The sequence below is a fragment of the Coregonus lavaretus genome (assembly GCF_964263955.1).
Source record: "Coregonus lavaretus genome assembly, chromosome: 36".
NCBI classification, from domain to species: Eukaryota; Metazoa; Chordata; class Actinopteri; order Salmoniformes; family Salmonidae; genus Coregonus; species Coregonus lavaretus.
Genome location: NC_140023.1, coordinates 16,719,937 through 16,792,025, shown reverse-complemented (window position 1 = coordinate 16,792,025; position 72,089 = coordinate 16,719,937). Strand labels below are relative to the sequence as shown.

General features: G+C 43.0%; 3 protein-coding genes across 6 annotated transcripts; 1 reads left to right on the top strand and 2 right to left on the bottom strand.

The window, feature by feature from the left end:
* Nucleotides 1-37,942: 37,942 nt before the first annotated feature.
* cyp17a1 (cytochrome P450, family 17, subfamily A, polypeptide 1) lies at nt 37,943-40,464 on the bottom strand (the record flags this gene model as incomplete). Its single annotated transcript, XM_084153514.1, has 7 exons — nt 37,943-38,223; nt 38,342-38,445; nt 38,540-38,928; nt 39,100-39,186; nt 39,290-39,519; nt 39,740-39,878; nt 40,150-40,464. The coding sequence occupies 7 exons, from the start codon at nt 40,462-40,464 to the stop codon at nt 37,943-37,945; spliced, it is 1,545 nt and encodes a 514-aa protein (XP_084009640.1).
* An 895-nt stretch (nt 40,465-41,359) lies between these two features.
* borcs7 (BLOC-1 related complex subunit 7) lies at nt 41,360-43,081 on the top strand. The gene is made up of 5 exons (XM_084153524.1): nt 41,360-41,494; nt 42,052-42,114; nt 42,229-42,272; nt 42,443-42,463; nt 42,577-43,081. Exons 1-5 carry the CDS (start codon nt 41,363-41,365, stop codon nt 42,626-42,628), a joined length of 312 nt encoding a protein of 103 aa, XP_084009650.1. The 5' UTR covers nt 41,360-41,362; the 3' UTR covers nt 42,629-43,081.
* A 2,194-nt stretch (nt 43,082-45,275) lies between these two features.
* Nucleotides 45,276-71,507, bottom strand: nt5c2a (5'-nucleotidase, cytosolic IIa). 4 transcript variants are annotated; one of them, XR_014610734.1, is made up of 20 exons: nt 71,482-71,507; nt 67,678-67,796; nt 62,871-62,944; nt 61,355-61,472; nt 60,925-61,020; nt 60,702-60,793; nt 58,608-58,665; nt 58,420-58,513; nt 56,218-56,271; nt 55,990-56,073; nt 55,864-55,905; nt 55,620-55,727; nt 55,421-55,487; nt 53,471-53,641; nt 53,300-53,351; nt 49,235-49,295; nt 48,914-49,090; nt 48,462-48,694; nt 48,049-48,151; nt 45,276-46,938 (listed from the first exon to the last, which is right to left on the bottom strand). XR_014610734.1 is itself a non-coding variant. In XM_084153511.1 (19 exons), exons 2-19 carry the CDS (start codon nt 67,773-67,775, stop codon nt 48,100-48,102), a joined length of 1,731 nt encoding a protein of 576 aa, XP_084009637.1. In that variant the 5' UTR covers nt 67,776-67,796; nt 71,482-71,507; the 3' UTR covers nt 45,276-48,099. The 4 variants fall into 4 exon arrangements, 3 of the variants coding, with proteins under 3 accessions (XP_084009637.1, XP_084009636.1, XP_084009638.1); XM_084153511.1 differs by having other exon boundaries at nt 45,276-48,151; XM_084153510.1 differs by lacking the exon at nt 71,482-71,507 and adding an exon at nt 70,137-70,208 and having other exon boundaries at nt 45,276-48,151; nt 58,420-58,528.
* Between the last annotated feature and the right edge of the window lie 582 nt (nt 71,508-72,089).

Genomic DNA, 72,089 nt, shown 5'->3' with positions numbered 1-72,089 from the left:
GGGGGTACAGGTTAGTCGAGGTAATTTGTATATATAGGTAGGGGTAAAGTGACTATGCATAGATAATAAACAGCGAGTAGCAGCAGTGTAAAAACAAAGGGAGGGGGGGGTGTCAATGTAAATATTCCTGGTGGCCATTTGATTAATTGTTCAGCAGTCTTATGGCTTGGGGGTAGAAGCTGTTAAGGAGCCTTTTGGTTCTAGACTTGGTGCTCCGGTACCGCTTGCCGTGTGGTAGCAGAGAGAGCAGTCTATGACTTGGGTGACTGGAGTCTTTTACAATTTTTTGGGCCTTCCTCTAACACCGCCTACTATATAGGCCTTGGATGGCAGGAAGCTTGGTCCCAGTGATGGTTCCTCAATGCGGAAAAAAAGTGAATGGATTAAATTGGGTGTTGGAGGAGCTGCTACCAAATGGGGAGGACAACAGTCCATGTAGATGGTTGGACTATCTGTAGGCTATGCCTGCAAGTTGTTTTCCTCCTTTTTTAGCGATATTTTTATCCTAGGCATTTGTCATTTGATATAAATCAGATTTTTAAACAAATATTTCACTGTCAAAATTCATTGGGTAGGCCTATAGGCTATTCACTGCGGTATTATTCCTAATAATTCCTTTTTAGCTCTTGGAGTCCCAGGAAAATCTAGACTAGGCCTACAATAGCTTGTTGTACACTTATTTCAAGCATTTTATTTACTAATACAGCCTTGCTTGCTGAATGTAAAATACAGAAACCAAAAGAACTGGGGCGTATTCATGACGCTGATTCTGTTGCAAAACGTTTCTTAAACGGAAGCAAGCGGAACGAAACTGGGAGGGACCTAACTGAATTTGTCTAATAGAAACTCTTGTTTTGCTCTGTTTGCTTCCGATTGGTTATAAACGGTAAACGGTTTCCGCCGGCGGAGAAGAGGTATTCTGAGTGGACTTCTAGTCCGACTCAGGAGGCGTGCACACCATCCACTGCTTCCGAGTGTATTACTCGCTAATGTTCAGTCTCTGGATAATAAAGTAGACGAGCTCAGGGCGAGGATCTCCTTCCAGAGAGACATCAGGGATTGTAACATATTTTGTTTCACGGAAACATGGCTCTCTTGGGATATACTGTCCCCGTCCATACAGCCAGCTAGGTTCTCAGTACATCGCACAGACAGGAATAAAGAACTCTCCGGGAAGAAGAAAGGCGTGGGTGTTTATTTCATGATTAATTACTCATGGTGTGACTGTGATAACATACAGAAACTCAAGTCCTTTTGTTCACCCGACCTAGAATACGTCAGAATCAAATTCTGACCATATTACTTCCCAAGAGAAATCTCTTCGGTTATAGTCACAGCCGTGTATATTCCTCCACAAGCCGATACCACGACGGCCCTCAAAGTACTACACTGGACTTTATGCAACGTCTTGCTTCCAGACAAGCTAAACACCTTCTTAGCCTGCTTTGAGGATAACACAGTGCCACCGACATGGCCCGCTACCAAGGACTGTGGGCTCTCCTTCTCCATGGCCGACATGAGTAAGACATTAAAGCGTGTTAACCCTCGCAAGGCTGCCGGCCCAGACAGCATCCCAAGCTGCGTCCTCAGAGCCTGCGCAGACCAGCTAACTGGAGTGTTTACGGACATATTCAATCTCTCCCTATCCAAGTCTACTGTCCCCACTTGCTTCAAGATGTCCACCATTGTTCCTGTGCCCAAGAAAGCAAAGGTAACTGAACTAAATGACTATCGCCCCGTAGCACTCACTTCTGTCATCATGAAGTGCTTTGAGAGGCTAGTTAAGGATCATATCACCTCTACCTTACCTGACACCCTAGACCCACTTCAATTTGCTTACCATCCCAATAGATCCACAGACGATGCAATTGCCATCGCACTGCACACTGCCCTATCCCATCTGGACAAGCGGAATACCTATGTAAGAATGCTGTTCATTGACTATAGCTAAGCATTCAACACCATAGTACCCTCCAAGCTCATCATTAAGCTAGGGGCCCTGGGTCTGAACCCCGCCCTGTGCAACTGGGTCCTGGACTTCCTGACGGGCCGCCACCAGGTGGTGAAGATGGGAAACAACACCTCCACTTCGCTGATCCTCAACACAGGGGCCCCACAAGGGTGCGTGCTCAGACCCCCTTCTGTACTCCCTGTTCACCCATGACTGCATGGCCACGCAGGCCTCCAACTCAATCATCAAGTTCGCAGACGACACAACAGTAGTAGGCCTGATTACCTACAGGGAGGAGGTGAGGGCCCAGGGAGAGTGGTGCCAAGAAAATAACCTCTCACTCAATGTCAACAAAACAAAGGAGCTGATCGTGGACTTCAGGAAACAGCAGAGGGAGCACGCCCCTATCCACATCGACGGGACCGCAGTGGAGAAGGTTGAAAGCTTCAAGTTCTTCGGCGTACACATCACTGACGATCTGAAATGATCCACCCACACAGACAGTGTGGTGAAGAAGGCGCAACAGCGCCTCTTCAACCTCAGGAGGCTGAAGAAATTTGGCTTGGCCCCTAAAACCCTCACTAACTTTTACAGATTCACAATGGAGAGCATCCTGTCGGGCTGTATCACAGCCTGGTACGGCAACTGCACCGCCCGCAACCGCAGGGCACTCCAGAGGGTGGTGCGATCTGCCTAACGCATCACCGGGGGAAAACGACCTGCCTTCCAGGACACCTACAGCACCCGATGTCACAGGAAGGCCAAAAAGATCATCAAGGACATCAACCACCCCAGCCTCGGCATGTTCACCCCGCTATCATCCAGAAGGCGAGGTCAGTACAGGTGTATCAAAGCTGGGACCGAGAGACTGAAAAACAGCTTCTATCTCAAGGCCATCAGACTGTTAAATATCCATCACTAGCAGGTTTCCACCCGGTTACGCAACCCTGCACCTTAGAGGCTGCTACCCTATATACATAGACTTGGAATCACTGGCCACTTTAATAATAGAACGCTAGTCACTTTAATAATGTTTACATACTGCTTTACTCATCTCATATGTATATACTGTATTCTATTCTACTGTATTTTAGTCAATGCCACGCCGACATTGCTCATAATTCCATTCTTTTACTTTTAGATTTGTGTATATTGTTGTGAATTGTTAGATACTACTGCACTGTTGGAGCTAGAAACACTAGCATTTCGCTACACCCGCAATAACATCTGCTAAATATGTGTACACTACCAGTCAAAAGTTTAAGAACACCTACTCATTCCAGGGTATTTCTTTATTTTTTATTATTTTCTACATTGTAGAATAATAGTGAAGACATCAAAACTATGAAATAACACATATGGAATCATGTAGTAACCAAAAAAGTGTTAAACAAATCAAAATATATTTTATATTTGAGATTCTTCAAATAGCCACCCTTTGCCTTGATGACAGCTTTGCACACTCTTGCCATTCTCTCAACCAGCTTCATGAGGTAGTCACATGGAATGCATTTCAATTAACAGGTGTGCCTTCTTAAAAGTTAATTTGTGGAATTTATTTCCTTCTTAATGCGTTTGAGCCAATCAGTTGTGTTGTGACAAGGTAGGGGGGGGTATACAGAAGATAGCCCTATTTGGTAAAAGACCAAGTCCATATTATAGCAAGAACATCTCAAATACGCAAAGAGAAACGACAGTCCATCATTACTTTAAGACATGAAGGTCAGTCAATATGGAACATTTCAAGAACTTCAAGAACGTTTCTTCAAGTGCAGTCGCAAAAACCATCAAGCGCTATGATGAAACTGGCTCTCATGGGGACCGCCACAGGAATGGAAGACACAGAAAACCTCTGCTGCAGAGGATAAGTTCATTAGAGTTACCAGCCTCAGAAATTGCAGCCCAAATAAATGCTTCACATAGTTCAAGTAACAGACACATCTCAACATCAACTGTTCAGAGGAGACTGCGTGAATCAGGCCTTCATGGTCGAATTGCTGCAAAGAAACCACTACTAAACGAAAATAGTAAAAATAAAGAAAAACCCTTGAATGAGTAGGTGTGTCCAAACTTTTGACTGGTACTGTTTTTAGCAGATGTTATTGTTGGTGTAGCGAAATGCTTGTGTTTCTGGCTTCAACAGTGCAGTAGTATCTAACAATTCACCACAATACACACAAATCTGAAAGTAAAAGAATGGAATTAAGAAATATTAGGACAAGCAATGTCGGAGTGGCATTACACCAGTAGTGTATGTGACCAATAAACTGTGATTTGATTTCAATAGGCCTATGCCCCTGGCTTGGAATTTGAGAGAGAGACAGAGACAGAGACAGAGACAGAGACAGAGACAGAGACAGAGAGACAGAGAGACAGAGAGACAGAGAGACAGAGAGAGAGAGAGAGAGAGAGAGAGAGAGAGAGAGAGAGAGAGAGAGAGAGAGAGAGAGAGAGAGAGAGAGAGAGAGAGAGAGAGAGAGAATCAAAATACACCATAATATGAGTAGCCTGCTAATATACCTTTCTGGACCTTGTAAACTGTCGAGGATAGACCCATAACTGACCCAAATGGTTGCATAATCAGGCCTAGGCTGAATGGTATTCCCTGTATATAGCTCCATTCTTGTGTATTTTATTTGATTCTTCTTGTGTTACTATTTATTTAATTATTCTTTTAAAACTCTGGGAAGGGCTCATAAGCAAGCATTTCACGGTAAAGTCTACAGAAGTTGTATTTGGCTCATGTGACAAATAAAATGTGATTTGATTTTATCCTATTATTTTGGCATGAAGCATTCAAAACAGGACGTTAGAGGGGTCTTGCTCTTCACTGTAGTCAGAGCGCTAATATCAATACTATGCATGCCAGACTCTCTTGGCTATAAGTAAAGGAGAGACTGACTGCATCACTTTTTGTTTTTAAAAGAATCATTAAAGTGGAACTGACAGCATTTTAGCAACATTAAATATTATTCAAATCTGTTCATATACACCCCCAGGAAGAATATGAAACTTTTTTTTTACATTTTCTGACAAGCGAGCAATTAGATATGGTCATTTTCACATTTTCACACATTCATAGAATGTTTGGGAATTACGTATACTAAGGCATTTGCAAAAATTTTATAGCAATATAGAGTGGGAAAACGGCTGTGCGTTTGGACAATTAATAGACACTGCAGTAAATAAAATCTAATAAAAGCATCTGTCTTATCCGGGACCAATGTCTATACAGTAGGCCTATATGGAAATAAGCCAATTGCCACATTGGCCTGCCATCATTCACTTTAAACTGGACTGTGTGTTTACAGGCAATAACAACAGCGCGACTTTAGATCATTAGAACGCATTAGCCAAAAGCCACAAAATACACTTGAATGGATTTCTGCACGGGAGTCCTCCTACATTTGGGAACTTCACAGTCCTATTGATCAAACAACCATGAAAGGTAGGCTCTTTCCCTCAGTTGCCTATGCACATTAACAACAACAAGATCAACAACTAATGCTAGCCAGAGCGAGATGAGCTAAAATCTAACGAGGGAACAATAGATAAACCCTCTCAAACTTTTTCAGCTAGTTGGCCGTCAAAATTGCACTGATAAAAGATGGGGAATAGTAGCCTGCTCGTCCTTCTGTAGCGTGCCTGCCAATGCATGCTTGTCCCAACCCACTTTTTGACAACTGAATGAGAACTTGCCTGCCTGCCAAATACATTTGATTGACAGCTAAGACATATGCTAACTGTGGATAACAGTCGTTCAAGTTCAGCATAGCTAGCTAGCTAGCAAAGCGTTTCACATTTCTTGCTAGCTAATCAAATGACACATGCATCTCTAGCTGTAGGCACTGAAAAAGGATATGAAGGGGAAAAGTTGCTCACTCACCCACTCCTCCAATGACATGACATCCTCCCAGCAGCTAGCTAGGTAGCTAATGTTAGGCTCCGAGTTTTTAGCTTGCTAAATAAATAGCTAGCTACATAAATAGATACACTAGCTCAGGGGTGTCAAACTCAATCAGCGCACGGGCCGTATTGAAAAAACATGACGAATTCGTGGGTCAGACTATTTGTTTGTTTTTTTTAACGTGCAACTGCGACCCAAACTGGCCATTATTTATTAGAAAAATATGGCCCTTTACAATGTTCACTTATGTAAATAGGATGCTGTATATAGCATTTTAACATATTAAAACAAAAGAGATAAATAATATTTGTCCAGCCTTTGCTGATATGCTTGCAGATGTGCATAATATGGTGCGACCGTAATCAAAAAGTATTTAAGAACTCCAAATAACAAAAATGTAGCTATAGGTTGTTGTAACATTTCAACTTAAAACATGTTTTTCATTTTTTTGCACTGCATGGATCACCGGTGTGGTTGAAGGTAGCATTGCTGTATAGTGCACTCAAAATGTATTGTCTTGCTCAAATGTTGCTGTAATAGGCCTACATGTTTCTCCTTTTGTTGTAGGTTTTGTTTTTTGGTTATTCATTGGCAAGCTTTAAAAACCGAAGCCAGACTGCAACATTTTAGTAGCCTAGCTAGGACTGTGGCATGTGTCTGTACACCTTCCCTCCTCTGCACACTGTAAATGGGACAAACTAAAGCAGCTCAATTGAAGTTGAATTCACCAATGCGAGTGCATCAGGCTGTAATTTCATAAAGTAGATGACTCAACTGTTGACTCATTTATACTCGCTTATGTATCTATTTGGCCCGTGGGCCTTGTGTTTGACACATGCGCTAGCCTATTGGCCACGTTATGACTGACTTGTGATCATTGCCCTTGCTAGTTTGATTGTATTGACATTCCCAGCCTTAGTTACAGTAGTCAATTTTTGTCCAGAATATTGAGTCATTGAAACTGAAACAGTGCATCCCAAATGGGTGGAGGCAGCAAACAATGTACCAGGCCAGCTGTGATTTACAACCTGAAAGCAATATTTTTTGGACTACCAAGAAATGTATTGGTGAATTATATTAATCATGCATTGAAGTGCATCAATCTATTCTGCCAACAATGCCTTACTGTATGTCATGGAATTTGGAGTCAAATATAACCGATTTTGAAACCTCTTAAATAAATAAAATGAGCCTACATCTCTGCAGTTTACAGCCCTAGACAATAATTGTGTCCTCACTTGATAACAATAATACATTCCTCATTGCACTGTGTTGTAGCCTAGGAAGAATATTGTTATTGTGTAAAAACTTAGGCCTAATCAATAGTGGAGCTTTGCATGCCCGAATGCTGCAGAGCGCAGCAGCCTGGAGGAATGCACAGATCTGCCATTTCAGCCGGAGGAATGCACAGATCTGCCATTTCAGCCGGAGGAACGCACAGATCTGCCATTTCAGCCGGAGGAATGCACAGATCTGCCATTTCAGCCGGAGGAACGCACAGATCTGCCATTTCAGCCGGAGGAATGCACAGATCTGCCATTTCAGCCGGAGGAATGCACAGATCTGCCATTTCAGCCGGAGGAACGCACAGATCTGCCATTTCATCATCTTTAAACTGTTTTTTTCTTGCACTTTGACATGTAAATATTTGTAGCCTTAAGGGAGTGGTCATGGTCTTGGTCGTGGCCAAAGGCGTGGTCTCTGACCAACATTTTTAGAGGCCCTCCTCTTGGCTGTAGAGACAATGTGCAGTTTTAAAGCTAATTTCCTGCAATTCCACACATTTTGCCATGGTTTATACTGTGTTCTTACTCAAACATTATAACAAAATCAATGTGGGCCCCATTTTGGATTCTCCCTGACTGTCTAGTTTTTATTTAGGTGATTGTTAGTTCTCAAAGATGATCTTATGAAAAAATATATACAGTGCATTTGGAAATTATTCAGACCCCTTGACTTTTTCCAAAAAAAATTACGTTACAGCCTTATTCTAAAATGGATTAAATTATTTATTTTTCTCATCAATCTACAGACAATACCTCATAATGACGAAGCGAAAACAGGTTTGTAGAATTTTTAGCAAATGTATTAAACAGAAATACCTTATTTACATAAGTATTCAGACCCTTTACTATGAGACTCGAACTTGAGCTCAGGTGCATTCTGTTTCCATTAATCATCCTTGAGATGTTTCTACAACTTGATTGGAGTCCACCTGTGGTAAAATCAATTGATTGGACATCATTTGGAAAAGCACACACCTGTCTATATAAGTTTGGAACCACCAAGACTCTTCCTAGAGCTGGCCGCCTGGCCAAACTGAGCAATCGGGGGAGAAGGGCCTTGGTCAGGGAGGTGACCAAGAACCTGATGGTCACTCTGATAGAGCTCCAGAGTTCCTCTGTGGAGATGGGAGAACCTTCCAGAAGGACAACCGTCTCTGCAGCACTCCACCAATCAGGCCTTTATGGTAGAGTGGCCAGACGGAAGCCATTCCTCAGTAAAAGGTACATGAGAGCCCGCTTGGAGTTTGCCAAAAGGCACCTAAAGACTCTCAGACCATGAGAAACAAGATTCTCTGGTCTGATGAAACCAAGATGGAACTCTTTGGCCTGAATGCCAAACATCACGTCTGGAGGAAACCTGGCACCATCCCTACGGTGAAGCATGGTGGTGGCAGCATCATGCTGTGGGGATGTTTTTCAGCGGCAGGGACTGGGAGACTAGTCAGGATCGAGGGAAAGATGAACGGAGCAAAGTACAGAGAGATCCTTAATGAACACCTCCTCCAGAGCACTCAGGACCTCAGACTGGGGTGAAGGTTCACCTTCCAACAGGACAACAACCCTAAACACACAGCCAAGACAACGCAGGAGTGTCTCTGAATGTCCTTGAGTGGCCCAGCCAGAGCCCGGACTTGAACCCGATCGAACATCTCTGGAGAGACTTGAAAATAACTGTGCAGCGACGCTCTCCATCCAACCTGACAGAGCTGGCGAGGATCTGCAGAGAAGAATGGGTGTGCAAAGCTTGTAGCGTCATACCCAAGAAGACTCGAGACTGTAATTGCTGCCAAAGGTGCTTTAACAAAGTACTGAGTAAAGGGTCTGAATACTTATGTAAATGTGATATTTCCATTTTTGAAACCATTTTGAAACCTGTTTTCACTTTGTCATTATGGGGTATTGTGTGTAGATTGATGAGGGGAAAAAAACAATTTAATCCATTTTAGAATAAGGCTGTAACGTAACAAAATGTGGAAAAAGTCAAGGGTTCTGAATACTTTCTGAATGCACTGTAGCGCCATTATCTTTTCTACATACTTTATATCTGCTTTTAGTCATTGAAGTTTACACTGAAAACATTTTACCATCCCAACAAATATTGTAATTGTAATATATTTTTCAGATTGGCAGCAACGATTTAGCAGGAATGAATAAAGGGTAAGCATTGAAACTTCATGCACAGTAAAACTTTTGTATCACTTAATACAATTATTTTATCGATAGGAGTGGTAAAAAAAGGTGCTTGTGCATTGATAAGCAAGCAATATCCACAGTTGTAGTAAATCAAATCAAATTTTATTTGTCACATACACGTGTTTAGCAGATGTTATTGCGGGTGTAGTGTAATACTTGTGCTTCTAGCTCCGACAGTGCAGTAATATCTAACAAGTAATATCTAACAATTTCACAACATATACCTAATACACACAAATCTAAGTAAGGAATGGAATTTAAGAATATATACATATATGGACAAGCAATGACAGAGCGGCATGGACTAAGATACAGTAGAATATTATAGAATAGAATACAGTATATACATATGAGATGAGTAGTGCAAGATATGGAAACATTATTAAAGTGGCTAGTGTTCATGGGGTGGCGCACAATTGGCCCAGCGTCGTCCAGGGTAGGGGAGGGAATGGCCGGCAGGGATGTAGCTCAGTTGGTGGAGCATGGCGTTTGCAACGCCAGGGTTGTGGGTTCGATTCCCATGGGGGGCCAGTATGAAAAAATAAAAATAAAAATGTATGCACTCACTAACTGTAAGTCGCTCTGGATAAGAGCATCTGCTAAATGACTAAAATGTAAAATGTTTTCCATTTCTTAATGTGGCCAGTGATTTCAATAGATAGCAGCAGCCTCTAATGCGCTACAGATGAAGCTGGAGCTGGAATATGAAGCTATCTGAAGCTGGCTAGCTTTAGAAAACCTTGAGTAGATCTAGCTTCCTTCGTAGTATACCCCTCGGGTCTGGCCAGTGTGTCTCAGTAATAGCCTATACAGGAGTGAGGCTAATCTAAATTCAGGGCTGCTTGGCAGTTGTTGTTGTGATTGCGTGACATCTACTGCAATTAAAATTGTGACTACATAGGCCTACGCTATGTGCATGAGCTGTGAGACATGGGAGTGTTGGTTAGGGTGTGTGTGTGTCTATGTGAGACTGTGAGAGAAGGGGGGGGGTGGTCTTAAGCTGGCCTCTGTTGCCCTGTTTACTTGCATTCCCTGGCACCATATTGGGGAACTATATACAGAGGGGTTCTGGTGCATTTAAATCAAGACCTCTTTTAGGTTGCTGTTCACTCTGTGCTGCTGAAATCTTATGTAGAGCTCAACACAAAATCCTTCCTGACTGGCCTTCCTTTGGTCGCATCCCTCCTCTTCCTCTCAGCTGAGCGCATTGATGAGACCATGGCCTTGTTGCTGGGAATTACACAGGTATGCTAACACAGGGCATTTCCATCTAAAAGGACCCATGAGTACCAACATGTGAAGGTCATAGGAGCATGTCAAATAGGGTGTCAAATGAAAGCTAAGAGTTTATCTTTTTGAGAAATTAAGGCATATATACATTTTTCAACCATTTTCCATCCTAAAAATTAGGAATAAGCAAAGGCTTTGATTTCTGGTCAAAGAGATGGAAAAGGGGTCTTAGACAACGTCTACCAGAAAAAGTCTTAAAAGATATTAGAAATAAATCAAAACACAATAATGTCGAAGAAAAGACCCCTGCCAACTAATATCAACACTTATATTTAGTTTTGGATAAATTATTTGTATTCTCTAAGTTTAAGAAACATTGGCTTCCTTGTGCCTTGTAATTCCGTTACCAAAAACTAATATCTTTAAGATATTTTCTCATTTCTCTCCCTCATGAGGAGGGAGGATAATGAAAGTTCACAGAAGTAACAAGTAAAGGTAGACCTACCAATAAGTTATAGTGTTTTTACTGATATCAAGTTTGTTTATGAATTTTAAATGATTAAAACTTGTAATTCTGTTACCAAATCGGTGACGGAATTACCGAAAACTCTGTAATGGAATTACTGCAATTGAATTGGCTACAATGGCATACTGTTATGTTCAGCTCATAACTGTTTCTTTCTCTTTCTGTCATCTGGTGGTCAAAGTAAGACTGTGAAAACAGTCTGGACAACCCCACCCTCACACTCTGCCTCTCTCTCTCTGCTGCGCTCTTTTTCGCAATTCTCTCTCTCTCCAGTTAATGTCACCTCTCCTGGCTCTTACTGACACCTACCATGACACCTACCACCTACCCTCTTTCCATTTACTGTAACAAGCAACCTCAACAAGGCAGGTCCTACAAGCCCTAGTTTTGTCGCACCTGGACTACTGTTCAGTCGTGTGGTCAGGTGCCACAAAGAGGGACTTAGGAAAATTGCAATTGGCTCAGAACAGGGCAGCACGGCTGGCCCTTGGATGTACACAGAGAGCTAACATTAATAATATGCATGTCAATCTCTCCTGGCTCAAAGTGGAGGAGAGATTGACTTCATCACTACTTGTATTTATGAGAGGTATTGACATGTTGAATGCACCAAGCTGTCTGTTTGAACTACTGGCACACAGCTCGGACACCCATGCATACCCCACAAGACATGACACCAGAGGTCTCTTCACAGTCCCCAAGTCGAGAACAGACTATGGGAGGCGCACAGTACTACATAGAGCCATGACTACATGGAACTCTATTCCACATCAAGTAACTCATGCCAACAGTAAAATTAGATTTGAAAAACAGATAAAAATACTCCTTGTGGAACAGCGGGGACTGTGAAGCAACACAAACATAGACACATAACATACGCACTATACACACGTACACATGGATTTTGTGTTATAGATATGTGGTAGTAGAGTAGAGGCCTGAGGGCACACACTTAATATGTTGTGAAATCTGTTATGAATGTATTGTAATGTTTTAAAACGTATAACTGCCTTAATTTTGCTGGACCCCAGGAAGAGTAGCTGCTGCTGCCTTGGCAGCAGCTAATGGGGATCCATAATAAATACAAATACAAATACCCACTGAACACCGACCGACAACAGACGTTCATAGATGTTGAAAAGTAGTTGAAATTTGGTCATTCGCCCTGGCCAAACCAAATTTGAACCAATCATAGACGTCTATGTTGCACAAGTTTGGAGCGGATGGCTGCCGTTTTACGGGCTCCTAACAAACTGTGCTATTATACAGCACTCAACGAGCTGTATAAGGCCATAAGCAAACAAGAAAATGCTCATCCAGAAGCAGCGCTCCTAGTGGCCGGGGACTTTAATGCAGGCAAATTTAAATCAGTTTTACCTAATTTCTACCAGCATGTCAAAACTCTAGACCACCTTTACTCCACACACAGAGACGCATACAAACATCTTCCTTGCCCTCCATTTGGCAAATCTGATCCTAATTATATCCTCCTGATTCCTGCTTACAAGCGAAAACTAAAGCAGGAAGTACCAGTGTCTCGCTCAATACGGAAGTGGTCAGATGGCGTAGATGCTACGCTACAGGACTGTTTTGCTAGCACAGACTGGAATATGTTACGGGATTCATCCAATGGCATTGAGGAGTATACCACCTCAGTCACCGGCTTCATCAATAAGTACATCGACGACGTTGTCCCCACAGTGACCGTACGTATATATCCCAACCAGAAGCCATGGATTACAGGCAACATCCGTACCGAGCTAAAGGCTAGAGCTGCTGCTTTCAAGGAGCGGGACAGTAATCCGGATGCTTATATGAAATCCCGCTATGCTGTCCGACGAACCATCAACAGGCAAAGCGTCAATACAGGACTAATATTGAATCCTACTACACCGGCTCTGACGCTCGTCAGTGTGGCAGGGCTTGCAAACTATTATGGACTACAAAGGGAAACCCAGCCATGAGCTGCCCAGTGACGCAAGCCTACCAGACGAGCTAAATTCCTTTTATGCTCGCTTCGAGAGGCAAGCAACACTGAAGCATGCATGAGAGCACCAGCTGTTCCGGACGACTGTATGATCACGATCTCCGTAGACGATGTGAGCAACACCTTTAAACAGGTCAACATTCACAAGGCCGTGGGGCCAGACGGATTACCAGGACTTGTAGTCAGAGCATGCGCAGGCCAACTGGCAAGTGTCTTCACTGACATTTTCAACCTCTCTCTGACCGGGTCTGTAATCCCTACAGTCATGGTCAAAAGTTTTGAGAATGACACAAATACTAATTTTCACAAAGTCTGCTGTCTCAGTTTTGATGATGGCAATTTGCATATACTCCAGAATGTCATGAAGAGTGATCAGATGAATTGCAATTAATTGCAAAGTCCCTCTTTGCCATGAAAATGAACTTAATCCACAAAAAAAATGTCCACTGCATTTCAGCCCTGCCACAAAAGGACCAGCTGCCATCATGTAAGTGATTATCTCGTTAACATAGGTGAGAGTGTTGACGAGGACAAGGCTGGAGATCACTCTGTCATGCTGATTGAGTTAGAATAACAGACTGGAAGCTTTAAAAGGAGGGTGGTGCTTGAAATCATTGTTCTTCCTCTGTTAACCATGGTTACCTGCAAGGAAACACGTGCCGTCATCATTGCTTTGCACAAAAAGGGCTTCACAGGCAAAGATATTGCTGCTAGTAAGATTGCAACTAAATCAACCATTTATCGGATCATCAAGAACTTCAAGGAGAGAGGTTCAATTGTTGTGAAGAAGGCGTCAGGGCGCCCAAGAAAGTCCAGCAAGCGCCGGGACCGTCTCCTAAAGTTGATTCAGCTGCGGGATCGGGGCACCATCAATGCAGAGCTTGCTCAGGAATGGCAGCAGGCAGGTGTGAGTGCATCTGCATGCACAGTGAGGCGAAGACTTTTGGAGGATGGCCTGGTGTCAAGAAGGGCAGCAAAGAAGCCACTTCTCTCCAGGAAAAACATCAGGGACAGACTGATATTCTGCAAAAGGTACAGGGATTGGACTGCTGAGGACTGGGGTAAAGTCATTTTCTCTGATGAATCCCCTTTCCGATTGTTTGGGGCATCCGAAAAACACCTTGTCCGGAGAAGACAAGGTGAGCGCTACCATCAGTCCTGTGTCATGCCAACAGTAAAGAATCCTGAGACCATTCATGTGTGGGGTTGCTTCTCAGCCAAGGGAGTGGGCTCACTCACAATTTTGCCTAAGAACATAGCCATGAATAAAGAACGGTACCAACACATCCTCCGAGAGCAACTTCCCCCAACCATCCAACAGTTTGGTGATGACCAATGCCTTTTCCAGCATGATGGAGCACCTTGCCATGAGGCAAAAGTGATAACTAAGTGGCTTGCGGAACAAAACATCGACATTTTGGGTCCATGGCCAGCAAACTTGTGGTCGATCCTCAAGAGGCGGGTGGACAAACAAAAACCCACAAATTCTGACAAACTCCAAGCATTGATTATGCAAGAATGGGCTTCCATCAGTCAGGATGTGGCCCAGAAGTTAATTGACAGCATGCCAGGGCGGATTGCAGAGGTCTTGAAAAAGAAGGGTCAACACTGCAAATATTGACTCTTTGCATAAACTTAATGTAATTGTCAATAAAAGCCTTTGACACTTATGGAATGCTTGTAATTATACTTCAGTATACCATAGTAACATCTGACAAAAATATTTCATAACACTGAAGCGGCAAACTTTGTGAAGACAAATAATTTTGACCACGACTGTACATGTTTCAAGCAGACCACCATATTCCCTGTGCCCAAGAAAGCGAAGGTAACCTGCTTAAATGACTACCGCTCCGTAGCACACACGTCGGTAGCCATGACGTGCTTTGAAAGGCTGGTCATGGCTCACATCAACACCATCATCCTGGAAACCCTAGACCCACTCCAATTCGCATACCGCCCCAACAGATCCACAGATGACGCAATCTCAATCGCACTCCACACTGCCCTTTCCCACCTGGACAAAAGGAACACCTATGTGTGAATGCTGTTCATTGACTACAGCTCAGCGTTCAACACCATAGTGCCCACAAAGCTCATCACTAAGCTAAGGACCCTGGGACTAAACACCTCCCTCTGTAACTGGATCCTGGACTTCCTGACAGGCCACCCCCAGGTGGTAAGGGTAGGCAACAACACATCTGCCACACTGATCCTCAACACTGGGGCCCCTCAGGGGTGCATGCTTAGTCCACTCCTGTACTCCCTGTTCACCCACGACTGCGTGGCCAAGCACGACTCCAACACCATCATTATGTTTGCTGTCGACACAACAGTGGTATGCCTGATCACCGAGAACAATGAGACAGCCTATAGGGAGGAGGTCAGAGACCTGGCAGTGTGGTGCCAGGACAACAACCTCTCCCTCAATGTGAGCAAGACAAAGGAGCTGATCGTGGACTACAGGAAAAGGAGGGCCCCTATTAACATTGACGGGGCTGTAGTGGAGCGGGTCGACCGTTTCAAGTTCCTTGGTGTCCACAACACCAACAAACTATCATGGTCCAAACACACAAAGACAGTCGTGAAGAGGGCACGACAACAACTTTTCCCCCTTTGGAGACAGAGAAGATTTGGCATGGGTCCCCAGATCCTCATAAAGTTATACAGCTGCACCAACGAGAGCATCCTGACCGGTTGCATCACCGCTTGGTATGGCAACTGCTCTGCATCCGACCGCAAGGCGCTACAGAGGGTAGTGCGTACGGCCCAGTACATCACTGGGGTCAAGCTACCTGCCATCCATTTACATTTAAGTCATTTAGCAGACACTCTTATCCAGAGCGACTTACAGTTAGTGAGCGCATAATTTTTTTTTTCATACTGGAATCGAACCCACAACCCTGGCGTTGCAAATGCCATGCTCTACCAACTGAGCTACATCCTTGCCGGCCATTCCCTCCCCTACCCTGGGCCAATTGTGCGCTGCCCCACGAGCCTGGATTTGAACCAGGATCTCTAGTGGCACAGCTATGCAGTGCCTTAGACCACTGCGCCACTCGGGAGGTCCATCCAGGACCTCTATACTAGGTGGTGTCAGAGGAAGGCCCAAAAAATTGTCAAAGACTCCATTCACCCAAGTCATAGACTGTTCTCTCTGCTACCGCACGGCAAGCGGTACCGGAGCGCCAAGTCTAGGTCCAAAAGGCTCCTTAACAGCTTCTACCCCCAAGCCATAAGACTGCTGATAGCAGTGGAATTTAGGCGTACCATTTTTTTATGACGCGTCTTTCCTACAACGGCCGAAGATGTAACATGCATTTCCCAAAACACCACACAGTGAAAATGGTCACTAGTGCATTGTTGGAGCTTGTGTCGATGCTGACAGGATCTAAAGAAAGGAAGCGCTACTCTCAGATCAGCTTTCTCCATTCAAATCTTTCCTTAATATTATAATTATTTCACATTGCAGACAATGGATCAGCTCCTAAAGTGATATTACCACCTATGGCTGCAAATATTGAGGCGGCTTATTCTAATGCTTACCCAATAAAAATGCACAAAATCACCGCACATCATTGAGCACATGTTAGGCTACACATCATGAAATATGTTGAGACAAATTACAGACAGTAGTCTACAAGTAGCAAAATAGAACTCAATTGATTGAACATGAAATGTATTTCAATATGATTGATGTTTATATTTTAATGCAGTGATCTCGGTTTTCATTTGAAGCATATTTTTTATACGTCACTTGTTTGCATCAATTGCAAAGACATTGGCAACTTTGTATTTGTAGTCGACTTTGTTCTGCAGTTATCGTGATCACAAAGAGACAGGTAAACCATGTGATTTTATGTTTAGCGGAGATCTTCTGTGTATAAAGTGACGCGAGAGGGGGAAAAAGCATCTAATGATGCACTTATCTGTTCTACGAGTGGTCTGAGTCAGCGTTAGATTACGAGCGTTTTCATGTGCAACTTTAATCGATGGTTTAGGGGGGAAAGCTTGGAGATTTAATGATGCTCCTACGAATGTTCTAACGATGAACTTAGCCTTAAAATGCTCTTGGGAAATCAAATAAAATGTTATTTGTCACATGCGCAGAATACAGCTAGTGTGACTTTACCTTGAAATACTTACTTACAAGCCCTTTCCCAACAATGCAGTTAAAAAGTAAGAAAATTAACAAATAGATCAAAAGAAAATAGTAACACAATAAAATAACACAATAAAATAACAATAACGAGGCTATATACAGGCTATATACAAGGAGTACCTGTACCAAGTCAGTGTACTGGGGTACGAGGTAGTTGGGGTGATTGATTGAGGTAATATGTACATGATGGTTTGGTGGGTGACTGATTGAAGTACTATGTACTTGTAGGTAAGGGGTGAAAAGCAGAAAGTCCGGGTAGCCATTTAATTGTCTTATGGCTTTGGGTTAGAAGCTATTCAGGAGCCTTTTGGTCCCAGACTTAGCACTCCGGTACCGCTTGCCGTGCGGTGAACCGGGTCCTCCATGTTAGAATGGCAATTTATTAATCAATTATGTATGTTTCTGTGCTTTCCTTTTAGAGTAGGTTGGTGTGCCATGGAGACAACAACCAGAGTTATGTATGTGAATCAGACCACTGCTGTGGAGAGTCTAAGTGCTGCAGCTACTACTATGAGCTCTGGTGTGAGTTACCAGCTTCCTTCTCTCTGCTCCCCTTTCACCCTTCTCTTTTCTCTCCCTGTTTTATTCCATGTCTCCTCTCCTCCATACAGTGTATGCCTAACCATAGTTATTTGTGTGAGCCTGTTGCTATCTCCTCTGTTCTCCTCTGATCTCCTCTGTTCTCCTCTGTTCTCCTCTCCCCCTCTATCCTCTCTGCATATCGTAGTCCCTGTCTATCCTCTGTCTCCATAGGTTGTGTAAGTCTTGAGTTGATACTGTGAGAGGGTAGCTCTAGTTGTTTGCAGGCAGGGTTGTAGTCTCATGTTACTGGTGCAGTCCCTTTTATAATAACTCAAGACTTACTGCATGGGCTTTAAAGCTACTGAGCCTGGAGCAGTTTTTCATTTGTTGTTTAGGCCTATGTTGTGCTAAACAAATTATCCTGAGCACTGAGGTGTGTGTGTCAGAGGTTTGAGGCCGACAGACCTGTTGGAAACGGCGTAATGCTTAGCTCTGTTTTCAGGGTTCTGGTTGGTGTGGACCCTCATCATCATATTGATGTGCTGCTGTGTGTGTCAGCGCCGGCGCTACAAACAGCGCTTCCAGCAGCAGAGGAGACAGAACGAGATCAACCTCATTGCATACAGAGAGGCCCACAACAACACACAACATCTCCCACTCTATCTCAGTGAGTGTCTGTCTGTAGCATATGTTTGCGTGATACAGCACAATAAAAAGTACAATACATAATACTATCGGCCTACATGTCAATATAATGTGTATATATATCAAGACATTTCAAATAATATCCTCTCCCTCCCTCTCTCGTTGTACAGGATTCCTGCCTGACTACCTGCTGCCAACCTATGAGGAGGTAGTTGACAGCCCTGCCACTCCTCCCCCTCCCTACGGTCCCCCTCCAGTTAGCCTCTCTGTCCACTCAGCACCCTGACTGATTGATGAGGAACATTATTTATTTAATCCATTTTAGAATAAGGCTGTAACGTAACTAAATGTGGAAAAAGGGAAGGGGTCTGAATACTTTCCGAATGCACTGTATGTAGCCTTATCTTAAGGTGGTGACGCACTGACCCTAAAAGCCTGGAGTCTCACTGCTGAGCCACACAAAGGCCAGTAGATTACAGAGTTATGCACAGTTCAAATGCTGAATTTATGGCAAGTCGATCTGAATAGAAACTAAAAGTGGGCTGGCACAGTTGAGAGCTTTTCTTGACATACGGATTGGTTTCATACAACCGCTCAAAACACTGCAGACTTCCTCATTGGTTTTGGGTCGAATTCAGGCATAACAGCGACCTCTTGTTCTTTTTTTATATACCGTTTATTTATTCAGACGAGACATACACGGCCCAACATCAACATTTGATGTAGGAACATACACAACAGGAAACAACAAAGCAAGAAAGATGTGCTTGTTAATCTGAGGCCATGCTTGTACTTCCGATGTGGGTTTATTTATTTATTATTATTACTATTATTATTATTATTATTATTAATTTATTTTCAAATTACAATACAAACACAGGACATCACTACACATATATTTTCTCTAAAGAAACATTAAATAACATTAAAGTAAAATAAAATATATATACAAAAAAAATTAAAAAACATTCACTACACATGAATTGAGTTTCAAAAGTGAAGGTACCTAAAATAAAATAAATAGAATAAGGTCAGGGGTTACAATTGTATGAACCTATGGTAGTGTTGTAAGAATACAATGTTTTTTTTGTGTTATTGACAAATTCTAGAGATTTTATAAAATATTGGATTTCAAGTAAAAATATATTGCATTTAGGAACATATTTGTTTTTGTGTATATAAAATTGACCAGAGAGAATGAAGAAATTAACAGCTAATTCAGCAGTTTTGTTTTATAATAATAATAATAATATGCCATTTAGCAGGCGCTTTTATCCAAAGCAATTTACAGTCATGTGCGCATACATTTTAGATGTAATAACATATTACATCTTTCATTGTAAATACATGGGTCTTATTAATTAAATAAAAAATGTAATTACTTAACTCGCTCCAAAATAATTTCACAGAGTCACACTCATAAAAATGTGTATAATAGTTTCCGATGTGGGTGTGGTAACTAAGCAACCTTTATTTGTACGCGAGACGAGAAACCCAACACGCCCAAAAATCTGTCTTCCCCAGCAGATGGCGATGTTTCGTTTCTTTCGCTCACCAAGCGAGGAGTTTTTGTATGGAGGTCAATGAGAGACTATGTGAGGTTTATTTGATCTAATAGAAGTTTCGTAATGCTTAGGTTGTTACTAGTGTACTGATAAAAGTAGGTAGGACACGTGACATCCCGGCAACTTTGTGAAAAAACACTTTATATCGAAGTTGTCTCGAGATAGTTTTGCATATTCATGACATGAGGCTAGTAGGGTAGCGTCACTCTACATTTAGTACAGGCGGTTGACGTCAACAACCCTGATCGAATATTCAAAAAATTTTAAAATAATGAGATGTATCCACCAATTCAAAGAGAGGAATAGGCGGGAGCTTGAGCCCGCCGTGCCGCTTTGTTGACAACAACTCCCATTGTTAGGGCGGAGAAACAAGTATCTTGTCAGTATATCCATAATCTTCGTTTGCATGCAATTAACATATATTAAAATTTATTACCATTTCACAAGTAGCAGAAGAACGGCTCTGGCGTGCTGCATGAAACATAGGTGTGCTTCACCCGCACCGAAAGAGTGGCAGAGGCTGCCGAACTATTGTCAAAAGTCCTTTCAGACGGCAGTCTATCCACACCCACTCTTCCAAAGAGAAAGTTACATATTTGTTAGTTCGTTGCGACGATAGAGCGTTGTTTGGACGAGCTTCCCACCCGAAACAGTTCGGAACAGTTCGTGCATATAGTATGACGACACTTTGTGACGTTTTTGTTCGTTTTGTGCTTTAATTGTTTTTATTGGTCACATACACATATTTAGCAGATGTTATTGCGGGTATAGCGAAATGCTTGTGTTCCTGGCTCCAACAGTGCAGCAATATCTAACCATTACAAAAATACACACAAATCTAAAAGTAAAATAATTGAATTAAGAAATATATAAATATTAGGACGAGCACTGTCGGAGTCCAGAGTATAAATACTCTATATATATAAACTCATCAAAAAAAGAAACATCCCTTTTTCAGGACCCTGTCTTTCAAAGATAATTCGTAACAATCCTAATAACTTCACAGATATTCATTGTGGTCCTCTGTAGCTCAGCTGGTAGAGCACGGCGCTTGTAACGCCAAGGTAGTGGGTTCGATCCCCGGGACCACCCATACAACAACAAAAAAAATAATGTATGCACGCATGACTGTAGGTCGCTTTGGATAAAAGCGTCTGCTAAATGGCATATTATTATTATTGTAAAGGGTTTAAACACTGTTTCCCATGCTTGTTCAATGAACCATAAACAATTAATGAACATACACCTGTGGAACAGTCGTTAAGAGTAACAGCTTACAGACAGTAGGCAATTAATGTCACAGTTATGAAAACTTAGGACACTAAAGAGGCCTTTCTACTGACTCTGAAAAACACCAAAAGAAAGATGCCCAGGGTCCCTGCTCATCTGTGTGAACGTGCCTTAGGCATGCTGTAAGGAGGCATGAGGACTGCAGATGTGGCCAGGGCAATAAATTGCAATGTCCATACTGTGAGACGCCTAAGACAGCGCTACAGGGAGACAGGACGGACAGCTGATCGTCCTCGCAGTGGCAGACCACGTGTAACAACACCTGCACAGGATCGGTACATCCGAACATCACACCTGCGGGACAGGTACAGGATGGCAACAACAACTGCCCGAGTTACACCAGGAATGCACAATCCCTCCATCAGTGCTCAGACTGTCCACAATAGGCTGAGAGAGGCTGGACTGAGGGCTTCTAGGCCTGTTGTAAGGCAGGTCCTCACCAGACATCACCGGTAACAACGTCGCCTATGGGCACAAACCCACAGTCGCTGGACCAGACAGGACTGGCAAAAAGTGCTGTTCACTGACGAGTCACGGTTTTGTCTCACCAGGGGTGATAATGAGTGTTACACCGAGGCCTGTACTCTGGAGCGGGATCGATTTGGAGGTGGAGGGTCCGTCATGGTCTGGGGCGGTGTGTCACAGCATCTTCGGACTGAGCTTATTGTCATTGCAGGCAATCTCAATGCTGTGCGTTACAGGGAAGACATCCTCCTCCCTCATGTGGTACCCTTCCTGCAGGCTCATCCTGACATGACCCTCCAGCATGACAATGCCACCAGCCATATTGCTCGTTCTGTGCGTGATTTCCTGCAAGACAGGAATGTCAGTGTTCTGCAATGGACAGCGAAGAGCCCGGATCTCAATCCCATTGAGCACATCTGGGACCTGTTGGATCAGAGGGTGAGGGCTAGACCATTCCCCCCAGAAATGTCCGGGAACTTGCAGGTGCCTTGGTGGAAGAGTGGGGTAACTTCTCACAGCAAGAACTGGCAAATCTGGTGCAGTCCATGAGGAGGAGATGCACTGCAGTACTTAATGCAGCTGGTGGCCACACCAGATACTGACTGTTACTTTTGATTTTGACCCCCACTTTGTTCAGGGACACATTATTCAATTTCTGTTAGTCACATGTCTGTGGAACTTGTTCAGATTATGTCTCAGTTGTTGAATCTTGTTATGTTCATACAAATATTTACACATGTTAAGTTAGCTGAAAATCAAATCAAATCAAATGTTATTGGCCACATGCGCCGAATAAAACAGGTGCAGACATTACAGTGAAATGCTTACTTACAGCCCTTAACCAACAGTGCATTTATTTTTAATAAAAAAAAGTAAAATGAAACAACAACAAAAAAGTGTTGAGAAAAAAAGAGCAGAAGTAAAATAAAATAACAGTAGGGAGGCTATATATACAGGGGGGTACCGGTGCAGTCAATGTGCGGGGGCACCAGCTAGTTGAGGTAGTTGAAGTAATATGTACATGTGGGTAGAGTTAAAGTGACTATGCATAAATAATTAACAGAGTAGCAGCAGCGTAAAAAGATGGGGTGGGGGGTGGGGATGGGGGGCAGTGCAAATAGTCCGGGTAGCCATGATTAGCTGTTCAGGAGTCTTATGGCTTGGGGGTAGAAGCTGTTGAGAAGTGTTTTGGACCTAGACTTGGCACTCCGGTACCGCTTGCCATGCGGTAGCAGAGAGAACAGTCTATGACTAGGGTGGCTGGAGTCTTTGACAATTTTGAGGGCCTTCCTCTGACACCGCCTGGTATAGAGGTCCTGGATGGCAGGAAGCTTGGCCCCAGTGATGTACTGGGCCGTACACACTACCCTCTGTAGTCGGAGGCCAAGCAGTTGCCATACCAGGCGGTGATGCAACCAGTCAGGATGCTCTCGATGGTGCAGCTGTATAATTTTTTGAGGATCTGAGGACCCATGCCAAATCTTTTCAGTCTCCTGAGGGGAAATAGGCTTTGTCGTGCCCTCTTCACGACTGTCTTGGTGTGTTTGGACCATGATAGTTCGTTGGTGATGTGGACACCAATGAACTTGAAGCTCTCAACCTGTTCCACTACAGCCCCGTCGATGAGAATGGGGGCATGCTCAGTCCTCTTTTTTTTCCTGTAGAAAATAAACGCAGTTGTAAGTGAGAGGACATTGCTTTTTTTTGCTGAATTTATATACACAGTACCAGTCAAAAGTTTGGACACACCTACTCATTCAAGGGTTTTTCTTTATTTTTACCATTTTCTACATTGTAGAATAATAGTGAAGACATCAAAACTATGAAATATTACACATATGGAATCATGTAGTAACCAAAAAAGTGTTAAACAAATCAAAATATATTTTATATTTGAGATTCTTCAAATAGCCACCCTTTGCCTTGATGACAGCTTTGCACACTCTTGGCATTCTCTCAACCAGCTTCATGAGGTAGTCACCTGGAATGCATTTCAATTAAAAGGTGTGCCTCGTTAAAAGTTAATTTGGGGAATTTATTTATTTCTTAATGCGTTTGAGCTAATCAGTTGTGTTGTGACAACGTAGGGGTGGTATACAGAAGATAGCCCTATTTCATAAAAGACCAAGTCAATATTATGGCAAGAACAGCTCAAATAAGCAAATAGAAATGACAGTCCATCATTACTTTAAGACATGAAGGTCAGTCAATCTGGAACATTTCAAGAACTTTGAAAGTATCTTGAAGTGCAGTCGCAAAAACCATCAAGCGCTATGATGAAACTAGCTCGCATGAGGACCACCACAGGAAAGGAAGACCCAGAGTTACCTCTGCTGCAGAGGATAAATTGATTAGAGTTAACTGCACCTCAGATTGCAGCCCAAATAAATGCTTCACAGAGTTCAAGTAACAGACACATCTCAACATCAACTGTTCAGAGGAGACTGCTTGAATCAGGCCTTCATGGTCAAATTGCTGCATAGAAACCACTATGAAAGGACACCAATAATAAGAAGAGACTTGCTTGGGCCAAGAAATACGAGCAATGGACATTAGACCGGTGGAAATCTGTCCTTTGGTCTGGAGTCCAAATTTGAGATTTTTGGTTCCAACCTCCGTGTCTTTGTGAGTCGCGTGTGGGTGAACAGATGATCTCCGCATGTGTAGCTCCTACCGTAAAGCATGGAGGAGGGGGTGTTATGGTGTGGGGGTGTGGGGGTGCTTTGCTGGTGACACTGTCTGTGATTTATTTAGAATTAAAGGCACATTTAACCAGCATGGCTACCACAGCATTCTGCAGCGATACGCCATCCCATCTGGTTTGCGCTTAGTGGGACTATCATTTGTTTTTCAACAGGACAATGACCCAACACACCTCCAGGCTGTGTAAGGGCTATTTGACCAAGAAGGAGAGTGATGGAGTGCTGCATCAGATGACCTGGCCTCCACAATCATCCGACCTCAACCCAATTGAGATGGTTTGGGATGAGTTGAACCGCAGAGTGAAGCAAAAGCAGCCAACAAGTGCTCAGCATATGTGGGAACTCCTTCAAGTCTGTTGGAAAAGCATTCCAGGTGAAGCTGGTTGAGAGAATGCCAAGAGTGTGCAAAGCTGTCATCAAGGCAAAGGGTGGCTACTTCGAAGAATCTCAAATATAAAATATATACTTACTACATGATTCCATATGTGTTATTTCATAGTTTTGATGTTTTCACTCTTATTCTACAATGTAGAAAATAGTAAAAATAAAGCAAAACCCTTGAATGAGTAGGTGTGTCCAAACTTTTGACTGGTACTGTATATGTATATATGTATGTGTGATGAGATATTTAGACATTATGGACAGTATGTGGATAGAATATTTAGTATATCTGTAGAATACATAGGATAGAATAGTATATTTACAGCAATAGTTCAATAGGATAGAATTAGTAAAACTGTGTGTAAACATTACTAAAGTGACCAGTGTTCCAATATTAAAGTGACCAGTGTTCCATGTCTATGTACATAGGGCAACAGCCTCTAAGGTGCATGGGAGAGTAACCGGGTGGTAGTCAGCTAGTGACAGTGACTAAGTTCAGGGCAGGATACTGGGTGAGGCCGGCTAGTGATGGCTATTTAACAGTCTGATGGCCTTGAGATAGAAGCTGTTTTTCAGTCTCTCGGTCCCAGCTTTGATGCACCTGTACTGACCTCATCTTCTGGATGATAGCGGGGTGAACAGGCCGTGGCTCTGGTGGTTGATGTACTTGATGATCTTTTTGGCCTTCCTGTGACATCGGGTGCTGTAGATGTCCTGGAGGGCAGGCAGTGTGCCCCCGGTGATGTGTTGGGCAGACCGCACCACCCTCTGGAGAGCCCTGTGGTTGTGGACGGTGCAGTTGCTGTACCAGGCGGTGATACAGCCCGACAGGATGCTCTCAATGGTGCATCTGTAAATGTTAGTGAGGGTCTTAGGGGCCAAGCTGAACTTCTTCAGCCTCCTGAGGTTGAAGAGGCACTGTTGCACCTTCTTCACCACACTGTCTATGTGGGTTAACCATTTCAGATTGTCAGTGATTTGTACACCGAGGAACTTGAAGCTTTTCACCTTCTCCACTGCGGCCACGTCGATGTGGATGGGGCGTGCTCCCTCTGCTGTCTAGCTACTGTATTTATTTACCTCAGCCTGCCTAGTTAGCTAGCCAGCTAGCTGGCCAAACAGTTTTATTTAGCTAACATTAGCTAGCTAGCGCGTCAATGGTATCCCTCGGGGAGATTTTATTTTATCTTTCCAACCAGGCAAAGTACTATGAAGGCACCATTGAGCTCGACAAGAGGCGAAACATTCAGGGAAATTCACAATTCAGGGTAACGTTAAGCAGTTAACCTCTACTAGATAACTGGACGGATTTAGCTATGTACAACCATTTTTCAACAACCATTTTCCATCAAGCTAGTTGGTCATCTACATGTTGCTAGCTATACATATAGTTCAGTGGATGCTGCTGAGGGGAGGATGGCTCATAATAATGTCTGGAATGGAGTAAATGGAATGGTATCAAATGTGTTTGCATGTGTTTGATACCATTCCATTGACTCCATTCCAGCCATTATTATGAGACGTCCTCCCCTCAGCAGCCTCCACTGATATAGTTATATTTCTGTCATATTGAGGTATCTAACTATAAGTTAAACCTGATCAATCAAATGGATAGGTGTAAGCAATTATGGTAATTCCAAATGCCCTTAACTAGGTGTCTTCGCTAGACAAAAGGGAAAGGGGGATACCTAGTCAGTTGTACAACTGAATGAATTCAACTGAAATGTGTCTTCTGCATTTAACCCAACCCCTCTGATTCAAAGAGGTGTGGGGGGCTGCCTTAATCGACATCCATGTCTTCGGCGCACAGGGAACAATGGGTTAACTGCCTTGTTCAGGGGCCGACAGACACAGAGAGAGAGAGCAGAGTGAAGCGCATGATTGCCAAAATCAACCTTCTGACAGGGAATTGTCAAGGAGGTGGGCAGCTGGGCAAGTGAAATAACCTTTTGTTTATCAATCACATTCTTTTATGTCTGAAATTATTATGATTTCAATGAATGTCATATCAGAGAGTACAAAATGTTTCAATTTGTCACTTTTTGCTTAAAGGTCAGTACCCTGTCTAGCCTGCCAGAAGTTTGAGAGGGTGAAGACTGTGGCGCCGGAGTTGAAGCCCATCAAAGTTGTTTCACCATGGCACATGATCGGTAAGTGTCCCAATTCAAATTTTGCCCTGATAAGTTGTTTAGTAATTGTTGCTTTATTTGACCACAGCAGAGTTCAATATTATGGAATGTGTGTGTGTGTGTGTGTGTGTGTGTGTCAGTATCCTTACAAATATGAAAATGTGCATACTGTATGACACAGATACGGGTAAAAATAAAGTAATCTTTTCTCTAACACTTTAATTGTTAGGGGTGGACCTCATCTGACCCTTCACGAAATCCAGGAATGGCAACAGCTGGGTGTCTGACGGCGAACGATCACTTTACCAAGTGGGTGGAGGCAATACCCATTAAGGTCAGTAAAGGAAGAGTATGTGCTTAACTAAATTCCTTTCTGTAACCCATTAAAAAGGGTGCTTGGAACCAAAAATAGATTTTCATTTTGTATGATACCCATCAAGGACGAGACTGGCGAGGCCACCTCCAAGGCGATGATGGACATCTTCAACACCCACGGTTCTCCTGAGGTCATCTTGAGTGACCCGAGGTCATGAATGCTGGAACAAGGTACGGATGTTATAGGATATATTCTGTCACCAATGGTTTGTTTTATTTATTTTTTACAATTTGTTTTTGTTTTTCCATGGTACATAATCAGACACATTTCAGTATCTTACGTTGTCAATAGATATCGCTTTCCTACCCACTCCTCCAGGTTTGGTGAATGGACCAACCAGACCCTCAAGACTGCCATTGGCAAGTCCCTTGATTGGTACCAGGAAGGGTGGGAGAACAACCTGAAGGTCATTCTCTTTGCACATAACAACAGCATCCAGGCATCCACCAAGTACGGACGGGAGCCGCAGCTGTTGACTGAGGTAAACAATGCAATTGTATATACAATTATTGCATATACTGTAGTCTTTCAAATTTGTGATTAACTTAGTGTTGTTGTTTGTCTATTGCTATTTTTGTATAACGTACTTTCAGATCACTGAAACCCCACCTGATGTTGTGGAAGTTGTCGAACCAGATCAGAACGCCTTCGAGGACCACCTTCAGACATGGACTGAGAAGGATGTGGAGGTTTTTGACCAGGTAAAAATGATTGTCTGCTGTTAATTTATTTTCTGGCCCTCCAAGAGATATGTAAAAAATGTATTTGTAATATGAAATATAATTGCATTTATTCCTGTTATCAATCAAGGTGAGACTGAACATTGACAAGGCACAGGAGAAACAGAAGGAGAGCTACCAGAGCAGAATCAAGAAGGGGACGACATCCGAGCGAATTACTTGGTTTGGAAGAAGGACGAAAGGAAGGTGAGATCTGGGATGTTGTTGCTCTTTCGCTCCTAGCTGGGGTCACCGTCTGTTATGGTGAATATAAAACATCTCAGATAATAACTATTAGCATTTGCACACAAAATAACCTAAAGCAGAGTCTGCAACACCACTAAGCAAGGGGCACCACCAAGCAAGCGGCACCATGAAGACCAAGGAGCTCTCCAAACAGGTCAGGGACAAAGTTGTGGAGAAGTACAGATCAGGGTTGGGTTATAAAAAAATATCAGAAACTTTGAACATTCCACGGAGCACCATTAAATCCATCATTAAAAAATTGAAAGAATATGGCACCACAACATACCTGCCAAGAGAGGGCCGCCCACCAAAACTCACGGACCAGGCAAGGAGGGCATTAATCAGAGAGGCAACAAAGAGACCAAAGATAACCCTGAAGGAGCTGCAAAGCTCCACAGCAGAGATTAGAGTGTCTGTCAATAGGACCACTTTAAGCCGTACACTCCACAGACCTGGGCTTTATGGAAGAGTGGCCAGAAAAAAGCCATTGCTTAAAGAAAAAAATGAGCAAACACGTTTGATGTTCGCCAAAAGGCATGTGGGAGACTCCCCAAACATATGGAAGAAGGTACTCTGGTCAGATGAGACTAAAATTGATTTTTTTGGCCATCAAGGAAAACGCTATGTCTGGCGCAAACCCAACACCTCTCATCACCCCGAGAACACCATCCCCACAGTGAAGCATGGTGGTGGCAGCATCATGCTGTGAGGATGGTTTTCATCGGCAGGGACTGGGAAACTGGTCAGAATTGAAGGAATAATGGATGGCACTAAATACAGGGAAATTCTTCAGGAAAACCTGTTTCAGTCTTCCAGAGATTTGAGACTGGGAAGGAGGTTGACCTTCCAGCAGGACAATGACCCTAAGCATACTGCTAAAGCAACACTCGAGTGGTTTAAGGGGAAACATTTAAATGTCTTGGAATGGCCTAGTCAAAGCACAGACCTCAATCCAATTGAGAATCTGTGGTATGACTTAAAGATTGCTGTACACCAGCGGGACCCATCCAACTTGAAGGAGCTGGAGCAGTTTTGCCTTGAAGAACGGGCAATAATCCCAGTGGATAGATGTGCCAAGCTTATAGAGACATACCCCAAGAGACTTGCAGCTGTAATTGCTGCAAAAGGTGGCTCTACAAAGTATTGACTTGGGGGGGGGGGAATGTAGCTCAGTTGGGATGGCATGGTGATACCATAGCCCTATATTCTAAATGGAGTGGGTTGGCATGGTGATACCATAGCCCTATATTCTAAATGGGGTGGGTTGGCATGGTGATAGGTAAATCAATCTGCCTATGTTAGGCTGTGTATGTTCTTTTGTCTCGACTGAATTTAGAAACTATATATTCAATAAATAAGTGTGCCAAATCGGTTGAGAAGTCCAATCTTTTGCTCATGCTCTGTTGGCAGTACAGTAGAACTCAGTAGAAGGAAAATGTAGCTCAGTTGATAGAGCATGGCGTTTGCAACGCCAGGGTTGTGGGCAGTGGCGGCTCCTGAAAAAATTCTCAGGAGGGGCAATTTTTCTGATGATTTAGGTGACCTACACACATTTTAAAAAAGATATGTCCAGCAACAACATGAAGACAGGGGCAGCATATAAGTCAATACCAGAAGCATTTATTGACTGATCTGGGGAGATGGATTCCAGTTTCTGTGACAGATTATAAATAATCTCTGATGCCTTTGTTATATTAGCTTTTGGTTGAATGTACTGTCGTAGTAAATATATAATGTTATAGCTTGGTCTGACTAAAATCTTGTGCATGACCCATTTTGTGTTGGGCCTTTGTATTCAATACAATGAACAAGAGTCCTATCTTGTCAGCCTTGTCAGCAGGTGGCTAAGGATAACACCCACGCCATAGGTCTCTCAGTTCTTCCAACTCACGAGTTCTTGCCCTGAGGACACACACACACACACCCACACACACACACACACACACACATCATCACTGATAAACACACACACACCCACACACACACACACACACACACACACACACACACACACACACACACACATCATCACTGATAAACACACACACACACACACACATCATCACTGATAACAAACACACACACACACACACACACACACACACTGATAACAAACACACACACACACACACAAATCCTCTTCTCTTAGGCTGAACATCTGAAGACAGAGAACCCGACTCAGAGCCAATGCAACAGTGACACTAGCCTGGAGGTGACCTCGCCCAACTCATCAGGACCAATCAGAAGATCAGAACTACTAGATTCAACCTACTTCATTTTATTGTATAAAATGTCAGCACACAATGTTTAGGGGCTCTTCTGATAAACTCCCTACGAGTTTGACGAACGGGTCCGTGCACGCGATTCCAGATATCTTTACCTCTGAATAAACTGCCTTATATTATACAATTATCCACCTTGTCCAAAAGTCTCTACTTGGTCTCCGTTCTCCAGTAAACTTGTTTTATCAACAATAGTAAGGTTCAATGACACAGAAAGCAGTTCAATGTCGGGGTACAGAGTCGCTCTCTTACCAGGATCGCGGTCCGCTCTGACCAGGGTGAAGGTGGCCGGCTCCACCTCTCTGTCCGGGACTCTGTCATCCAGCCAAGTCTCCCAGCTGTATTGGGATTCCGCTGCCAGCAGCGTTTTCATTATTTAGTCCGTTCGTAGCGGGTATGTACACGATCAACAAGATCAGTCCAAAACCGAAGATCAGTCCAAAGCAGAATGTTTGCAGAATGTTTGTAAACTAAGTCTACAAATTAAAAACATAAAATAACGCCACACTGCAGGTCGCAACATAGACGCTGCTAGCCGCCATTGTCTTAGTTACGTTCAACGTTACGTCACGTATGACGAAAGCGCGTAAGTGCATGCACACAGACACCCATAGAGAATGTATTGAAAGCTTTGAAATGTGAAAAAAATAGATTTTACATGACAGGCTATGAGAGACTTCTGGGCGATTTTCAACCTGACTGAAATCGCCCAAAAAACGGGCGGGGCCATTTGAAGCACGACTTTAGCCTGATTTGACATTTAGTGGCTGGCAGATCAGACGTGAACACTGATAACTGCTGTTGCCGTGATATAATTGATTAGAAAAAAAATCCCTTCCTTTTCCCGTTTGGCAGTGCGTCGCCCATATCGCCCTATTGAACAAGCCGTCCCTGGTTGTGGGTTCGATTCCCACAGGGGGTATGAAAAAATAAAAATAATGTATGCACTAACTGTAAGTCGCTCTGGATAAGAGCGTCTGCTAAATGACTAAAATGTAAATGTAAATACATTCGCAAGCCACTGTATGTGAGATACACAGATTAACTCAAAACACTAGCACTGCAAACACTCAGAACAAAGAGAGCAGCAGTGCCTGGACTTTGCAGTCTCCCTCTTCAAGTCCCCCTTCTGAGACTGGCTGCCTTTTGAGAACAAGTGACAGGCAGAACCTCCCACCCACACAGCAACCACCTCCTCAATATTCCACACACCAGAATTCAGTATTTTAGTCTATGATTGCCATGTGAGTGTACAAAAAATCTGAAAATAAATTAATGACACAATTGTACCAAAAACGATCAAAGTTTATGTATTAAAATCTTAAATATTGCCAGGTTGGTTTTCACAGCTGTTTCATAAGGTGTTCATTATTGTAAGTTGTAAGGTATCCTTTGATGGTACTTATTTGTTCCACATTATTCATTGTTGTGTCCTAGGTCCTACAATAGATACAGTGGGGAAAAAAAGTATTTAGTCAGCCACCAATTGTGCAAGTTCTCCCACTTAAAACGATGAGAGAGGCCTGTAATTTTCATCATAGGTACACGTCAACTATGACAGACAAATTGAGCATTTTTTTTCCAGAAAATCACATCGTAGGATTTTTTATGGATTTATTTGCAAATTATGTTGGAAAATAAGTATTTGGTCACCTACAAACAAGCAAGATTTCTGGCTCTCACAGACCTGTAACTTCTTCTTTAAGAGGCTCCTCTGTCCTCCACTCGTTACCTGTATTAATGGCACCTGTTTGAACTTGTTATCAGTATAAAAGACACCTGTCCACAACCTCAAACAGTCACACTCCAAACTCCACTATGGCCAAGACCAAAGAGCTGTCAAAGGACACCAGAAACAAAATTGTAGACCTGGACCAGGCTGGGAAGACTGAATCTGCAATAGGTAAGCAGCTTGGTTTGAAGAAATCAACTGTGGGAGCAATTATTAGGAAATGGAAGACATACAAGAACACTGATAATCTCCCTCGATCTGGGGCTCCACGCAAGATCTCACCCTGTGGGGTCAAAATGATCACAAGAACAGTGAGCAAAAATCCCAGAACCACACGGGGGGACCTAGTGAATGACCTGCAGAGAGCTGGGACCAAAGTAACAAAGCCTACCATCAGTAACCACTACGCCGCCAGGGACTCAAATCCTGCAGTGCCAGACGTGTCCCCCTGCTTAAGCCAGTACATGTCCAGGCCCATCTGAAGTTTGCTAGAGTGCATTTGGATGATCCAGAAGAGGATTGGGAGAATGTCATATGGTCAGATGAAACCAAAATATAACTTTTTGGTAAAAACTCAACTCGTCGTGTTTGGAGGACAAAGAATGCTGAGTTGCATCCAAAGAACACCATACCTACTGTGAAGCATGGGGGTGGAAACATCATGCTTTGGGGCTGTTTTTCTGCAAAGGGACCAGGACGACTGATCCGTGTAAAGGAAAGAATGAATGGGGCCATGTATCGTGAGATTTTGAGTGAAAACCTCCTTCCATCAGCAAGGGCATTGAAGATGAAACGTGGCTGGGTCTTTCAGCATGACAATGATCCCAAACACACCGCCCGGGCAACGGAGGAGTGGCTTCGTAAGAAGCATTTCAAGGTCCTGGAGTGGCCTAGCCAGTCTCCAGATCTCAACCCCATAGAAAATCTTTGGAGGGAGTTGAAAGTCTGTGTTGCCCAGTGACAGCCCCAAAACATCACTGCTCTAGAGGAGATCTGCATGGAGGAATGGGCCAAAATACCAGCAACAGTGTGTGAAAACCTTGTGAAGACTTACAGAAAACGTTTGACCTGTGTCATTGCCAACAAAGGGTATATAACAAAGTATTGAGAAACTTTTGTTATTGACCAAATACTTATTTTCCACCATAATTTGCAAATAAATTCATTACAAATCCTACAATGTAATTTTCTGGATTTTTTTCCCTCATTTTGTCTGTCATAGTTGACGTGTACCTATGATGAAAATTACAGGCCTCTCTCATCTTTTTAAGTGGGAGAACTTGCACAATTGGTGGCTGACTAAATACTTTTTTTCCCCACTGTACATATATATTAAACCACAGGGGTGTACTAATGAGCTATGTGAGATAGAAAAAGATTAATCATAATAGAGGACTTCTGAAATTATATTATTTCAGTGTAGATAAGGGAAGGGCAGGTTAAAATAAAAACATGACAGCCAGACAAGCCAATGGAAATTAGCTGACTTCGTGATCTGTAAGGTAAGTAACTTTAATGTGTCAAGTAGATTACACGTTTTCTTTGCCATTTCCGAAACGTAACAACGTTTAAGACATGGATTTCATGTTGTAATGTTAACAAGGTACCCAAAAGTAGTTTGAAGTAATGTTTTCATTTTATTAGTTAAACAAAACTTGTCTAAACAGCGAAATTGTTGCGGAAATCAGCCTTGTTTGCATAGCGATGATGAAAAGAATGTAATTTAGGCTGTAATGATCTCCAGAATTCTAATCATTAGGTCATCACACCGTTGATATAGCAATGGACGCTAATAGTTTATCGAATCCCATTGTGATGCAGAGGGGGACCCTTTTTGGCCGGGGACATTATTTGGCCCCTTAGTTGAGGATCAGCATAGTGGAGGTGTTGTTTCCTACTTTCACCACCTGGGGGTGGCCCGTCAGGAAGTCCAGGACCCAGTTGCACAGGGCAGGGTTCAGACCCAGGGCCCCGAGCTTAATGATGAGCTTGGAGGGTACTATGGTGTTGAAGGCTGTAGCCAATGAACAGCATTCTTACACAGATATTCCTCTTGTCCAGATGGGATAGGGCAGTGTGCAGTGCGATGGCGATTGCATAGTCTGTGGATCTATTGGGGCGGTATGCAGTGGGTCTAGGGTGTCAGGTAAGGTGGAGCTGATATGATCCTTGACTAGCCTCTCAAAACACTTCATGATGACAGAAGTGAGTGCTAAGGGGCGATAGTCATTTAGTTCAGGAACAATGGTGGACATCTTGAAGCAAGTGGAGACAGCAGACTGGGATAGGGAGAGATTGAATATGACTGTAAATACTCCAGCCAACTGGTCTGCGCATGCTCTGAGGACGCGAATAGGGATGCCGTCTGGCCCGGCAGCCTTGCGAGGTTTAACACTCTTAAATCTCTTACTCCGGTCAGCCACGGAGAACGAGAGCCCATAGTCCTCGGGAGCGGCCCGCATCGGTGGCAAGGGTTTTTTCGGCTGTCTGTGCACACAACATTTATTCTCAGCCAAAAGTCTATGCCCCTACATCGGTCATTGTTCACAGTAGGGATTATTCAATAAAGTGTTTGTTGTAAAAACAAATCTTGAGAAATACTGCACCAAACATCGTAGTTATATGTAAAATTGCATGACTAAGTTTTCCTCTGCAAAAATGTCAAAATTAATGACAGATTTCTTGAGTTATCTTAGATTAATTCTGACTATTATGAGGAAGTGTATACTGGCTACGGCGTCTCAAGATGGACAAACAGTACTATTGCCCCTTTTTCTAGTTTTTCAAGTGAAGGTATTTTAAGGGAGTATGCAAGCACACTCGTAGCCGAACCGAAGCATGCGGAAGCTTTTAACTATTTCAACACCTGTATCCACTGGCAGGGGCACAACTTTCACTGGGCACGGGGGCCCCACATTCTGAAATAGCTTTTTTGTCCCCCCCAGTTTTATAATTGTAATGTGATACAAAACGATGCAACGGTGTGCTTTAGGACCATGCGGACGCCTCCGAGTGGTCGGGTAGGCTGTTTGGAGTGTTTATCCGAGGACAAAAAAAAATAGAATGTCCCCCCCACTTCTAAAACCAAAGTTGCGCCCCTGTCCACTGGCCTACTTAAACTGAGATACAGTGTTTTCTGTTGCAAATATTGTATAGCAGGAGTGATGCTACCTTGTAGTTCTCTACACCATATGACAAATGAGCAATGTCTAGTCTCACTTTTCTATATGCAAAGCTCTGAATGTGGCATCCATAGACGGACCACTCTCCGCGGAGTCGGCAGAAAGCGGATGTTTTTGGTTTTCAGGGATACAGTATTTTCAACCTTACTGCTGTTACCCCTGAAAAATAAAAGTGAGGAGTCTCAAGTGTGCATGGCCAGAGCTCTATATAGACCATAATTATTGGCACCCTTGATAAATATGCAAATACTGAGCCATATTGTATACTAAAATAGAGGGTTCAAAATTATTGGCACCCCTGTTTTCAATACTCTAGCACCCTCCCCTTGCGAGGATAACGACACTGAGCCTTTTTCTAATATGTTTTATGAGATTGGAGAACATATTTGGAGGGATCTTAGATCATCATTCCTCCATCTTTCTAGATCCTTGATATCCTTCGTCTACGCTTATGGACTGCCCTCTTCAATTAAAACCACAGGTGGCCCTTGCAAAATGTTGTTTCTGTGGTCATTTCTTTGTGGATTTTGATGTGTGCTTGGGGTTATTGTCTTGCTGGAAGATCCAGTTGTGGCCAAGTGCCAGCCTCCTGGCAGAGGCAACCAGGTTTTTGTCTAAAATGTCCTGGTAGGCTTCTGGGTAAAGTTAATTATGCCATTGACCTTAACAAGGGCCACTGGATCAATGGACGCAAAATAGCGCCATAACATCAAAGACGCACCACCATATTTTACAGTAGGTATAAGGTATTTTTCTGCTCATGCTTCAGTTTTTCGACACCAAACCCACCACTGGTGTGCGTGGCCAAAGAGCTTTATTTTGATGTAATCTGACCATAACACCGCCTGGAGTTTGATAAACTGCATTGGCAATTGGATTGGAACCGGTGCTATTGTCAGATGACATGAAAATAGAGCTCTGGCCATGCACACCAGTGGTGGGTTTGGTGTTGAAAAACAGAAGCCTCCTTCCAGGAGGACAACCCCAAACACACATCAGAAAGCACATAGGAATGGTTGAAGAATAAATGCTGGACTGTTCTGGAGTGGCCAGCGATGAGTCCAGATCTGAATCCCATCTAAAACCTATGGCAAGATCTGAAAACAGCATTTAAGAATTGGAACAGTTTGCAGCTGAAGAATGGGCCAAATTGGCAGTAGAAAGGTGCAGCTACAAGAAGCATTTTCCAGCAGTTATCTTGGCCAAAGGCTGTGTGCAACCAAGCTCCAGGTTGCCAATAATTTTGTCAATGCCATTAGTTTTTATCTCCACACCTTAAAAAAATTGGTTCTGCAACGTTGAAAATCCAATTACAAGGTGTGGAGACTACGTTTTTTTTTTTCAATATCAACGTATTTTAGAAGAAATAGGGAATTATTTAAGAAAAATGACAATATATTTGTATTTTTAAAGATCTGTGGTTTCTTCCCATTGAAGAAGCCCTTGGTGCAAAATTGTGTTTTGTATCTCTTTCTCTTGTATCATCTGTTGAAAGAAATTGCAATTTCTATTTGATTGATAACCTTTTGTACAAAACCGCAGCCAAATTAATGGATATTAAAGAATGCTGAATATGACATGTCCTTTATGCTGTTGACATTTATTTGTCAGTGAGGTCATTTTGTGAGTGTGTCTGACTTGGAAGGACAGTATATTGTTAGGATGCCAGCACAACTAAGGGGACTTCTCTGCAAGAATACACTCCCACTTGGAGCTTCTCTGTAGCTGGAAACACTGTGATTAGTTTTCTTTGACCAAACGTCAAGAACAGAGTGCTATATGATTTATTTATTTTTATCACTAAAAGACACAGTATTGTGTAAAACAGTAGTAACAGTGAATACAATAGTACAGCTCAGTAAGGCAAAAAATATACAGCATTGTTCAACATCCATACACATGCTTAAGTGAAAAATAGCAGTCATTACAAGTGCTGTCTCTGCGTAACATATCACAACCTTAGCCTGTTTCCATGTTCTATGAAATTTTGAAATATGGGTTCCCAACTCCGAAATAGCCAGTACAATGCCCTCCAAGTCAATGCCCTCCAGGTTCGAAGTGAGAAACTCAGGCCAGAATGTTGATACCTGAGTATCATCGAGTTGTGACGATTTATCAATGACCTTTCACTTTGTCGACCAAAAGATGGTAAAACAAAGCCTTTACAAAGCCTTTAGCTATGTGGATAAAGAAGCTACTTTGACCCATACAGTCTATGGTTTGACACATTATCAACATCAGCTAGCTAACTAACTTATTACTAGCAATGTTAGCTAGCTTAGCCCTCTAGCTAAAATCTCATTCGTTGAAGAGTTGTACCGACCTCAAAAGCACTAGAACGCATTTATATTGTCTTCACAACTTCACCAACTGGGAGCTATGAGATTCCAAGGCCAATTCGAATGCACCACTAATAGTGTTTAAACATTAACACCCATTTCCTTCGGTAAGGGTGGGGGGGGGTCTAAGATGGCTGGAGATGGCTCTTCTCCCAGCCTGCTCTTGGTGTGGCATTGACCTTGTATTTGACTGGCTGGAGGACCACCCCGAACTTTCCTTCCAGGCTGGGCAGTGGCTGGCCCGGGGACACAGTCATCGTTAAACGCTGTAGGATCCAGGAGAGGAAGAGGAAGATCTCCATCTTAGCCAGCGCCTCCCCCAGACACACTCTCACCCCTGCCCCAAATGGCAAGTAGCTGGGCGAGGGGATGCACAGACCTGTCCCCTCCGCGTTCAGGAAGCGACCTGTGGAGACACAGATAGAAAGACTGAGACACAGAAAACTGACCACACAGGGAGGACTGAGGACACTAATACACAGAGAATGAGGTATCAATAGTCTATTAACTTGAGACATTCTCACCAGGGTCAAACAGCTCTGGGTTCTTCCACTCTTTCTCATCGTGATGCAGGGACCACAAGTTGATGATGATGCGAGCACCTTTCCTCACAGTGAACTCGCCAATACTGCAAATTAAATACATACAGAAACGGAACAGCGTGAACTTGCTATCAATACAAAGAAACGTCTTTAGATCCAAACACTAATGTGTGTGTGTACCTGGTGTCTGTTTGGGCTACATGTGGGATGAGTAGAGGGGCAACAGGTCGGATGCGTAGCACCTCTCTAATGGTGGCCTCCAGGTAGGGCAGGCTCCCCCTGTCACTGAGCTGGGGGGGTCTGTCCCCCCCCACCACATTGTCCAGCTCCTCCTGAATTCGCTTCTGCACCTGTGGATGGTGGATGAGGTAGGCAATTGCCCATTTTAGGACCGTTGACGTGGTTTCCACTCCGGCTCCAAAGATGTCGCCCACGGTCATGAGCAGGTGGTCTTCACTAAGGCCCACGGTCTCAGTGGTGATCTCGGCGGTGTTGTTGTTCTCAGCACTGCGTTTGGCCCTCAGCAGGGCATCCAGCAGGTCTCTCTGTTCATGATCGCTGTAGTCCGCCTGTTGAGGAAGATAGCGTAAAGCACAGTCATACACCATGACCTACTGTAGCCTGCTGCAACTGGTATTACCCTGATATTCATAAAAAATTACGAGGTACAATAGGTGCTTTCCTCTATATTGTATTTATATAGAGGAAAGTACATATTATACCTACCTGCTGTAGCCTACCTTGTGTTCCTCGTATTTCTTCTGAAGCAGTTTGTCTCTGATTGACACACACTGCTTTAGGAGGCGCAGGTCTTTATTGGGGAAGACCTAGGAGGGAGAGAAGAAGACATGTAGAGAGGCACTAAGGAAACCTGAGAGCTGTGCTGGTCCATTCCATCCAGGGGGATCTAAACAACAAGTTGCACTGTACCTGTAGCCAGGGGAAGATGTCCACCAGACTGTCCTTAGCGACTGTATCCACAATGCCCTGACTGAACTGCAGCATGGCCTCAAACTCGGGGTCACCGCGGCAATAGGAGGAGCTAAAGCAGAGAGAGCAGACCACGTTGGTGACAGCTCTCGTCAGCTCTGGGGACAAGTCCAACGATGCACTCCCTGACTCTCCCAGAGTGTCACACAGGGAGAGGGCCTCCCTACAGACTGCAGAGAGCGAGAGAGACACAGAGACACAGAGACACAGAGAGACACAGAGACACAGAGAGACACAGAGACACAGAGACACAGAGAGACACAGAGATACACAGAAAGAGAAAATGTTTACCAAAGTTAGTTTTCAGTACACCTGAATCAGAGTGTTCTGAGTTGATTCAGATTCAATAACAAATTGCTATAAAGGATATAAACATTGTTTAATACTCACTAATCTTCTCGATGGAGGCAGAGCCCTCACCAAACATGCACAAGGCTCCATGCACTGTTTTACGGTGAAATCTCCAAGTGGCACTGTAGTCTGCAAAGGCAATATCTTTACCATCCCTCGTCAACAAGTCTGTGGTTACCTTGTTAAGAACAAAAAGTGCATTACGTAGGCTGGGAGAGAATAAGGAGTGAGTAATGCCACTCAACGATTATGTAACAAATGTTAACTGTAAAAATTCAATGCATTACACATTACAATTATTTTTAATTTACATTTCAGGCACAATTATATAATGTTACAATGCATCAAAGACAAGCAAATAATCTGCAAATAAATGATCAGGCTGACTATAAATTGTCTCGGTCATATAGAATATAATAAAACAGGTTCACGAAAATGCAACCACTCACTGTTCTGGGTCTCCCTGCAAAGATTTTCCCCTTTTTAAGGAGGACCTCTTTGGCGTGCCGGTGGTGGTTGACTAGGATGACTGTGTGTGCGCCCATCATGAGAGAATAGGTCTGTCCATACTTCTGCTGCAGCTTCTGGAAGAGGACATGCGGTGCCTGATTGCTTTGCAGGCTCAACAGGCTCCCGATGAGTGGGAGCGCGGGCAGGCTCGGGGGGCCCCCTCTGGTCTCCAGGGACCTCCGAAGTTTCACCTGCAAGATCAGTAGACCCAGCCCGACCACAGAGAATACACACACGCACAAAAACCACGCCATGTGGTATGTAGGGCCGAGAGGGGCTGGCGTCGTTATCTGAGACTCAGAGGGTCACTGAACTTCGATAGCAATAGCACTGAGGAGCAGAGTGGTTTTATACGGCTCCTTCAATGCCATACCTTGACCCTGCATATTTTAAGCTTAGATATCTTTAACAGCTCATGCCAATTTAAACAAGATAAGCTTGTTTAACTTTGATTAATCCCACTAAACATGTTTGATAAAACAATATATATTGTTGCAAATAACCTATAATAGGCAAACTAAATGCATTAATTAACTAATGTTTTATGCATAAAGGAATGCCAATATAAGCCAGAGACGCCAATAGCCTAATCTTATAACGGCAATGGACTTTTGAAAATTATTTTCTAGGGTTTCAAAGATGTTGTGGCTGTATAAGAGTGGGCGTTTTCGTGACAATTCCGTAGTCATAATACTGCAATCACAGATAAAACAATGAGCCAGATGTTTCACCGGATGTATAAATCTGAATCATTCGGCTGTTGTTTCCACTCACCACCAAATATGGTGATGAAGAGGAAGCCCAGTGGCCGGCAGTGGGAGAAGATGGCTGATCTATGAAACATTTGATCTCGACAAAGTTTTCTGTTCCCAAAACTAAAATCTGTTACGAACATAGTGGATTAAGTTTTGTAGACTTTACCCAAACAAATTGCGTTGTTTAGGAGTGCAAGTGCGAATTGAGTTACTTCAAAGTAGGCGTTCCCTATTGGAAAATGCAAATACGTGCTAGAACGCGCCAATAGGACCTTGCTAGCTCATGCTTGGCTCTGTCCACCCGCTTGCTTGTTCCGCCCACTATGATTCATTTGCTACCATTGGAAACGACACGTTGTGGTCTATCTTGGGTTATTTATAAAAAATCTTTGCTGCAATGGCTTCCGCGGAGTCGCAACCACGGTTTGGTCAATCTGTCAAAGGTTTATTGTCCGATAAAGTGGGCTCCTGCAGCGGGGATGTGATCGCCTTGACTCGCCAGGTGCTAAAGGGATCACGGAGTCAAGAGGTAAAAACTGGAAATTAGTGTCAAATCGATTCGCACCTTATTGTGAGACCCTGCTGCATTTGGTTAGCTAGCTGGTTGCCCTACAGACAGCTAACTTTAACTAGCTAGCAAGAAAATACATAGAAACGCTGACCAACTAACGTTAGCTAGCTAAGGACTCTTGTATTAGCAAGATTAACATTGTTACATCTGTTTGAAGTTGCAAATGGCGTATCAAATGAACATTGTCTGGTTGTCAGTTTTTCATGAAACGTCAGGGGTATCTAGCTGCCTAGGAAGTTAGGCTGGACAAGGCTAGCGAGCTCATTTGCATAGCAGCTACATCACATGATGGGTGCATCAATATGAGCTACCCACTATCTAAGTTCCTTATGTCCTTTCCTTAACTACTTCACTTGCCTCCTTCATTCATGTCAGGAACTGCCTATCATTCTCACTCTATCTGTAGGAAGGAAGGAAGGAAGGAAGGAAGGAAGGAAGGAAGGAAGGAAGGGAGGGAGGGAGGGAGGTGAGGAAGCCACTTTAGACTATTTACATTTACCCAATGTCCCTTTCAGCTCCTGGGACAGGCCGCCAGAAACATGGTCATTCAGGAGGATGCCATTCTGCACTCAGAGGATGTAAGTAGTACAGGGATCCAGGTCCACACTACAGTAGCTCAACTAACCGTGTTCACCCTGATCTAGTACTGATATTGTACAACAAAACAAAAACACAATTTGTTTGTTTTACAGAGTTTGAGAAAAATGTCCATCATCACCACCCATTTGCAATATCAGTAAGTTCTCCCCAGTTTATTTTGGACAAAATAGGCCAATGTGCATCTGGTAAACATGATAGTTCAGAATTGATTCTCGTGCTCATTGTAGGGATTGCTATGCTTGGATAATAAACATTGACTAGGGAGATGACAATATCATAATAAAATGACTTTGTTTTATCTTCCAGACAAGAGGCCATCCAGAAGAAGTAAGTCAAAATATGAACTCTGTTTATGTTAGAGCTGCATCACTGTCCAAATTCAAAGTCATAACACTACTTGATGATGCAATCGACCATATCTCCCGTTGCTTTCTCCACAGTGTGGAACACTCCAAAAACCTTCAGGATCAACTGAGGCATTTACTGAAGTGAAGTGTCAGCACTGCGACTATGACTATGAGCTGCTCCTGTCTGTGTCACCATGTTGTTTCTTGGGAGAAAATTTCCCCCCAGGAATCGCAGTACCCCTGGTGCACTGCTAAATTATTTAGCCATTTAAACAAAAACATTTTTTGAAGAAAAATCTAATTTGCTCACGGGCTTTCATGTGTTTGAAACAAGAGCTTGACTCCACGACAGTTGTTTTCCATTGGAGCACTGCGATTGGTTGCCCAAAATTCTAGGGCGGGGCTTGGAAAAGGGTCAATTCTATCAATGTTCTGTAATGTTGCACCTTCCTGACGTAGCCCCTGGCCTTTTGGACTGGATGCCTCCTGGAAGTCTCCCCAGGTACATGCTGTTCTTAAGAGTATGCATATCAGCATATGGCGCTCTTATCCTGCATATTAGAGTGACTCTTATTTATTAAAGTCCTACTCCAGTCTCCATTTTAGCTCATCACTTGATTTACTTAAAAGGCACATCTCAATTGGTGGCCTTTCCTCTTTTGTTCTCTATTTTTCCTGGGGAGAGGCCAATTACATCAGACCAATGGCCTATTCCATGGGAGATTCTCGTTTGGGCAAAATACCGTCCTCTCTCCTCTGTGACCTGAAACCAATAAGTGGTCGAGGAGTGTGTCATGTCATTATTAGGGAAATGGAAGCGTGTCCTACCCACCTATAGCCACCTTTCATCGAGGATTCTCATGTGTATCCTACAATGGAAGAGTTTAGAAAATCTGCCACACCTTCTTTGAATCAGCTTTTGTTTTGTCAGAGAAGAAAGATGCACACATTTTAAAACAATTAGTAGCATATTGTTTTTATCTATAAAATGTCTTGCACAACTAACTGAATTTGTTTTAATCACTTAACATGTTTATTTTGGGATCAACCCCGTAAGCGTCATTTGCCTAAGGACGCATGAGTGGAGAAGGTCAGTGTCATTTCAAGCAAGCGCATTTCCATCCACATTCATTTTCCACGCGGACTCCTCGATTACATTTGACCTTTTTCAAAAGGAGTCGAGAGGACGAAGTTAGCACTTGTCTAAAAAAAACTATTTTGCGCTATTACATATTTTTTTAACTCTTAAGTGTGTGTACATTACTGTATTTATACGTGGGATATTGTTTTTCAACAGGAAAAGTTCAAAAAGTGTATACATCAGAATATATTTTCCTTCACAGTAGGGGGGTCGGAATAATGTAATTTCAATATGAATGTCTTTTTTACACTGGATCTATAACATACTTAATATTGATTCATGCTAGCCTATTTGTTTTGAGAAAATGTTAAAGTAGATATTTTGCCTATGCATTTTGAAATCTATAATCATGATTTATCCACATTCGGATTATGCCCATATTGTAGCCATTGCTTCTACACATGGTAGTCAAATTGTTATCTGTCCACTATGTATGCATTGTGACCAGATATCCTGGTCCCTCCTTGTATGCAAATTATTTCAAGACACATTGATGCCAAAAATCATGTTGATTTTAAAGAGCGGGATAATGATTTAAATGGTTATACTGTCGAGATCTGCCTAGACTAAGATATCCAGACAATGTGGGTATGACTACCTCTGGAGGTGGTCAGGAGGCTCCGTCTTCTAATCTACACCTGTAAAAATGTGGGCACAATCACAATGTGGACAAGATCAGGACAAAGGACGCATGTTAGAACCAAGTATAAACGCAGCTTTAGCGAGTACACAGAGTAGTAGATACAGTTTGGATAAGGGATGAGAACTCGTTCCATTTCAATAAGGAATCATATTGTATATAACCTTGATTAGTCTGGTAATAGTGGTATTGGGGCTAGCAGTCAGGGTGCATTAGGTGAAACGCTACATTGAAATGTGAGTGGGCTTTAAAGTTCCTCAAACTTGGCATAAAAGAGGCTGCCATGGTGACAGTATCAGCAACCTTCAAAGGCTAAGCAGCTGGCTGTCCTAGACTGTGACCCTGAGCTTAGTCAAGGGGAGGTTTGCATCTCAATGAACTACTCTCACAAGGGCCAAGTAAAGTGTTGCAAGTCTCGTGTATTGTGCATGTGCTACATCATGCACACTAGGAAAGAAGTGGTGAGACTCGAGGGCTCTAGAGAGGTTGGCGTGTTGGGGACGAGCCCTCCACTTGAGCTCTATGCAACTACTCCAGCCAAGATCTGGAACCTTGAGAATGTTCTTCCCTCAGCAAGAACAATGCCACTTTATCAGCCTCAAGGCCTGTCAGGACACACGGCCAGGGCCTAACAGGCTGCGACCTCCTGTCACCTACCTCTATTATAGAAGGTTTGCTGAAGACACTATTTTAGATTAAACTGGACATGAGACATTTCAAGCAGAGTACACAAATGTATAATGACCTTATCGCTATATCATATACCTCATATTCAATCAATAACCCCAGAAATTGCTGTCACCTCAGCACCTGAATAGTCCTGACTAGCCCTGCTCTTTCTCAGATGTTTGTCTCCCCCTGTTGGTACGATATTGTAAGCTACTCAATGGAGTAAAAGGTGTGACATAACACAGTAATGCCAATCTAATGCTACAGCGCATTACATTTTATTTAACTGGATATTCCCCAAAGAAACATTCTCCGAAACAAATTCCACACTTAAACAGCAACTGCAGAACATGCACAAAATGTTTTATTCTATAATATTTTTCTTCATAAATTGCTTTAAATCCATTGGCAGTTTACTTTTGTATGTAGTCTCACATTCCACAGTGAATTAAGAAAGCAGCTCCAAACTTCACAGATTCAGAACACGCACTAAAATTATAATTATTAAAAAGTTGGAAAACATTTACAAAAATAACAGCATGACATTCATTGGCACAGTTAGCGTTGCTTTTATACAGCAGGTAAATCCGCCACAAGGTAAAGGGACTTCTGAATTTAAACATTTCCAGTAGAGGGAGTCAGTCCAGTTCCATACAGTAGGACACGACTGTCCAGTAACAGTTATCAAAACAAACAGCCAATCATATGAGCACATAGCTTACTGGCATTGTAAGACCTTTGCAGAACCTTAGGGGGGTTAAAAATAAACAACTTGAGAGAAACTTGGACCAGTTTATGGGTCATGCTACGCACCATAATAAACCATTAACACTCATACACAACCGTACTCCCAGAGACACCAGATATACTCAGTTAGCCTATACTATTGCAGAAATAAGAAAATTATTCTTGCAGTGCAGAATTTCATCTCTTATAAAAAGACATTCATGCAGCTGAATACTTACAGTTGTTAAGCCAGTTTTCTGCGGAAGTGCAGATGCATTTCAATACCATGTTTTTCAGGCTTTCAACAAAATGCCTGCAATTTGATGAGTTTTAAGCATCTGCATGATATCGTCTCTGGATACAGATACTCGGGGAGCATGCCGTGAACTGAGGAAATGTCATTTGAACTACAGCCATTTGAAATGCGCATAGAATAGGCCTACCACATCAAATCCCTTCAGATCACTTTTACAGTAAAGAACACAAGCAGCAGGACTGCTTTTACCCGGACTGTCTCCCTTTCAAACATTATTCAAAAGACACACAAAAATATACTTATCTTGTATATACATTCAGTCTCACAAATCCAGGATTCAAAAGCAGACCAGACTAAGGCAATAACAGTTTCATAGGGCTGATATACACAGTATTTCATGAGACAAAAATGGTCTGAACTAAAATGATAACACAGGGCATATTATTGCCATAATCTTAATGAGTAGGGCACTTAGTAGAGACGGGGACTCTGATTGGCTGAGTTATGGAATACAACTGAATTCTGAGAAATGTAGTCTATCATTCAGTGGGGGGTGTTTCTGGGTAAATGAGTAGGAGGAATCTGGTAACTAGAGCAGGTAACTAGATGCCGAAAGGAGTTCTGGAGCAGAATTGCGACTTCTGCCGACTGCTCTGGATCTGCAGTTGCTGTGTAACGTCACGTAACGTGATACTTTTATTTGTCACATTCCTCAGACAGATGTGTACTGTACCACAGCAAAGAACAGGGAGGCCCACACACAGTTTATGCCCCCAATTCAGTGCTTTTTTGGGAGCATAAACAGTTGGCTTTATTATCCCAGCACCTAAGTTAAGGTTGTGTGTATGACCACAAACTTTTATACTGTTCCACAGCAGCCATTACATGCTTTCCGTTTCCATAAAAATACTGTTCTGCAACAATATATAGCAAGTCTAACAAGCGGTAGTTCTGTTCTATGTGTGCAATTTCTATGCTTACCGTTCTGAAGTCTTTTACTTGCGTTTTACCAGCTTCAAACAGCTGAAAATACAATATTTTTGGTTATGGAAAATATATATTTCACAGCGGTTTACATGGTACAATGATTCTCTACACTATACTTGCTTGTTTTGTCACATATACTGAAATTAGGCTAACTATTAGAATTCAAGCAATCAGGAAATGGCAGAGCGATTTCGGCATAGTGCATCTTTAACGAAGGGAACCATTTCATTCAGTAAAACAAACTAAAAAGCCACACCACGCACAGCTAGGGGGCAGTAGCAGGGCAGCGTAATTGCATTAGTCTCGAAACCCCGACCCTAGGCTCCACAGTGACTAGGGTCTGCTTTCAATTATGGACTCTTTTGGCATAGAGGAACTACGTCACTACTTTATCAACTTGAATAAAATACAAAATAGTAGCTAGCAAGATGAAGATCACAGAGGTTATTTTTGTGAATATCACGTGGCCAGTCTACATCCTTAACTAAAAGCACTAAAAAGTTTTTGCCTGCAAACTTACTGTTGAGAGTTAGAATAGTAGGATACACAAGGTGCAATTTCGAAATGTGGTTGTGCATCAGCAGTTTTTGTATTATGTCAGTCACTGATAGTCACTCAATTAGCCCATGTCAGCAACATTTTTTAGATTGGTAAGTTAGCTGGCCGCTAGACTATCTAAACTTAGTAATCATGGTCGATTTACAGACCGGAGGCCCCAATTTATTTTGTTAGTCAGTCTCACTCAGATATAATATAATAAAACTTCAAAATTCTCTCCGCCCCATGGCAAAATGTGTAGAATTGCAGCAAACTCACTTTAAAACTGCAACATGTTCTCTACGCCCCATGGCAAAATGTGTAGAATTGCACGAAATGGACTCTTCACTGTCAAGAGGGAGGCTGCTAAAATGTTTTACTCGCAATGTGGTGGTTGGGGGGTATGCACATCTGGGTACGCAGACCTGCGAGCAAATGTGGCCCCTCATGTTGAGTTCAGATTTTTGGGGGGCCCCCACCCACATCAAAGTTGCCCATCCCTGCTCTATGCCAAAATAGTCCATCATTGAAACCAGACCTTAGTCACTGTGTTGCCTAGGGTCGGCCTTTCAAGACTATGCGTGCACGGCTCATGTATGTGATACTGACTGCATAATGGTGCCAGGTCAGTGCAGGCATGCTAGGGGGGCCATGTCATCATCAGTCTCTTAGGTTTGGTCCGAAGAGCTCCATCTGGAAACTTCTCTGGAAACTTCACCAAGCAAAAAGAACAAAACAAACAACATTTACATAGCCTGTGCTGATAAATATATACAAACGGTAAAACTAAAATCTGTGTAACCCTTACCCTAATCCTGACTCTTAACGAGCCTCTCCATTCCCTTTGCTGGGGATATTCAGTTACCTAGCTGGCTACACAACAGTACGCACACTATACACCTCCTGGAGTAGTATTTGCATTACCTCCCTTTTGGTTTAGTATTGAGGGGCTGATCTAAACTGATCCTAGATATGTGCCTAAAGCAAAAGTCTACCCTTGGCGAGCCTCCTCTCCTGCTTACTCTTCCTCCTCTTCCTCTTCCTCGTCATCATCCTCGTCGTGGCAGTGGGTGATCTCCTGGGGGGTCTGTGGGAACAGGTTTGGGGGCTGGATCTCGCTTATGGAGCGGGTCAGCTGGTGCCTCTTACAGTCTAACTCCAGCAGGTCCACGGAGTGGCGGTTACGTGTTGCCAGGGGCGACTCAGTATCGTTGATGTCCACGTGGGCGTGCTCAACCGTCGACTCATGGGGCATCTGGGAGGGAAGAGCACAGGGGAGGAAGTGTCATACAGATCCACACAGAACAAAAAACAACCCTTAGTAGTGCTGCTCTCAATTTATTGTCTTCCTACAGACAAACAACGTTCCTCCGTTTTGTCCTAACTTTTGTGATCTAACGAGGGCGAGCTCCCTCACCATCATTGTGTGCTGAATGTAGATCTGGATGTCCTATGAGACATTAGCTGAACTCACCAGTACGTGTGCTGCTCTGAACAGGTAGCTGAATGGGTAGTAGAGGAGGTTGATGAAGGAGGCAGCGTACAGGTCGGCGTAGCGCATCACCTGTGACGCAAACAGAGTCTGTCTGGAGCCACTGCGGAACAGACTGCCCATCATCCCATAGCACATGTCCATGTCATGGGTCACTTTCTGTGGGTAAGAGAAGAAAAAAAGTGAGAAGATTTAGAGGTTGTGTGGACTGTATGGGATTTTTTTTTGCAGTATGTGTACATTTGAGTTTGGGTATGTGTTGTATGCATATGTGCGTGGTGCCAGTTTGCAGGGTGTGTGTACCTTGATCCTGCGCTGGAGGGAACTGATATCAGGTCTCTCGTTGCTGCTGCTGTCAAGATTTCTGTGGACAGAGAGACAGTTCTATTGGATTGGGCTTTGGTGGAGTCAAGCTATATTAATCTGTACTTGTCTCACCATTCTATCGTAGAATAGGAATGGCGCCGGAAGGTATAGCGGTCGTTTTACGGGCTCCTGACCAATTCTGCTATTTTGTGTGTTTTGTTGCGCTTCTCTTAACTTTTTTTTGTACATAATGTTTCCGCATTTTCTATGACCGGAAAAAGCATCTGGACATCACTAACCTCGATTCAGCTGCACAGGACATACTGCTCACCCCAGACCAGGCCCTAATCTCCAACACTTGGAAGAGAAAGAGACTGCGATATAGAGGCCGACGTGCGGGCACCCTGATGAAGCTACGACGGAGAGTAAATAAACCCCCTCTACCCTCTGTTCTATTGGCGAATGTAAAATCACTGGAGAACAAATTGGATGAGCTCCGTTCAAAACTATCCCATCAACGGGACCTGAAGAACTGTAATATCCTATGTTTCTCGGAAACTTGGTTGAACAAGGACATGGATAATACACATATAGCTGGTTTCTAGATGCATCGGTAGGACAAAATGGCAGCGTCGTGTAAGCTCAAGGGGGTTGGTGGGTGTCGCCCGAGTTAGAATACCTCATGATAAGCTGTAGACCACACTATTTACCAAGTGTTTTCATCTATATTTTTCATAGTTGTCTATTTACCACCACAAACCGATGCTGGCACTAAGACCGCACTCAATGAACTGTATATGGCCATAAGCAAACAAGGAAATGCTCATCCAGAGGTGGCGCTCCTAGTGGCCTGTGATTTTAATGCAGGAAAACTGAAATCCGTCGTACCTAATTTCTACCAGCATGTCACCTGTGCAACTAGAGGCTAAAAAACTCTACTCCACACACAGAGACTCTCCCTCGCCCTTCATTTGGCAAATCTGACCATAACTCTATCCTCCTGATTCCTGTTTACAAGCAAAAACTCAAACAGGAGGTACAGTACCAGCGTTCAATACGGAAGTGGTCAGATGAAGCGGATGCTAAGCTACAGAACTGTTTCACTAACACAGACTGGAATATGTTCCGGGACTCATCCGATGGAATTGAGGGGTTTACCACATCAGTCACCGGCTTCATTAATAAGTGCATCGACGATGACGTCCCCACAGTAACCGTACGTACATATCCCAACCAGAAGCCATGGATCACAGACAACATCCGCACTGAGCTAAAGGCTAGAGCTGCCGCTTTCAAGGACCCGGACGCTTATAAGAAATCCTGCTAAGCCCTCAGACGAACCACCAAACAGGCAAAGCATAATACAGGACTAAGATCGAATCCTACTACACAGGCTCTGACGCTCATCAGATGTGGCAGCGCTTGCAAACTATCACGGATTACAAAGGGAAACCCAGCCGCGAGCTGCCCAGTGACGCAAGCCTACCAGGCGAGCCAAATGCATTCTATACTCGTTTCGAGGCAAGCAACACTGAACCAATCGTGAAAGCACCAGCTGTTCTGGACGACTGTGTGATCAGCTCTACGTAGCCGATGCGAGTAAGACCTTTAACCCATGAGGATCATTTTGCTATTTGATTTTGAATTTTAAGACCCCTTGAAGAATCAGAAATAAATATAAAAACATTATTTCATGAACATTTGTATTTGGCCTTACTGCTATTAACCCAAACAAATGCATTGAATAACAGATTCACTACATGGAATAACAGATAGTCCCCCCCAAAAAATCTAAAGTAAGTTTGTTCTGAAGTGTCTATCCTACAGTGCATTCAGAAAGTATTCAGACCCCTGCCTTATTCCATATTTTGTTACGTTAAAGCCTTATTCTAAAATGGATTAAATTGATTTTTCCCCCTCATCAATCTCATTAAGCTGGTTGAGAGAATGCCAAGAGTGTGCAAAGCTGTCATCAAGGCAAAGGGTGGCTATTTGAAGAATCGCAAATGTAAAAATATATTTTGATTTGTTTAACACTTTTTTGGTTACTACATGTTTCCATATATGTTATTTCATAGTTTTGATGTCTTCACTATTATTCTACAATGTAAAAAATAGTAAAAATAAAGAAAAACCATTGAATGAGTAGGTGTGTCCAAACTTTTGACTGGTAGTGTATACTTCCATCGTGTTCGTTAGAGTCTCATCTTTCCATAGAGGGGTCATAATAGTTTGTCGGACGCTACAGACGGTCTGTCAAACACCGCTCTAGCTCTGTCACCTTTCACCGCAAATGCGGAAGTGTTACATAGGCGGTTGAGGTGGATTGAGACGCAAAAAAGATACCTCTAGTTTAAACTGACATATTTTTATGGGTATTTTTTTAAAATTATGCTAATTATATTTCCGCGGGGACCAGGGCACGTACTCAGAGCATGCACTGACCAGCCGGCAAGTGTCTTCACTGCCATTTTCAACCTCTCCCTGAGCCAGTCTGTAATACCTACATGTTTCAAGCAGACCACCATAGCCTCTGTGCCCAAGAACGCCAAGGTAACCTGTCTAAATGACTATCGCCCCGTAATATTTACATCTGTAGCCATGAAATGCTTCGAAAGGCTGGTCATGGCTCACATCAACACCATCATCACAGACACCCTGGACCCAAGCTAATTTTCATACCGCCCCAATTTATCCACAGATGACGCAATCTCAATTACACGCCACACTGCCCTTTCCCACTTGGACAAAAGGAACACCTACGTGAGAATGCTGTTAATTGACTACAGCTCAGCGTTCAACACCATATGCCCACAAAGCCCATCACTAAGCTAAGGACCCTGGGACTAAACACCTCCCTCTGCAACTGGATCCTAGACTTCCTGACGGGCCCCCCCAGGTGGGGAGGGTAGGTAACAGCACATCTGCCACGCTGATCCTCAACACTGGGGCCACTCAGGGGTGCGTGCTTAGTCCCCTCCTGTACTCCCTGTTCACCCACGACTGCATGGCCAAGCACGACTCCAACACCATCATTACGTTTGCAGACAACACAACAGTGGTAGGCCTGATCACCGACAACGATCAGGTAAGAGACCTGGCAGTGTGATGCTATGACAACAACCTCTCCCTCAACATCAGCAAGACAAAGGCAGCTGATCGTGAACTACAGGAAACGGAGGGCCAAGCACGCCCCCCTTCACATCTACGGGGCTGTACTGTAATGGGTCGACACACCAACACAGTCGTGAAGAGGGAATGACAACGCCTCTTCCCCCTCAGTTGGCTGAAAAGATTTGGCATGGGCCCTCAGATCCTCAAAAAGTTATACAACTGCACCATTGAGAGTATCTTGACTGGCTGCATCACCGCTTGGTATGGCAACTGTTGGCATCCGACCGCAAGGCGCTACAGAGGGTAGTACGTACGGCCCAGAACATCACTGGGGCCGAGCTCCCTGCCATCCAGGACCTCTATACCAGGCGGTGTCAGAGGAAGGCCCTACAAATGATCAAAGACTCCAGCCACCCAAGTCATAGGCAAGCGGTACCAATGCACCAAGTCTGGAACCAACAGGACCCTGAACAGCTTATACCCACAAGCCAACCAAACAGCTACCCGGACTATCTGCATTGACCCTTTTTGCACTAACTTTTTTGACTCATCACATATGCTGCTGCTACTGTTTATTATCTGTCACTTTATTCCTAGTTATATGTACATACTGTATCTACCTCAATTACCTCGTACCCCTGCACATCGACTCGGTATCCCTTGTATATTGCCAAGTTATCGTTACTCATTGTGTATCTACTATTACGCGTTTTACTTTTCGATTATTTCTCTATTTTCTTTCACTCTGCATTGTTGGGAAGAGCCCGTAAGTAAGTGTTTCACTGCTAGTCGAAACCTGTTGTTTACGAAGCATGTGACAAATAACATTTGATTTGATAGAGCACATTTGGTCGATAAAACAATGCCTTATTTAGTTTGTCAACCTTGAGCCTATGTTTTGGCAGGATGTGGTTCAGTTTGCTGTGTGGACGAGGCAGACACACTCACTTATAGAGCTCTGCCAGGAAGATGTCCAGAGACTGGAGCTCCTCAAACAGAGCTGGAACACAGAAACACACACAGTTGTAAGAGATGCACAACAGTGCACAAAGACGCACAAATATACCCAAATACTGTTGTCAAGCATCAGTATCTATGATAAGGGTGTGTTAAACTCACAGCTCTTGTCAGTCCACACGTGCAACTCCTGAGCCAGTTCAGGGATCACCAGGAAGGTCCTCCATCCCTGGCGTTTTTTGGACTTGAGGATGTCCCCAAAGATGTGGTCCCCAATGTATACTATGTCCTTCCCTTTGGCCGCCAGCAGGTCACACACTATGTCAGAGGAACCTGTGAGGAGAGAGAAAACTGAAAACTAAGGCCTTGTTGGAATACTTTTGCATTGGACCGTTTCCTTCCTCTGAGTAATCACTAGGGGTTCAACTACAACACGATAGTGATAGGTGAAAAGGGTCATGTCATATCAGTGATTAGAATGCATTTCCATAGGACTCAAACAGGGCTGTTGATGTTTGGCCACAAACAGACACCTATACTGTGGGAAATGAGACAGTATGGAAGCTCTACTTACAGGTATGCGTCAACAATAAATTCCTAATTTATGAGCGATATTTGTATATACAGTGCATTCGGAAAGTATTCAGACCCCTTGACCTTTTCCACAATTTGTTACATTACAGCCTTATTTCTAAAATGGATTAAATAAAACAATTTCCTGATCAAACTACACACAATACACCATAATGACAAAGCGAAAACCGGTTAAAAAAAACAGAAATACCTTATTTACATAAGTATTCAGACCCTTTGCTATGAGACTCGAAATTGAGCTCAGGCACATCCTGTTTCCATTGATCATCCTTGAGATGTTTCTACAACTTGATTGGAGTCCACCTGTGGTAAATTCAATTGATTGGACATTATTTTGAAAGGCACACAACTGTCTATATAAGGTCCCAAAGTTGACAGTGCATGTCAGAGCAAAAACCAAGCCATGAGGCCGAAGGAATTGTCCGTAGAGCTCCAAGACAGGATTGTGTCGAGGCACTGGGGAAGGGTACCAAAAAAATGTCTGTGGCATTGAAGGTCCCCAAGAACACTGTGGCCTCCATCATTCTTAAATGGAAGAAGTTTGGAACCGCCCAGCCAAACTGAGCAATCGGGGGAGAACGGCCTTGGTCAGGGAGGTGACCAAGCACCCGATGGTCACTGACAGATCTCCGGAGTTCCTCTGTGGAGATGGGAGAACCTTCCAGAAGGACAACCATCTCTGCAGCACTTCACGAAAAGGGCCTTTATGGTAGAGTGGCCAGACAGAAGCCACTCCTCAGTTAAAAGCACATGACAGCCCGCTTGGAGTTTGCCAAAAGGCACCTAAAGGACTCTCAGAACATGAGAAACAAGATTCTCTGGTCTGATGAAACCAAGATTGAACTCTTTGTCATGAATGCCAAGCGTCACGTCTGGAGGAAACCTGGCACCATCCCTACGGTGAAGCATGGTGGTGGCAGCATCATGCTGCAGGGATGTTTTTCAGCGGCAGGGACTGGGAGACTAGTCAGGATAGAGGGAAAACACACCCTAAGCACACAGCCAAGACAACGTAGGAGTGGCTTCAGGACAAGTCTCTGAATGTCTTTGAGTGGCCCAGCCAAAGCCCGGACCTGAACCCGATGGAACATCTCTGGAGACCTGAAAATAACTGTGCAGCAACGCTCCCCATCCAACCTGACAGAGCTTGAAAGGATCAGCAGAGAAGAATGGGAGAAACTCCCCAAATACAGGTGTGCCAAGCTTGTAGCGTCATACCCAAGAAGACTCGAGGCTGTAATTGCTGCCAAAGGTTCTTCAACAAAGTACTGAGTAAAGGGTCTGATATACATATGTAAATGTGATGTTGCAGTTTTTTTATTTGTAATAAATTTGCTAACATTTCAACAAACATGTTTTTGCTTTGTCATTATGGGGTATTGTGTGTAGACTGAGGGAAAAACACAATTTAATCAATTTTAGAATAAGGCTGTAACGTAACAAAATGTGGAAGAATTCAAGGGTTCTGAATACTTTCCGAGTGCACTGTATAATGGATATGTGTCAGGGGCGCGTTACCTCCAGAGTACACAATGCCGTGCTGCAGCGGTCCTGTGTACGTGCCAATCTTCAGCCGGCCAGTGGTCTGCAACAGCAAGCACTCTGGTAAGGTCATTGTGGCAATGCCAACACACACACACACATTAAAACGTGCACACACACAGGCACCACACTACTACACATTTTAAAGCATACTTGAGCCCAAACACACACTCACTGTGTCAACCTGCCGTAGCACTGTCCCCTCTCCGAAGAACACGGGCTTGCGGGCATCTACTAAGATCAGGTCAAAGTAGGACTGCCAGGGCCGATGGGGCATTCCCACCTGCAGCACAAACATGCACACTGAACCTCTGTTCCTTTTCAGCTTCTTGCCGCTTCCCCTAAACCCCTCTTCACTTCGAGTTCATAGATCTGAAAGGAAGCAACAACAATCTAAACAAGACAATTTAGTCCCTTACCTTTGGGCCATGGGGGAAGTCAAACAGGTATGTCATTATTTTCTGAAATGATAAACAGAGAGACGTTATACGTGATGTTCATTGATTGTGTATGGGGTTATGTACAGTGCACTCAGTAGGCCTCACCTCTGTGTATTTGTAGTCACTGTTGGTGGCCAGGAACACCTTGGCCACTTCATTCATCCGACTCAGGAGTAGAGGGAGCTTCCCCTTTAATGAAGAAGAAATAAATAAAGCAAATTACATTTCAAATTAAACCTTCACAATTTTTAAGTGATACGTTTACAGGTGTTAAAAAAGACAAGGTCACTGAAACTGTGTCAGATGCAATTAATTAATGTGAAGTTTACTTACATCCTTGACCACATACTTCTCCAGGTTTTCAACCGTTTTTTCTTTCAAAGATCCCTGATGAAAACAGGTGACAAAACATTTAGACAGGGAATAGAAGGAATAACATATATACAATGAGTATGTTTACATGCACACTAATAATCCGATTTTAAACAGATTATGGCAGAAGGCCAAGTATGGCAATAGTCAATCAGACCCCCTCTCACCCGTAGAGGGTGAAGGAAAGAACTAGTGGGGATTAACAACTCACGACCTGTTGTACATCAAGGGAGAAGATCCAGGCCTGTGCTCTCCAAATTCACTAGAACTCTAACACGTTCAAAAGAGAATACTGGAACAATATTTCTAACGTAGAACGTGGGGGAATGGTCAGAGGCGATCTATAGGACACTAATGTCATTTTGTTTGTTATTTTGTGATGTCATTAAAAATGTTAAAGGAAATACTGTAACTTGGAAAGTATCCCCACTTCATAGATGAAGTTTCCATACTATACGTTGTGCATGTAATATGAAAAATGATGGAAGTGTTTTTGTTAAGAGAGGGATGTGATTTGAGAAGTTAAGAGATAATTGTTTTCCATAACTTTGCACAGTGAATAGTCACCGCTCCGAAGTGAGGTCAGGGAGCGTGCCAGCCTGCCGGAACCGCCCCTTTCGAGCAAAAGTTATAAATGATGGGTTACGAATTAACACATCAGACCAGAAAAGTGTGAAGCTGCAGCTGCGCGTTTAAAATGGTTTGAACTTTGAATCTCAACCCGAGGTGGAGACGATAAACTCACTGGTACGGCTGATTAGCTGTCCTAAGTAAAGTATCTATCTTCGAAAGCAAATTTAAGTAGGACCATCCTGTTACTCTGCTCAAACCATCGTATTACGCTACTCTCATCACCCCACTGGGGAACCATGGATACGGCTGTCTAGCTTATGTTCAAAGAAGCATCTTCAAGAGTGAATGGAAGGAAAATCAACTCTGTAATTCTGTTCAGGACTACACGACAAGTCACCAGATACCGGACAACTACGAAGAAGGACAACAGGAGAAGAGTTATTGGAAACATTTCGGACAATCAAAGCCTTACAAGCGTGCCCAACCTCCTTTCCAAGGCTGCCCCGTTCACCGAGAGAACCCCGGCATTTCACGTAAATACATTCATGATTTCTTGCTCAAAGCGGGCAGCGGTTACTGTAGGTGAGAGTAGTTTCTGAATGTGGCAATGTTAAGTGTCTCTGTCCCTCTCCATCTCTTCTTTAACAAGCATCCATGTTGTTGTTATTCCGCTAGGGACCTGTTTTCAGCCTATTAAGTCTCCAGTCAATAACCGGTGCAGTGTGTGTGTGTTTATCCTGTGTTCCCATTTAATTAGCTAGTAAAATAATAATTAAACCAATTTGTGTAATACTGAATCATAAGTAAGGCTCGGGTTTATGCAGATGCAAGGAGGTTACGACTGTTTAGAATTATGATATGATACGAGGTTATGATTAATAAAGTTGACTGTTTATAGATAAAGACATTTTAGAGTTTAATTCGGGAGATGGTAACTCTTTAAAGAACCGCTCTCGTGGTGCCCCAGATCCTAATGAGTTAATTGTTACATTATTAATTTAAATCGGGTAACAATTAAACATAATTAGTTGAAAATGTAAATGTAATTAGTTAATTCGATAAATAACAGTCTTCAGATTAAAGTTAAAGTCAAGTCACGACAAGTCATGTACACACCTTACTCTGCTTATCTTAATCGAAGTAAGCATACGCTGAGCAATCTTTTGAATTATTAGGACATGTAAACAGCTTCATCGGAGTTCCAGCGGTGTATTTGATCTGTGCATGTGCCAGCACCAGCAGTGCAAACCTCCCTCTTATGCGCGAGTGAAGTGAGTTCGGAAAAACTGAAAGTATGCATCTTAGAAATAGTTTTCACATAAACTTTATATGTCCGAACTCAGAATCAAATAGGCTTCCCCAAAATAACATGGTCGCTGTGGTAGAACGCTTATTTTGATTGCCGATTTTCTGCATTTATCAAAGTCCCATTAGTGTCCATGTAAACAGGATTATTAGGGAAATAGCATGTAGCATGTAAACGTTTAAAATCAAACTATTATATTAAATCGGACTATTCACAATAATCGTATTGTTGTGTGCATATAACCATACTCAGTGAAAAATACGTTAGGAGGGAGGTTGTTTTACCTTCAAGTGGACCCAGTCCACAGCATCACGGACATCCTGGAACATGCTCTTGTAGGACATGAAGAGGTCTCCATTCTTAAAGCCAGTCTCGCAGCTGGGACCACAATAACTTGAATTATAAATCCCAAACTGTCTGATGATAAATATTCAAAATTATTCCGTTTTCAGAGGAAGAGCAGCGTACTCACCTTGTGTATTTGGGGCAGTTGGTGAAGAAATCAACCAGACAAGCAAAGAGGTAGGTTTCTGAAGAGGGAGGAAGGTAAAGCCATTTGAAACACCAATGTGACATCAGCAAAAAGGACATTCCTCAGAAGAAAAAAACAACAACACTAACATATAGAACAACAACCAGTGGAGTATTTGAGCAGTACTCTGGAGCAGTAATGTGGACAGTATCAGAGGGGCTGTGAACGGTTTATTGAATGTCACTGTAAGGCAGTGGTATTCAAAGTCGGTACATACAGTGAGGGAAAAAAGTATTTGATCCCCTGCTGATTTTGTACGTTTGCCCACTGACAAAGAAATGATCAGTCTATAATTTTAATGGTAGGTTTATTTGAACAGTGAGAGACAGAATAACAACAACAAAATCCAGAAAAACGCATGTCAAAAATGTTATAAATTGATTTTCATTTAAATGAGGGAAATAAGTATTTGACCCCCTCTCAATCAGAAAGATTTCTGGCTCCCAGGTGTCTTTTATACAGGTAACGAGCTGAGATTAGGAGCACACTCTTAAAGGGAGTGCTCCTAATCTCAGCTTGTTACCTGTATAAAAGACACCTGTCCACAGAAGCAATCAATCAATCAGATTCCAAACTCTCCACCATGGCCAAGACCAAAGAACTCTCCAAGGATGTCAGGGACAAGATTGTAGACCTACACAAGGCTGGAATGGGCTACAAGACCATCGCCAAGCAGCTTGGTGAGAAGGTGACAACAGTTGGTGCGATTATTCGCAAATGGAAGAAACACAAAATAACTGTCAATCTCCCTCGGCCTGGGGCTCCATGCAAGATCTCACCTTGTGGAGTTGCAATGATCATGAGAACGGTGAGGAATCAGCCCAGAACTACACGGGAGGATCTTGTCAATGATCTCAAGGCAGCTGGGACCATAGTCACCAAGAAAACAATTGGTAACACACTACGCCGTGAAGGACTGAAATCCTGCAGCGCCCGCCTGCTCAAGAAAGCACATATACAGGCCCGTCTGAAGTTTGCCAATGAACATCTGAATGATTCAGAGGAGAACTGGGTGAAAGTGTTGTGGTCAGATGAGACTTAAATGGAGCTCTTTGGCATCAACTCAACTCGCCGTGTTTGGAGGAGGAGGAATGCTGCCTATGACCCCAAGAACACCATCCCCACCTTCAAACATGGAGGTGGAAACATTATGCTTTGGGGGTGTTTTTCTGCTAAGGGGACAGGACGACTTCACAGCATCAAAAGGGACGATAGACGGGGCCATGTACCGTCAAATCTTGGGTGAGAACCTCCTTCCCTCGGCCAGGGCATTGAAAATGGGTCGTGGATGGGTATTCCAGCATGACAATGACCCAAAACGCACGGCTAAGGCAACAAAGGAGTGGCTCAAGAAGAAGCACATTAAGGTCCTGGAGTGGCCTAGCCAGTCTCCAGACCTTAATCCCATAGAAAATCTGTGGAGGGAGCTGAAGGTTTGAGTTGCCAAACGTCAGCCTCGAAACCTTAATGACTTGGAGAAGATCTGCAAAGAGGAGTGGAACAAAATCCCTCCTGAGATGTGTGCAAACGTGGTGGCCAACTACAAGAAACGTCTGACCTCTGTGATTGCCAACAAGGGTTTTGCCACCAAGTACTGAGTCATGTTTTGCAGAGGGGTCAAATACTTATTTCCCTCATTAAAATGCAAATCAATTCATAACATTTTTGACATGCGTTTTTCTGGATTTTTTTGTTGTTATTCTGTCTCTCACTGTTCAAATAAACCTACCATTAAAATTATAGACTGATCATACCTTTGTCAGTGGGCAAACGTATAAAATCAGCAGGGGATCAAATACTTTTTTCCCTCACTGTATTATTGTATGGGACAACAGAAATGTTTTTGAGAAAGATAATTAGAAAAAGAAATGTTGAGTAAATGTATTTATTGGTTTCTTTTCATTTAGAACATTTTAGGAATTTAAGGTTATTTGATGTAAGAATCGAAATTTACAGATTTTAAGGTTGTGTCATTAGATTTGGAGTGGGGAGAGATCCTTGTCAAAAAAAATGTGTTGAAGACTGCTGTCTCACCAGGGAGGTTGAACAGTGTGTTCAGAATGTAGAAGCGGTCGGTGTCTCCACGCTGGATAAACTTGTTGGGGTACATCTCCCTGATCTCAGGCCTAAAGGAACAGAGTGATTAAATGAGTATGATATGACTATATACTGTGTGTATGTGCAATATGAGGCTATTTGGCATGAGCACATGGTAAATGTTTATGTGTGTGATATCATTACGAGTATCAGAACTCACCCCCTCATGAAGTTGAAGCCGTGGGCACAGACCAGGATGTTGCCGTATGCGTCGACCTTGAGCAGATTCCCGTGCATTGTGTCAAACAACAGGCCCCTGGAACCAGAGGGTGGTAGGACAACTTGTCAGAACAGTGTATGTGTGTGTGAGATAGGAGGGACAGCCATCATCTCTAAAAAGGCTTACTAACTGAGATGTATAACTTTTAACCTGGGCCAGACCGGAGGGAGTATTTTCTCAAGACCTAAGTTATTTTGAAATCATATATTTGTGAAATGAAATCAGTTCAAACCAAGTACTGTTAGAAAACATAAAGAAATAGAGTCTTATTGACCAAATCAAAGACAACTCTATAAGGGTATTCATAAGAATTCAGTCTGACCTTACTAATAACTAACCGATGTGAATGTGTGATGTCAGACAGACAGACCTGGTGGGGAAAGCGGGGTCGTAGACAAAGTTGAGCAGCTCCTGTGGGTAACCGATGTGGACAAGACGTTCCACGGTCAGGTCAAATCCCAGCGACTCGTACTCAGGTGATTTATACACTGCAGTAAGCAGGGAGGGATACAGCTACTGTAGTACAGAGTGATATACTCACTGGGAGAGAGCTACAATGCAGTCTCTCCATGTTCATAGAGAGGGAGAAAGATTTATGTGGTGAGACTGACAAAGCAAGACATAGGGCCTACACACTGGAACAGAGGGGGGGGATATATACGTGTCCTCTGTGGACAGTTGAAATGAAACTGGTATGGGTATGTTAAGGGAATAACATACACATCCAGAACACATATAAGCGCATGCACACGACACACACACACGACCCACTAACACACGATCGCAAAGCGCTTCGACTGCACTGCAGATAGTGGCCATGGAAACAAATGACCTGTAGCGGTTGGCATGTCAAAAACCCTTTAGTTCCTGGCGCTATTCCACAGCCTTACCCCCCCCTCCCCCCAGGGGTTGTTTCTCCCCACTCACTGTGTGGAAACACAACCCCTTAGCAGCACTTGTTTATGGGACCGGGACAGGCTCTATAAACAGGTGGATGTGAGCAGCTTGGGTTGAAGTTCAACTTCAGAGACCCAATGGAGTGAGGGGTTACTGGTTGAGAGAGTGATGTCTGTGTAAGGTACAAACATGTCATCCAGGTTACACATGTCACATAAAGCAGAGCTGGCCCACTTGGGGGTCTAGCCTATATTGAGACCTCCTACATGCAAGGGAGTAGGCTACTGTATCAACATATGCATTTCACTGCACCGGCGATAACATCTGCAAATCTGTGTACGCGACCAATAAACGTTGTTTTGATTTGAGCAGGCAACTGTACACATGACATTCTAAACATGCACACAGTCAGTACACAAACATGGACACACACACACACCCATATACACTGAGTGTACAAAACATTAGGAACACCTGCTCTTTCCATGACATAGACTGACCAGGTGAAAGCTATGATCCCTTATTGATGTCACTTGTTAAATCCACTTCAATCAGTGTAGATGAAGGGGAGGAGAGAGGTTAAAGAAGGATTTCTAAGCCTCAAGACAATTGAGACATGGATTGTGTATGTGTGCCATTCAGAGGGTGAATGGGCAAGACAAAATATTTAAGTGCCTTTGAACGGGGTATGGTAGTAGGTCCCAGTTGCACCGGTTTGAGTGTGTCAAGAACTGCAACGCTGCTGGGTTTTTCACTCAACAATTTCCTATGTGTATCAAGAATGGTCCACTACCCAAAGGACATCCAGCCAACTTGACACAACTGTGGGAAGCATTGGCGTCAACATGGGCCAGCATCCCTTTGGAACGCTTTCAACACCTTGTAAAGTCCATGCCCTGACAAATCGAGGCTGTTCTGAGGGCAAAAGGGGGAGCAACTCAATATTAGGAAGGTGTTCCTAATGTTTTGTACACTCAGTGTACACTTACCTGCCAGAGTGTAGTCCATATCAAAACCAAAGCACTTAATCTTCTCCATTGCCAAGCTTCTGTTCACAAAAACTCTGAAAAGGAAGTACAGTATATAGTCAGTCAGAGGTTCTGATGATGAACATAACCTAAAGAGGATACTTGGCATGTTAACAGGTGATAGTAAAGGACATGGTCCTGAGTTCAACAGAACAGAAGTGGAGCACTGCAGTAGCAACTCTAAATGTGTCCATACAAAAGATGCATTCACAGTGGAGGATTACGCAAATCTTTACAAAGGTGAGAAAAAATTATGAGTCCAATTCAAAGGCCATATTTCAAATGACAAATGTCATATACAGTATTGTGAAAAGGTATTTGCCCCTTTTCTGATTTTCTCAATTGTTGCATATTTTTTTACACTGAATGTTATGCAACACCCAATGCCCCGTGAAAAGGTAATTGCCCCATTACACTCAATAACTGGTTGTGCCACCTTTATCTGCAATGACTGCAACCAAATGCTTCCTGTAATTGTTAAATCAGTCTCACATTGCTGTGGAGAAATTTTTGCCTACTCTTCCATGCAAAACTGCTTTAACTCAGCAACATGTGGCTTTTCGAGCATGAACTGCTCATTTCAGGTTCTGCCACAACATCTCAAATCGGGTTTAGGTCTGGACTTTGACTAGGCCATTCCAAAACTTCAAATGTGTTGCTTTTCAGCCATTCTAATGTAGACTTGCTTGTGTGTTTTGGATCACTGTTTTACTGCATGACCCAGCTGCGCTTCAGCTTAAGCTCACAGAGATAGCCTGACATTCTCCTGTAGAATTCTCTGATACAGAGCACAATTCATGGTTCCTTCAATGATGGCAAGTCGTCCAGGTCCTGAGGCAGCAAAGCATCCCCAAACCATTGCACTACCACCACCATGCTTGACTGCTGGTATGAGGTTCTTACTGTGGAATGCAGCGTTTGGTTTTTGCCAGACATCAAGTTTTTTTCTGGATCAAAAAGGGGATTAGGTGGTGGGCGTGACAGGGGGGCGTGGCAATGAAGCCCCCATCTTTGCGATGTACAGGTTTTTCTCCATGGAGCTGAGAGAAATTGTTTCAGGTTTAAAGCTAATTTCCTGCAATTCTACTACACATTGTGCCATGGAGCCTTGAAAATATTGTTTTAAAGCTAATTTCCTGAAATTCTGTAGTTTTAAAGCTAATTCCTGAAATTCCTGAATGGCACACATACACAATCCATGTCTCAAGGCTTTAAAAAATCATTATTTAACCTGTCTCCTCCCCTTCATCTACACTGATTGAAGTGGATTTAACAAGTGACATCAATAAGGGATCATAGCTTTCACCTGGATTCACCTGGTCAGTCTATGTCATGGAAAGGGCAGGTGTTCTTAATGTTTTGTGTACTCTGTGTATAGGTCCATTATCTTTTCTACATACTTTCTATCTGGTTTTATTCGCTTACATGTTTTTCTGTTGTTGGGCGATAAATCCCTGTACATAACAGGACCCATGTCGCCCAAAAGGTTATAATTTTGACTAATTTGTCCATAGAACATTCTTCCAGGAGTCTTTATGACCATCCAGGTGCTTCCAGGTGATTTTTGGCAAAATTGAGTTGACTTTTTGGACGACATGGGTCCCACTATGTCTGGCAACAACCAAACACTGCATTTCACAGTAAGAACCTCCTACCAACAGTCAAGCATGGTGGTGGTAGTGTGATGGTTTGGGGATGCTTTTCTCCCTCAGGACCGGGACGACTTGCCATTATTGAAGGAACATTGAATTATGTGCTGTATCAAAGAATTCTACAGGAGAATGTCAGGCCATCCGTGAGCTTAAGCTGAAGCGCAGCTGGTTCATGCAGCAAGACAATGATCCAAAACACACAAGCAAGTCTACGTCAGAATGGCTGAAAAGCAACAAATGTAAACGTTTTGGGAATGGCCTAGTCAAAGTCCAGACCTAAACCAGATTGAGATGTTGTGTCAGGACCTGAAACAAGCAGTTCATGCTCAAAAACCCACAAATGCTCAAGGTGGCACAACCAGTTATTCAGTGTAAGGGGGCAAATTCTTTTTCACACAGGGCATTTGGTGTTAAATAACACTGTTTATTAAATAAATGAAATAAGTTTCATATTTTTGTGTTATTTGTACACTCAGGTTCCCTTTATCTAAATATTAGGTTTTAGTTGAAGAGCTGATAACATTCAGTGTCAAAAATATGCAAAAATAGAGAAAATCAGAAAGGGGGCAAATACTTTCACGGCACTATAGTAAGATTTTACACTTTTGACAATTTGTAGCATTGTTTACATGTAGGCCTATACATCAACAATAATTGGCGTTTGCTTGAAAATAATTAGGCTAAGTTTGCAGAAATCCACACAGAAAGGAAGAACCACTGTACAAAAGGTCCCGTAGTCTTGCATCACTGCTGTGTCAGTGTCAACATTAACCCACTTCCTGAAAAGACTTGGTTTGTTGGGAGACTAGCCTAATGTTTAAATATGAAAGAAACAACCAAGTATCACTCAAACTCAAAAAGAAATCACAACATCAATGGCATGCAAATCCATTTCTACATTTGTTACATAGTCTGCTACACATCTGAACTTCAAACTTCAAAAAGCCTTCCTCAGATTTCCTCTGAAACCTGCCATCATTGTATTGAATTATAGGTCCACAAATGTGCTTACACACTGCTACGTTGAGTCAATTCCGTTATAACATAAGCAATCCTCAATACAATGAAAGTGAATTAGGCAAGTGCTTTGTCTGCTGCTGGTGCCCATGTGCATACTGAAAGGCCGTGGCAACCCCTCCAGAGTCTGTGCAGTCAACTCTTGCCTGACCTCTATTCCAAAAAAAGCAACAGAGGAAGAAGGAATCATTTCACAACACTACAAATAGACACTACAGCTAATTTTGATTCAAAAGAGAACAGAAGGTAGCACACCAACCGAAGGACACACAGTGGCTCCAATTTCTGGGCCTCCACTAGCACATCACTTAGAATGTGTTGGGCATGCATTTTAAGTGCTGTGCTAGTGTGAATATTGCAACAAAGCAACACATTGAGGTTCACTGCCCTTTTTGGTGCCATTTAAGAGGCACTTTCGGCTTGTCTTGTATTTATTCGGACACTAGGTCTTTTCACTATGAGAAGCCTACATCGTACGGACCAACAGGAAACACCTGTAGTGAAGTTTACATTCCGACACAATGAAAATGTGAAAACCATTTTAAAACAACAGAAGCTTGAAAATGCACCTAGGGAAATTATGCAGATGATCAGTTGAATATATCTAATAGGAAGCAAAGTAGGCAATAACATTCTAGATACATCTCTCCCTCGCTCCAACAAAGCCATACTGTTCCTGGGCAATTCCATGGTAACGGAATTTCACTCACTCAAATTTTTCACTTTAAAATGTATACCAAACAAAAACCATTGCTTTCAAAGTTTAACAAACCATAGAACTCTATGCATAAGGCCAACTTTTAACAATTTCCACACAAAAAAAAAATCCTACATTTAGAGGAGGACCTGTGCAATAACAGAATAAAACTGAGGGTGATTTTACCGTAATTCTGTTACCAAACTTGGCATCTTTAAATGTTTGTTTTTTTATAGTGTAAATTGTTCAAAGTAGTCGTTGTGCATAGAGTTGAATGGTTTTTTAAACTTTGAAATCAATGGTTTTTGTTTGGCATATATTTTATTCCTTTTCACTGTGGAATTTCCCTCCTCCAACACTACTCTGGCCTGAAGTTTCTATTCAGATGTTATGAGATAAGACTTCAGACTGATGGCGATGGGGAGGTGGCATTAGGAGCGGGTGAGGGGAGATGCAGTAATAGAGGGGGAATGAAGGGGAGACTGAGGGGGAAGAGGAGAGATCACACCAAGAACTCATGACCACCTACCACCCACCCTCAGGGACCTACCCAGCACACAGAGGGCTAGTGTCAGTATGAACATGGATTCTGAATGGAGAATAAATACACATCATGTACAAAGGGTCATTCAGTCAGTATTGAGGTTCAACAACAAAAGTTTGGCGTACCTCATTGCAGGATGGTATTGGGCCAGTTCCCTTGGAAAGCTTTGTAATAGAGAATACATGTGCGATAGCATTACCACTGAATGTGAATGTGTCGTAGGCTGTGCTCCAGTGATGCACACCACATAGATCAGGTGGTTCCTACACTGCTTTTAGACTTGTTGCATTGACAGTGAATGCTTGCCCTGTTTTGTTATTTGGAAAGGGTATGTAGATTTTCAACCACAGAATGAGGAAGACAGACAGACCCTGCCAATGGCAGGCTGCACTACACCATGACAACAGACTTTTTTACCAGAAAAGGTTGCCGGCCACACGATTTCGACACCCAAAAGACCTTCTGTTTTCTAACATGTTTATTACACTACATAGTTATGCATCAAAATGTATTAAACTTGAAATGTTGTACGGAATCAGGAGTGTGTTTCACACCTTCAATAACATATGAAAACTAAAATGATCAATTAGCCTCCATTACGCATAAGCAATAATAAAGGAGCGATAATATCTCCATGAAGCCTGGTCCCAGATCTGTTTGTGCCATCATGCCTACCCCTTGTCATGTTTGGCGTGACAATGAGTGATAAGAAGTTGGCAAGAGAGCAGAAACAGACTGGCACCCAGGCTAATCGCCATGACCTTACCCTAACGGAATCTTGCTCTGATGAAATGGAAAGACTTTCCCACAAAGCATACATTTCTGTGACACGTTATGTTATGCATCTTTATACTGTACCTGTGGTAGGCCTCACGCCGATATTTCTTCATGGCCAAGCCATCCATGTTGGCTGGGAGGTCTGCAAAGTTCTGTAAGCGGTCGCTCCATGAAGTCATCTTGAACCGTTTGAATTATTTCTGTGAATCAAAGTGAATAGGCTTTAAGGACCAGTATGTTGTCACTGGAACTTTGGCAGCAGTAATATGGTGTAGCCCTCATCTAGGCTGAAGGGACCTCAATTAAGCTCCTCCCATGCTCTGATGAGAAGTATTTCAAGAGTTTGAGGCTCAACTCACTCATTTAAAAAAATGATACTTATTGACTGTGAGTGAGGATTTTTTTTTTTTTTTAAACATGGCCTTCAGGGAAATCACGAGGCAGGGTTGTTTCTACTCTGAGCCTTGGAGTAGACTCGTTTCTAACAATAATACGGCTCTACTACAGTGGAATCGCAGTTAATCACTCTGTGCAAGTCTAAACACAGACATCCTCAAATAAGGACAGCTGAACATAATGCAAGAACATGCAGCAAGCACATTCAACAATATTCAACAACAAAGTGTACAACCTTACGAGAACAGCTATGGAACTAACTACTGGTGTAAGACTACAGTAGCCTAGTTGGAAAGAAAATGGAATCTGGGTCATCCAATGTTAAAATCGAATGATAGGCTGATAAAACGAGAAGCATCCAGCTGCACCTGGTGCGCACTGAAGGCGACTGGCCTGTGAATCTCAAAGCGCATGCATCTCAGATAGTATTTGCACAGCGTACTAATGCCCTGGGCCAAAGCTTTAATCTGTCACCAGCTCTGGACCAGGGCCTGGTTTCCCGATAGCTATATAAAATTCAATTGAATTAACATGAAATTGATTTCAATATCATTCAAAAAATTGGTCTATGTAGCCTATATTATATATTTTAATACAGTCATCTCCATTCCCATTTGAATCGTCTTTATGTCCTTCACTTGTTATGTAAAGAAATGGGCAACTTTGTATTTGTATGGGCAACTTTTGCAGTCACTGTCACATTCGTTCCCAAGTTATTGGCAGTCACAGAAATACCAATAAACTTCTTGATTTTGTCTTTAGCGGAAATCTATGTATAAAGTGATGCGGAAGGGAAAAAAAGCATCTAACGACATACTTACGCCTTGATCACGCCGATAGCGCATTTCATTTTTGGTGCACAAGTACATTAATTTCCAATAGAACGCTGCGTTTGCCTTGCAGCATTGCGTTGCAGAGGCAGTTGCAGTGCGTTCTGTGTGGTGCATACGTTGGATTTATCAAACGTATGCGTCAACCTGTATGCATAGACGGCTTGACAGAAATGGTAGCAGAAGGTGAATGTTGAACTTTTGTTGCACACATCTCCAGATGATGCTGCGTGCCATTTTGCGCGATGACGCTATCGGTGTGATCGAGGCGTTAGCTGTTCTACAAGTGGTCTGAGACAGTCGTTAAATAACGAGCGTTTTCAAGACCAACTTTAGTAACGATGGTTTTGGGAAACAGCTCGGTGATGTAACGACGCTCATACAAAGGATCTAAAAATGAATGTAGCCTTACAATGCTTTTGGGAAACTGGGCCCAGGGCCTTAAGCTTCATGTCCACCAGATACGTCAAACTCTTTGCGTTCCGGCGGAAGTAATTCATTGTCAATGGAGCAGTCCGCGCAACCCTACGTTTGGGATGCCGCACTAGGTAGCGGTGCGTTCTGTGTACAGCATGCGTTCAATATTTTCAACTTGTGCGTTGCATTACCATTCGGTGGTACAAATGGAAGTTCATAAAACTTCCCCATGGGGGGCGGAACCATACAGAAGTTGGAGACAAGAACATACCGGCTGAATGACTGGAAATGTGGCTCCTGTAAGAATGACACTGGAACAATTAATCATTACTACACTTGGGTAATAGTGCAAACCAGCCAACAGAATGGCATGCAAAATTAATACACAGAACTTTTCTGTGCGTAATTTTGCATGTCATCATGCAGGGCAAGCTAGTGATTTGAAATCAGTACTCTATATGGGAACAACCAGTTCAATGTATTGATGTTACTAGAGATGAATGTGACAGAAGAATAGAAACAAACTAGATTAATTGTTGTAATGCCCCCTTGTGATCTTCTCCATGATTCAAACCGTTCTGCAGCCTTGCGAAGCACATGTGCATCAAGTACGGAAAATGCGGCCTAGACATCCGACAAAAACAATGTCAAAACGCATGTTCATCTGGTGGACATTAGGCTTTAGTGCGCAGCAAACATAGGCTACCATACCATCTTACCGACAATCGTAGTGGTCGAAGTTGATAGAATTAGCTAAGTGTTCAGGATTAATTTAGTTTTTATTATTTTTTGGATACAATGTTAATAGCATACTTGTAAATGTCCTGTAATAAATTACTACAACAACTTTTGCTGTCACCTTGATTAATTGGCTACACTAGCTAGCTAGGTACCTACCTAGTTAACAGAACTGCGGGAAAGCAGTGCTCCGCAGGCGAGGGTGAAGGACACTGTCCCGGTGTTGTGAAACACCGACTTGCCATGTATGCTCTCCCCACTGATTAGACTGTTCCCGGTGACATCCAGATGGTTACCATTATTATTTACCAAAGTATTACCATTGTTATTTCTCATGAAGGATGCTATCCAACTTGGAATTGTAAAAACTTGGGAGGAAAACTTTTGGCCACGTTAACTACCGCCGGCAACAACGCGATACAGCTGCGGAGTGGGAAGCACCTCAGGTCCGCAGGCACCTCAACACAACACCAGTGCACTGGGAAATCGCACCAGCTTGTCGTCATGCTTCCCGAAGACAGTAAAGTTAACCAATTGGCGACCAATATTACAGGTTATATCTCGCTCGCCCATTAAAATAAACAAAACTAACTAGAGCCCAGTATTTAATATCAGTTTTTATGTGTGTGAAGGCTTAGACAACTTTCCACATTGGGTGGACAATTTGTTTTTCTAATTCAAAATCTAATTTCACCACCCGTGCTGTTGGTGGCGTGGATGTAACGCACCATCCTATCAGGCACCATTCGACATCCGGCCTCAGCTTGCATGTCTCACAGCGTCTGAGGTATGATCTTCAAACAGACTCTACTGGATAAAACAAGCAATTTTCTATAGGCCTAAAGCTGCAACAGCTAACTAGCTTAGTTGCTAACTAATGGATAGAGGATGGGGAGGAGCGCCGCGCCTAAGTAGTAATATAAGAGAAACACTGACGACGAGCTAAAAAGAGTGCCGGCAGAAAAATGCTTGTTGATAAGACCTTGTCAAAATAAATCACATTTTAATAGCTAGCTAACTTAACTGGCTATGGAGAATCCGCATGCAAGCTTTCTAGGGCTGGCTAGCTACCCATGTAGCTAGCCTGGTCCCAGATATGTTTGTTCCATCATGACAACTCCTTGTCACATGAGAACTGGAGATTCCCACACACAGTCAACCTTTATAGAGCTAACAGGCAACAATAGCAAGTCAGCTAATGTTTACTAGGTAGAGATATTTTGACAACTAGCGGAACATGACTTTATTTGCTTCGTCCCGCAACGAGCCATTGTTCAATAGCTCTTCGCGACCCGAAGCAAGCTTTTCTGTTCCGCATCACAACTACGACAGCTGCTGCTAGCTAAGCTAAACGCAAGCAGGTCAGCTTAGTGCAGACGACTCTTTTAGTCCACACTCGAGAGAATAACCAATACATATTTAAATATCGTGTATGCTTCGTTTATATACCACGTTGTTAGTCTACAAGTTATGCTAGTATCGCAGGACGAGGGAAGCTACTCACCAGTCTTGCTGCAAAATTGAGTGGGTAGCTAATGATTCACGGAGCATGCGTGAAGCCTGGTGCAGAATATGTAGATAGAAATGCAATACATAGATTGAACAGTCCATATACAGATGTTATAATAATAGGCCTATTGGAACATTCTTATTTGTAGGCCTCATTGAAGGTCTATCTGACCTCTCCCCATTCAGATCAGAGTTTACAGATCGACTTGATGCCAATGACAGGATCTCACGGTTGCATAAGATAGGAGCAGTCTGTGCAACAAAGAGGGAATGTGGGCAGACTGTGCGTAAAAAACAACAACCTGCTATTAGGCTGCAGCACAATTATTTTCCTTCCATGGTAAACATAACACATTTAGAATCCCATTGCAAAGGTAAAATATATGTCTACGTCTCCATCTGCCGGTGTCATGAGGTGCATGGTGAAGTACAGGGGAATTAATATTTGTGGGGCAATTCAATTGTGCCACAGCGTCATTATGCACGACCAGAATATGTGATATAAAACATATAGCTAAACCGAACGAGTTTTCCATATAGTTTCTATAGAGCTCAGAGACAGATGTCTAGTTTCGCAGGCTGCAGCAGCTCACACCTGCACGA

What these genes read in the sequence shown, in the direction of transcription:
- borcs7 (XM_084153524.1), top strand. Translation starts at nt 41,363, where the DNA reads ATGGCTTCCGCGGAGTCGCAACCACGGTTTGGTCAATCTGTCAAAGGT. An exon ending in ACCACCCATTTGCAATATCA is followed by an intron (nt 42,273 to 42,442) that starts GTAAGTTCTCCC and finishes TTTATCTTCCAG; the next exon opens with ACAAGAGGCCATCCAGAAGA. An exon ending in CAAGAGGCCATCCAGAAGAA is followed by an intron (nt 42,464 to 42,576) that starts GTAAGTCAAAAT and finishes CTTTCTCCACAG; the next exon opens with TGTGGAACACTCCAAAAACC.
- nt5c2a (XM_084153510.1), bottom strand. Translation starts at nt 67,775, where the DNA reads ATGACTTCATGGAGCGACCGCTTACAGAACTTTGCAGACCTCCCAGCC. An exon ending in TATGGACTACACTCTGGCAG is followed by an intron (nt 61,473 to 62,870) that starts GTAAGTGTACAC and finishes TGCTTACTGCAG; the next exon opens with TGTATAAATCACCTGAGTAC. An exon ending in GAAGAGGAAGAGGAGGAAGA is followed by an intron (nt 48,152 to 48,461) that starts GTAAGCAGGAGA and finishes TGCTTGGTGAAG; the next exon opens with TTTCCAGAGAAGTTTCCAGA.